The sequence below is a fragment of the Papaver somniferum genome, unplaced genomic scaffold (genome assembly GCF_003573695.1).
Source record: "Papaver somniferum cultivar HN1 unplaced genomic scaffold, ASM357369v1 unplaced-scaffold_15, whole genome shotgun sequence".
In the NCBI taxonomy this organism is placed as follows: domain Eukaryota; kingdom Viridiplantae; phylum Streptophyta; class Magnoliopsida; order Ranunculales; family Papaveraceae; genus Papaver; species Papaver somniferum.
In genome coordinates this window covers 2,291,930-2,364,018 of record NW_020624376.1, presented here as the reverse complement: position 1 = coordinate 2,364,018, position 72,089 = coordinate 2,291,930, and the positions used below count along the sequence as shown (strand labels likewise).

General features: G+C 37.5%; 3 protein-coding genes and 2 long non-coding RNA genes across 9 annotated transcripts in view; 2 read left to right on the top strand and 3 right to left on the bottom strand.

Annotated features, from left to right (window-relative positions):
* Positions 1-4,185, bottom strand: part of LOC113335790 — a 4,431-nt gene extending 246 nt beyond the window's left edge. Inside the window, exons 1-9 of one of the 5 annotated variants that reach the window (XR_003353498.1) lie at positions 3,133-4,185; positions 2,483-2,665; positions 2,057-2,386; positions 1,851-1,986; positions 1,366-1,518; positions 1,223-1,285; positions 906-980; positions 620-681; positions 1-70 (exon numbers count right to left, since the gene is read on the bottom strand). The exon at positions 1-70 is cut by the window's left edge and continues 246 nt beyond it. This is a non-coding gene — a long non-coding RNA (uncharacterized LOC113335790). Of the gene's footprint in view, positions 981-1,222; positions 1,286-1,365; positions 1,519-1,850; positions 1,987-2,056; positions 2,387-2,482; positions 2,666-3,132 lie in introns of all 5 variants that reach the window. The other 4 variants (XR_003353499.1, XR_003353496.1, XR_003353497.1 and 1 more) reach the window with 4 other exon arrangements.
* Positions 4,186-23,419: 19,234 nt separating this feature from the next.
* Positions 23,420-26,797, top strand: LOC113335575. The gene is made up of 5 exons (XM_026581604.1): positions 23,420-23,820; positions 24,515-24,762; positions 25,400-25,433; positions 25,655-26,271; positions 26,368-26,797. Exons 1-5 carry the CDS (start codon positions 23,508-23,510, stop codon positions 26,644-26,646), a joined length of 1,491 nt encoding a protein of 496 aa, XP_026437389.1. The 5' UTR covers positions 23,420-23,507; the 3' UTR covers positions 26,647-26,797.
* Positions 26,798-27,011: 214 nt separating this feature from the next.
* LOC113335602 lies at positions 27,012-29,989 on the top strand. The gene is made up of 5 exons (XR_003353407.1): positions 27,012-27,693; positions 27,789-28,066; positions 28,448-28,529; positions 29,162-29,232; positions 29,569-29,989. It is a non-coding gene; the product is annotated as an uncharacterized LOC113335602 (long non-coding RNA).
* Positions 29,990-56,199: 26,210 nt separating this feature from the next.
* LOC113335636 (dormancy-associated protein homolog 4-like) lies at positions 56,200-57,157 on the bottom strand. Its single transcript, XM_026581663.1, has 2 exons — positions 56,797-57,157; positions 56,200-56,698 (listed from the first exon to the last, which is right to left on the bottom strand). Exons 1-2 carry the CDS (start codon positions 57,035-57,037, stop codon positions 56,571-56,573), a joined length of 369 nt encoding a protein of 122 aa, XP_026437448.1. The 5' UTR covers positions 57,038-57,157; the 3' UTR covers positions 56,200-56,570.
* Positions 57,158-57,602: 445 nt separating this feature from the next.
* Positions 57,603-59,949, bottom strand: LOC113335601 (equilibrative nucleotide transporter 3-like). Its single transcript, XM_026581624.1, has 9 exons — positions 59,923-59,949; positions 59,714-59,818; positions 59,336-59,491; positions 59,089-59,232; positions 58,889-58,994; positions 58,580-58,755; positions 58,306-58,469; positions 57,932-58,190; positions 57,603-57,710 (listed from the first exon to the last, which is right to left on the bottom strand). Exons 1-9 carry the CDS (start codon positions 59,947-59,949, stop codon positions 57,603-57,605), a joined length of 1,245 nt encoding a protein of 414 aa, XP_026437409.1.
* Between the last annotated feature and the right edge of the window lie 12,140 nt (positions 59,950-72,089).

Here is a 72,089-nt window from a genome sequence, read left to right as displayed (position 1 = left end):
TGGGTTGTGAGGCATTTCAACTGGAGGAACCAGCAAGAGCAGTGTGATAGATATCGCACGCCCAGTGAAGCTGCTCAAAATGTACAACAAACAATGGACCATTTTACTATTAGTATTTAATATGACAAGCAATAATTGAGTAGGTGATAGTCTATATCTTTGAATGTTTAAATACGACAACACAGTTGTTAGTTCGTTCGACCGATACGATGAAGAATGGACTACACAGTAACAATCAATTTTCATGGTCCAGTTTTTAAACTCCCTTTTCTTTCTTTATTTACTTCAATTCTACTATTCCACAAGAGTAGAAAATTTGTTGGATAGAAGGCAGAGTGGGTAATGGGTGTACCCAACTGCTATTTTGGTTCAGCTAGACCATGCAAAGTCACTACAATTGTAATAATTCAGATACAAAGGGAGAGACAAATTCTACCTGGAAGTATCTGTGAGGGCCATGACAATTGCAATTGTTTTGGGTAACATGATTTAATAAAGGGAAAAATCCACGTAAAATCCATGTAAAATTTCAAATGAACTATAAATAGTGAAGTAGGTATGGGCAGTATATTAAGGTCTACAGGCAAATAATAGCAATTCCAAAATAGTATATTATTACCTGGTATGAATAATGTGTATGAATATCAACTGAAGACATAAAGCAAGCCTGTGAAGGATGTGCTTGAAAAACAAACCAGGAAGTTAATGAGTGAAGTGATTGTATACTTCTGTGACTAGGACAACACATATCAAGGATTAAAGATGTGCATGATATCATATGATTGATGTCAAATTGAAGTATTTGTAGACACATTATGCGCCCAAAGTGAGGCAAGGATTAGATAAAAATAAGTCCTTGAATAAAAAACAAGATAACTACTTGAAAGGTGATTTTTCTTAATTACATGAATCCACCCAAGGGGGAAAGGAGGGAGTTTGTCTTGAAAATCGAAAATGTCTTCTTCATTCATCGTCGAGCACTGGACAAACAACAAACATTTCATCACGAATGACGTTCACATTAAGATAAGAAGTGAATCCCATGCAGGTGCAGAAGATTTAGGAAGACCACAAACGGTACAAATAAGTTTTCTTTTGATTTAGTGAGCTTTATGGATAGTTTTCATCTTAATTATATGAAATTAGACTGACATCCTAGACAGGTAAAATAATTTAGCTAGATCGGCGGGGATCATCTACAAAAGAGCAAACAATTACTTACAGAGTCCTAAGTTGCCTCCTCCTTTGGAATCATTAGTGTTGTAATATGGAATACTCTGTTTTTCTGCAATTGGTTGCAAAAGTCAGAATATATATAATATTCATAACAGTTTGCTGCAAACTTCAACATTCAGAAGAACTTACCGGTTTACCAGCAAGAACCCCACATGTTTCTAAATATTTCTTATAGGCTGCAAAGTGAGAATTTATTTTCACTTTATAAGGATTAACTATGTACTTGGATTCAGAAAATTCTTTACAGTTCATTACAGAGCAATGCCTAAGAATAGATTCCATCTGCATGCATTGACAGAGTAATGGTGAGGAGTATGAAAAAGATCCAATTAGATGCAACATGAAACACTAAAGTATTTTAAGTTATTTAACAAATATGAACCGTGACCCCAATGATATATCTAGGGGTTTGTGCAAAACAAGTATCGTCATTTTCACTCCGTCAGAATCAAGGGCACATGAATGCTCATTCCTTTTTTTTGCTGAGCAAAGATATACATCATGTCTAACCTCTTAGTGTCTATATAGACTAAAAGGTGACGGCAATAATATAACTTCCACTTATAAGCATACATAAAAGACAGGATAATTTCTATCAGCAAAGAGTTACCTACCTCAATGTCCGCAAAATCATTAGTGCGATAAAGCTCCCTGCGTAGATTATGTGGATGCCTTCCAACTGCAGTCTCTTCAGGAATCACATACCATCGACCTCTAAACCAATAACTACCATCTGGTTCCTTCCATAAGCTGGTTTACTTTCAAAGTTAACGAACTGAATAATGTATAACATTGTAAAAGCTGTATTTTCAAGTCTCACCTTTCAATATGTACAACCCATAGGTCATTAGAAAGAAGCTTGTCCGTTGCCGTTCTTCTCCGCTTTTTCCATTTTGGTGGTTCAGGAAGGTCAGCTTTCTTCCCCGCTTTCCTAGCCTCACAAAATTCACAAATCCAATCCCCGTCTGGAATCTCCTTCAATGAGGTCTAAGACATTTAAGATGAAAACCACCCAAGCAATCGTCACACTCAATCATATACTACGATACTTTTGAATACTTGGTCCCGTACATCTCGCACTACCTTCTTTCTTCTTTTTTCCAGCAATCACAATGTTCTCACCATTGTCCATGTCCCAGGATTCTATCCCCTGTCGTACATAACGTCAGCATACAACTTGAATAAGCAAAACCAAAATAAATCCCCAAGTGTTAGAAAGTATAAAAAAAAGTTGATTCCCACCAACCTTAACGAAAGATACAAGTCAGCTTCAGTAAGAGATGATTGAACCAGGAGGAACAACAACGAGTTTTTGCCGAGACTATGGAGAGCCAAAAGCATATTTGGTTTTACAGCCACAGACTCACAAGTGCCACCTCACCATTTTTCGTATTTATTACAGATTTATCAAGTTCACCAATTACTTCATCTGATCAATGAAACAAATTTGTTAGACATCTCTATACAAGCATAGTACAACAAGAAGATAAAATGACCCTCATTAGTACCATTATTTGTTTGAACTCGAAAAGCTCTTCCCCATGGACCTATATGCCACTATAATAAATATCCCCTGCTCATTGTTCTACAGTATTTCCCGCTAGATATGCATTAATCACAAACAAGACTTCCATAAAAAAACTCTAATGTGCACCAGCAATTAAAATAGCTCATGGAGTCCTTATTAATAAATCTTTCATTATGCATCCGGATCATTTCAGTAGGCTACTTTGTATAAGGATCTATGGAGGTACACGCCATGGGAAGAAGCTACTAAACATTCCAAGAAAAAATAAAAGATGAACTCGAAGTATTAATATATATGTATCACATTCACGATTTAGCCAAGTTAAATTAAGCCAAGTGTTCTGCGGTGCGTATCAAGATGTAGATCACCTGAATAAGCACCAACAGCACATCCAGATGCCACCAGCTAATCATTTCCAGTAACCATCTTTATCCTTCTTGAAACTAAAGAGCCTCTTGAAGTTATCCTTGAATGTAAAGTTCAAGGCCTGATAACATATTTTAAAACAATTTAGCAATCAAGCTACAATAATCCAGAATATGAGAACAAATTTAGGTTAAATTAAAGAACAAATGAGCCGATATATGGTCCAACTTGAGTAGGGAAGTAATGCATGACATTTCTTGTGTTTCCTATCCACAATGACCCCAAATCCTTCTTCCTTGATTATTCGTCCAAAACACTCTCCAATTACCTTGTAGGTTCAGAGAGCCTGCCTAGCTAACATGATCATTCCATCCTGGTTCTGAACCAACCTAAACACAATATCTTCCAGTCACATTCATTTACTGAAAAAATCAATATACTGCCATAAAATTTTTTATCAACTAAAACAAAGTTAAGACATCTTTATCATCAATTTGACATTATTGAGTAAAATCAAACAAAACATAGCTTGCAGTTATATCTAATTGAAAAGGAAAAACAATAAATCAAAACTAGGGTTTGGTTTATACCTTTGTTCTACATCTGACATTTTAAGAGAAAAAAAAAACAAATTACTTAAATTTGAGGAAAGCGTTAACGATTCTCCAAATGGGTTTATAAAGAAATCTTGTGAAAAAAGAGAAGGGGTTTCGGGGAAATCTCGTGCCAAAAAACACTCATAGAACAGAGAAACACTTGCAATCAGATTAACTCTGATTTCCCTCTTTAGGTCAAAAAATTGTAATTTGCAAATGATTTATAATAAGATTAATCCAGATAATGACATGGTGAGCATGAATCTGAACTAAGATCAGAAATCGGGTTAAAGATTTTCAGGGGAAAAAATCAAAAGGAGAAGAAGAATTTATGAATCTAGGGTTTACTTCGTAGAAGTGAAACAAAATGGTGAAAAAATAGTTCATGTGCGACGACGACAATAAGGGTTAATCTTGATGATAACGATGGTGGTGGTAGTAGAAAGAGGAAAACTCACAAGGAAGAACGAGAGAGAAGAGAAGAAAATGAGATATAGAGTGAGTTGTTCGATGATTAAAAGAGATAAGAGACCCGAGTCAGCTTTCCCAAGCATCTGAATGGGCTGAGTAATGAGTCAGTTGAAAGTGTAGGCAACCGCACTGATTTTCCGCACGCGCACAACTGGATTTAGTTGCGAATCGCAACTGAATCAACCAGGTGCCAGTTTGGCAACTGCTTTTAACGTTGCGAACTTTTTGCAACTGCAATTAGCAACAGAAAATTCGCAACAGCCACTAAGCTGTTGCGAAATCTAGTTACTAATCCCTGAATTTGGTGTAGTGCATAACAGTGGAAGAGAGAATTCAAAACAGAGGTTTACACTGAAGATTAATGGAGGATCTCACTGCTCACTTGTGGGATGATTTTGGAAGAAGAAAACCTCATAGAATTTATAAAAAAAAATTTGTGTAATTTAATTTGTGTACTTTGATTTCCCTATTTTGATTTGTGTATTCTGATAATTTAAATTGAAATTAAAGATTAAAACGGATGGGAGATTATGCAGAGCAAGTAAAACTAACAACTAAAAATTCATGAATTTAAAAAACTATGTCAATGTAATGGCATTATCGATATCCTCCGGTTGATGGTGGTTTTTAGACAAGGGGTAAAATCGTAAAACCTTACGTATAGCATGATGTCACCGGTGACGCTAAACACATTTATTAGAGCATTTAACGCACTTATGTAAAAAATTACCAGGGTATCCTTTTTCAAATACAAAATTAGGGTTTCGACATATAAAACCCTAAGTCTACGCATACCTCACAACTATTGTGCAAAAGCATGGCAAACATGCCAAATGCACGTATGCACGTACCGTGCAATCATCACGCAATACATAGCAATTGCACGTACCATGCAATAATTGCGCAAAATCATGGCAATCATGCCACTCTCACATACCGCGCAATCACTGCGCAAAATCCTGGCAAGCATGCCATAATGCACGTACCGTGCAACCACCACGCAATACATAGCAATTGCACGCACCGTGCAATCATTGCGCAAAGCATGGCAACCATGCCAAAAATTCAAAAACGCGCAAACATTGCGCTTCACGGCAACCATGCCAAAACCGAGCCGCACGATCATTGCGCTATATATGGCAACCATGCCAAAACCGAGCCACGCAATCATTGTGCTTCACGCCAACCATGCCAATATCGAGCCGCACAATCATTGCGCTATATATGGCAACCATGCCAAAATCCTAAACGCGCAATCATTGCCACACGCGCCATTGGCACATGCCAAGAAACTCTTGCAACCTGGCATGCCAAAGGTAGATGATTCCAAGGTTGAAGCTGTAAGAAATTGGACCACACCCACTACACTTCACGAGGTAAGGAGTTTTCATGGTTTCGCTTCTTTTTACCGGCGTTTTATTCATCACTTCAGCACCATTATGGCACCCATTACTGAATGCATGAAAGTAGGAAAGTTCTCATGGTCTGAGGAAGCTGACAAAGCCTTTGAAGCAGTCAAGACAAAACTAATAACCGCACCACTATTGGTGTTACCTGATTTCAGCAAGCCATTTGAATTACACTGTGATGCATCGAAGGTGGGAATTGGAGCTGTTTTGAGTCAGGAAGGACGACCTGTAGCATATTTTAGTGAGAAGTTGAATGGTGCTAAGACCAACTACAGTACTTATGATGTGGAGTTTTATGCCATAGTTCAAGCCTTGAAGCATTGACGACACTATCTAATTCATAACGAATTCATTATGTTTTCTGACCATGATTCTTTAAGGCATATCAATAGGCAAGAGAAGCTTTCATCTAGACATGGTAAGTGGGCTTCTTATTTGCAAGAGTTCACTTTTGTACTGAAGCACAAAGTTGGGTCGCAGAATCAAGTTGCTGATGCTTTAAGCCGTCGAAGTATGTTACTCAACACCATGCGAACTGAGGTAATAGATTTTGATTCGTATTCTGAACATATTCTAACCGATCCACACTTTGTGGAGATTGTGGATAATATCAGTCTAGGAAAACGAAGTGATTACCTTATGCATGAAGGATTTCTCTTTAAAGGTAACCAATTATGTATTCCCGATTCTAGTCTTCGATTGAAGATTATTAAGGAGTTACATGACGAGGGGCACATGGGTAGAGATAAAACTTTCCAGCTTGTTTCAAAATCATATTACTGGCCAACAATGAGGCGTGAAGTTGCTAAATTCGTGGACAAATGTCGAATCTGTCAAGTTTCAAAAGGAAAAGCAACCAATGCAGGGTTATATATACCACTAAAAGTTCCAAGCCAACCATGGTCAGATTTGAGCATGGATTTCGTATTGGGTTTACCTCGAACTCAGAGGGGTCATGATTCAGTATTTGTTGTTGTCGATCGTTTTTCAAAAATGTCTCACTTTATTGCTTGCAAGAAGACTACTAATGCACTGAAGGTAGCTGAATTGTTCTTCCAAGAAGTGTATCGTCTACATGGATTGCCATGTTCAATAGTCAGTGATCGAGACACAAGATCCCTTAGTTATTTCTGGAAAACCTTGTGGAAATTGGCTAATACAAGACTTAATTTCAGTAGTGCGTATCATCCTCAAAGTGATGGACAAACAGAAGTTGTGAATCGTTCTTTGGGTGATATACTACGGTGTATGGTTGGAGACAATCCGAAAAGTTGGGACCAGAAACTTTGCCAAGCTGAATTTGCATTTAATCGTTCAGTCAACCGTAGCCTGGGTATGAGTCCGTTCGAGGTTGTTTATGGATACAATCCACGAGCACCAATAGATTTAGCTCGTGTTCCTGATTTGAAGAGAATTGAAGTTCGTGCTGAAGAACGTATCCAACAGCTGCAGCAAGTTCACAAGTTGGCCGAAGAACAGTTGCTTCGAGCTAATGAAAGGTACAAGGAGGCGGCAGATAAGAAACGCAGAGTTGTCGAGTTTTACGTAGGGGATTTTGTCTGGGCAATATTGACAAAGGATCGTTTTCCAGTTGGCGAGTACAACAAACTGAAGGCGCGCAAGATTGGTTCTTGGAAATTGTCGCAAAGATTAATTCCAATGCATACAAGTTGAAGCTTCCAAGTCACATCCGTACTTCTGATGTTTTTAATGTCAAACACTTAGTGCCTTTTTGTGGTGATAATTCTGATGATGATACGACAAATTCGAGGGCGAATTTCTCCCAACCCCGAGAGAATGATGCAGATGAGCAGGCTATAGCCTATTTGGAGGCTAAAAATCCAAGTGTCGTAATTTAGATCCTTAGGGGTCCATTTCGATGGGAAACAAGCCAAAGAAAAGGACAAGGAATCTTCGATTTCCTTGGTCTTCAGAATTTAGCCAAATTCCATCGTTTAGGGCATCAAACATACGTTTTTGCTATTTTAGGAAAGTTTTTATTTTGTTAATAACTCTTTCGTTAGGAGTCTGTTTGGGCCGCCGTTTGAGGCGAATTGTTTTATTTTATGAGTACTTTCATTATTTTAGGTCGACCAAAATTTGCCAAAAATAACAAATTAGGGTCTGAGTCGGTTTAGGGGGTTTTTTCATCCTTTCTTGACTAGCAAGTTAGGGTTTTTCCCCAAGTCTATAAAAGAGTCCATCATAAATTGTTTAGGGAAACTTTTTTTTGGAATATATATCTTCTTTATCAAACTTTGTTCAAGTTTAATCGATTTTTATCTAAAGTTGGGAAACTGAAGTCTAGATATTAATCAACGTTCATAGTCGATATTCCTAGGAATATTTGAAGTCTGAACAACACTTCTCTTTTCTCTAGTTTCTCTAATATCCGCTACATCAAAGACCGTGGCTACACGACCACCCAATCATTCCTTCAACATACCACCAGTGCCTAAAAACTGTGTTGAACGGAGAAGTTTTCCGTATCTCCGCATCATTATCTCCCTATGCGCCGATCTATTGCGTAGAGACGTTTGAACCAAAGAAGGGTTCACGAGACACGACGAAAAGAGTTCACGGCTTTCTACTGCCGAAATGGACGTCGCTCAAGGAAAGCGACAAGCCGACATCACTCCACGGAAAAGTCCGCCCTCCCACCATCTCCTCGGAAGGGAAACTCGCCAGTCTTCCTCTGCCAAGCAAAGGCATGACCCGCGCCCGTACCAAACGAGGACGCGCTTTCACCACAAGTCATGACAGGAATGGGAATACCACATATCGCCGTCACTGTTAGCAATTAACAGGGGAGACCAAGACCCGGTCTCTCCGCCCAGTAGAATGTTTTCACAATAACCAGGAGAAAGTTCCAGACGCACCTCAGCAGCTGCAGGACGGAACCGAATCGACTACGGACGAACTCGAGACTGCCAATATAGGGAGCGAGGAGTCTCCGCGACCCATCCTGATCAGTTCAACTGTACACTCTACGGAACGCTCGAAGCTGGTCGACCTACTCAAAGAATATCAATATGTATTTGCATGGACGTACGAAGAGTTGCCTGTCTTAGATGAAAAGCTAGCCACCCACCATCTGCATATAATACCCGGATCCAAACCAGTCAAGAAACCCCCTATACAATTCAGACATGACGTAGAAGAACAAATTAAAGTGGAGATTCAGAAGCTATTGGCCGCTGGTTTCATCAAAACCATTCACCACCCCACCTGGATGGATAACGTCGTTCCCGTGAAGAAGAAGAATGGCCAGATCAGATGCTGTGTCGACTTCAGATATTTAAACAAATGCTGCACTAAAGACGATTTCCCACTTCCTAACATCGACATGCTGGTAGATGCTACTAGTAGGCACAACATGTTTTCTTTCATGGACGGGTACAGTGGCTACAACCAGATAAATATGTATGAACACGATGCAAGTAAGACCGCTTTCCGGACTCTTCTCGGAAATTTCTACTATACCGTAATGCCTTTCGGTCTGAAGAATGCTAGCGCCACTTACCAACGCGCCATGACTACCATCTTCCACGACATGATGCACAAACAAGTCGAGGATTATGTAGATGATGTGGTGTCTAAATCAAAGACTCGAGCAGACCATACAGAAACGCTGTGACAAGTGTTTGAAAGATGTCGCGAAGATGAAGATGAACCCTTTGAAATGCGCTTTTGGTGTCTCTTCAGGGAAGTTCTTAGGGTTCCAGGTAACATTTGAAGGGATTAAAGTCGACCCAGTCAAGACACAAGCTATTCTCACGATGCCACCGCCACGAACTGTGAAAGAGCTCCAGAGTTTCATGGGTAAAATAAACTACATTCGCCGCTTCATAACAGGACTGGCACAGCTTTTCACTGCATTTACTCCTGTACTAAAGAAAGGGGCGAGCTTCGTGTGGACTACGCTTCAACAGGAAGCATATCAGAAGATCCAACAAATGATGTCCTCCCCGGCCATCATAAAATCTCCTGTACATGGAAGACCGTTGTGTCTCTACACGGCATTTAGTGATACCGCTGTCGGAGCCCTCCTAGCTCAAGAAGACGACGAAGGGATCGAGTATCCTATATACTACTTCAGTCGAACATTAAGGGATGCTGAACTCAAATACCCCAAAGTAGAAAAGGCGTGTCTTCTCTAATTCATTCCATCCAGAAGTTCAGGCACTACCTTCTCTCCAACAAGGTAGTGCTGATATCTAAATTTGATCCTGTGAAGTTTTTCCTCTCAAAACCAGCCTTGATAGGGAGACCGGCTAAATGGATCCTTCAGATGTCGGAATTCGACATAACATTCGCTTCCCCGAGGGCTATTAAAGGACAAGCTGTTGCGGATCTGTTAGCAGCATTCCCAGGAGAAAATACTGCAAAGTTATGCGAGGATCTCCTCGGAGATCTTCCGAAAGTTTTTCTAGTCAAATAAGAGGCATGGGTACTATTCTTCGACGGCTCTTCCACCCCTAGTACTGGTACCGGAGGAGCAGGTGTGGTTCTGGTATCCCCTGCTGGTGAAGTCTTCTCGTATTCTTTCAAGTTAGACTTCCCTTGCACTAACAACTCAGTGGAATACGAAGCCTTCCTCATGGGACTATCACTGTCTAAAAAAGATGGGGCCACACGTCTGGAAATAAGAGGTGATTCTAAACTACTCGTCAAACATATGAACGGATTCTACGCGCTAAAAGAATTAACATTGGCACCATACAGAGCTGAGGCACAAAAACTGCTAAACTACTTCGCTGACGCAACCATCACACACGTCGGTCGTAATAGTAACAAGCACGCTGATTGTCTAGCTACACTAGCGTCAAAACTGCAGTTCGAAGGATTCGAAGAAACCCTGACAGTGAAAAGACGAACCATAGCTTCCACATGGCTTTCGCAACCTGAGAAGTCCGGAGAAGATGACTGGATGACTCCTATTATTCAAGAGCTCAACAGCTCACTTTCCCAGGGAAAGGTCAGTCTCAAGAATTTGCGAAATTTCTTTATGCTTCAAGGCGTTCTATACCATCGAAACCCAGACAGCTCCATGTCACGGTGCCTCGGAAAGGAAGAGGCACAACAGAAACTTGACCGCGTTCATGCCGAGGTTTGCGGAATAACATCGGTAGTAATCCTCTATCGTCGTTTGCAATGACTTGGTTACTACTGGACAGAAATGGAGGCTCAATCTGGATCGCTTCAGAACACGTGTTCCATTTCCATGCACAACCGCATCAGTCAGAAGTCTTCAATATTAATCACGCTGGGGACTGGCAGAGGCCATACATCAGTTACCTCCGCGATGGCATACTCCCTACCAACAAAGAAAACGCGACCAAGATAAAACAAGGATCCAAGAGGTTTGTGTTCCATGACGGGATTTTATATCGGAGAAGTTTTGGAGGAAGTTTACTGCGATGTTTGAACGAGGCGGAAATCCCGGTCATGCTAAGAGAAATGCACGAAAGCGAACACCAAGGGAAACATAAGTTGTTTATTCAAATACATGAGTAATACTACTGGCCGACCATGGAAGATGACACATCTTCTTTCGTTCAGAAATGCCGGAAATTCCAGGTCCACGGGAACCTCATCCACGCGCCTCCAACACCCCTGTACTCGATAAGTAGTCCATGGCCCTTTTACAGCTGGGGACTTGACATCATTGGGAAGATCAATCCGTCATCTTCAAAGCAGAAAGAATACATAATAACCGCGACTGAGTACTTAACCAAATGGGTCGAAGCTATTCCCTTGCGAGGAACCACCGGAGCCACAATCGCGGCGTTCATCAAGGAACACATCATCTGCCGTTTTGGCGTGCCTAAACACATCATCACCGACAACGACACGCATTTTTCTAACAAACAAGTACAGGAATTACTCGAGAGATACGGTATTAAACAAGTCTTCTCTACCGTATACTATCCTCAGGGAAACGGGCAAGCCGTGAGCACCAACAAGACTCTGATTCGGATTCTCAGTCGAAAGGTACACGACAATCCCAGAACTTGGCATGAGCAACTGCCAATGGCCCTATGGGCGTACCGAACATATCCAAGAAGCTCCACCGGCGCTTCTCCTTACTCTCTCGTGTACGGTGCGGACGCAATCCTCCCAGCTGAAATCAAAATTCCATCGGCCAGAATTTCCGCAGCAAGTGGAGTTCATTGGGATGAAGCCGAAACACTAAATGACAGAATGGAAGAGCTAGACACCATAGATTCTAGAAGATTCAGGGAAGAAGAACACGCACATGTATACAGAAACAGAGTTTCCAGAGCATACAACAGAACTGTGAAACCCAGGGTTTTCCAAGCGGGAGATTTGGTGCTGAAGACTGCTAAACACATCCAGCAAGACATATCTGCACCAAAGTTTTCCCCCAAATGGGAAGGGCCATATATAATTACGAAGGCGTATGACAGTGGGTACTACAAGATTATAAAGGAAGATGAAGGAAAGCTATAGGCAGTCATCAACGGGAAATGGCTCAAGGCATATTACGCCTAACCTCTATCTTGCAACATGCTACAAAAACCCCTTACACATCATAACACGAGTCAGAACAGCCCATCCAATAGATTGTAATCCCTGGAAAGCATCATATTTAACCGAATCTGATATCTTTCAGTCATACTCTTCAAATCCCGGATTGACTCTTCAACCTTTTGTGACTCCATAGACAAAGCCTTCTCCTCTTCCAGCATAGCTTTCGTAGCAGGGACCACACCGGCAAGAATACCGGCTCTGTCAACTTTCATAATATCAAGGCGATGTCGCAACCAACTGACATTGAACTCCAGAGATTCACAGGTAGAAACCTTATTCTCCCACTTTTGAATGTCCGATTCCGCGACAGCACGGATAAACATACTCTCCATTTCGGCAACCATCGGCAAGAGGCAATTCACCATGGAAACTAGAGCAGACGAACAATATTTAACCACGCTCCTAGTGGAAATTTTGCCATATATTCTCCATATCCTCGTGTAAAGAGTCAGGAATTCTTTCCGCACCAGAAACCCACCGATGTTCCGGTAATTGGAGGAATGACACCTCATACGGGTCCCAAACGACAAACCCGCATTGGGATACTCGCGGAAAGAAATTCCTAAATCGGCATTCTCCAGATCTGCAACAGTTGATGGAATCAGGCTTAAAGGAAGAGGGGCGACCAAATCGTCTTCATCAATGATGGTAACGCATGCTCCGACAGAATATCTCTACACAGAAGAAAACTTTGTCATTTATCGACAAACAGTGAAACATTGTTGATTAGTAAAAACATACCGGTATAGTCTTCTTGACCCTAATAACCCTGATTGGGGCACTGTTACAAGAGTCAAGCTTCACCCATTTTTTCGGAGAATCTAGCCGGTTCGAAGATGATTCACTTCTGGTCGACATGATGAGGAGAGGAAGACTCAACAAGTAGAAACCCTTTTGTAAAACTGGGAAAACGATGCAACTTCACCGGGCATAAATACTGGAGAACCCAAAAACGAGAAAAGAAGAAGAAACGGGTGTAGCGTTTCCAGATTTTGAATGAGGAAAGAATGCCCTGATTAAAGTCGTGCGTGAAGAAGGGAAATCGGGCCCACAAGAACAAGTCTTGCCACTCCCAAGGCATGCACGTTTCCCTTACCAACACCTTCCCTACCATGCCTTCTCGTACCAGCGCCCTCTTTCCAGCGCCAATCCGTGTCGGCCATACCTTCCTTGCAAACGCCATGCTCTGGCAGAGGGCCCACACCCATTCCAAGCTCATTGATGCTGACAAGTCCCTTTTACACCAAGTCTACGCTAGTAGCTCCGCCTCGCGTTCCATAACCTAGCCCCGAAGACACCTAGTCATACCGGGATTTGTGCAAAGCTACCAGATGCAAGGATTACTGATTCTGCTTACGTCTCGAAAAAGTTCAGACAAATCTCTTCGGCTTTCTTTCATGACTTACTCAGTTCCATCCTCGTCTGTCACCATCTTCTGCTTACCTCGCAACAAGGCCCCTGTTCCAAGCTAAGCAGGGGACTTAATGTTGATGGTGGTTTTTAGACAAGGGGTAAAATCATAAAACCTTATGTATAGCATGACGTCACCGGTGACGCTAAACACATTTATTAGAGCATTTAACGCACTTATGTAAAAAATTACCAGGGTATCCTTTTTCAAATACTAAATTAGAGTTTCGACACACAAAACCCTAAGTCTATGCATACCGCACAACCATTGTGCATAAGCATGGCAAACATGCTACATGCACGTACCGTGCAATCATCACGCAATACATAGCAATTGCACGTACCGTGCAATCATTGCGCAAAATCATGGCAATCACTGCGCAAAAGCATGTCAAGCATACCACAATGCACGTACCGTGCAACCACCACGCAATACATAGAAATTGCACGCACCTCATGCAATCATTGCGCAAAGCATGGCAACCATGCAAAAAATTCAAAAACGCGCAAACATTGCGCTTCACAGCAACCCTGCCAAAACCGAGCAGCACAATCATTGCGCTATATATGGCAACCATGCCAAGACCGAGCCACGCAATCATTGAGCTTCACGACAACCATGCCAAAACCGAGCCGCACAATCATTGCGCTATATATGGCAACCATGCCAAAATCCCAAACGCGCAATCATTGCCACACGCGCCATTGGCACATGCCAAGCAACTCTTGCAACCTGGCATGCCAAAGCCATGAAACCCAAGGCCAAAGCCGCCACACGCACCATTGGCAGATACCAAGCAACTCTTGCAACCTGGCATGCCAAAGCCGTGCAACCCAAAGCCAAAGCCGCCACACGCGCCATTGGCACATGCCAAGCAACTCTTGCAACCTGGCATGCCTAAGCCGTGCAACCCAAGGCCAAATCCGCAACACGCTCCATTGACACATGCCAAGCAACTCTTGCAACCTTACATGACAAAGCCGTGCAACCCAAGGCCAAAGCCGCCACACGCGCCATTGACACATGCCAAGCAACTCTTGTAACCTGACATGCCAAAGTCGTGCAACCCAAGGACAAAGCCACCACACGCGCCATTGACACATGCCAAACAACTCTTGCAACCTGGCATGCCAAAGCCGTGCAACCCAAGGCCAAAACCGCCACACGCGCCATTGGCACATGCCAAGCAACTCTTGCAACCTGGCATGCCAAAGCCGTGCAACCCAAGGCCAAAGCCGCCACACGCGCCATTGGCACATGCCAAGCAACTCTTGCAACCTGGCATGCCAAAGCCGTGCAACCCAAGGCCAAAGCCTCCACACGCGCCATTGGACATGCCAAGCAACTCTTGCAACCTGGCATGCCAAATCCGTGCAACCCAAGGCCAAAGCCACCACACGCGCCATTGGCACATGCCATGCAACTCTTGCAACCTGGCATGCCAAAGCCGTGCAACCCAAGGCCAAAGCCGCCAAACGCTCCATTGGCACATGCCAAGCAACTCTTGCAACCTGGCATGCCAAAGCTGTGCAACCCAGGGCCAAAGCCGCCACATGCGCCATTGACACATGTCGTGCAACACTTGCACTTTGACATTGCCACTTGCACCCGATGTGCAAACTGCAACCAAGGCATGCCTTACATGCCATTGGCACATGTCGTGCAACACTTCCACTTTGGCATCGCCACTTGCACCCAATGTACAACCTGCGGCCAAGGCATGCCACACATGCCATTGGCGCATGCCGTGCAACACTTGCGCTTTGGCATTGCCGCTTGCACCCGATGTGCAACCTACGGCCAAGGCATTCCACACATGCCATGCAACCCTTGCACTTTGGCATGCCGCGCCTACATCAAAGGCCACGATTCCTTTTAAGATGCAAAATCTCGACCGTCGAAGGTCGCCATTGAGACGACATGTCTCTCAAGCTCATCTTATCAATCACCAGCGACATGATACATGTTTTCCACGAAAACACGTGAGATATCAATACATGTCACAAACTGGGGGATGCTCTTTAGTGTTTTGGTTTGGCAGTTTACAGCGTGCGGCATACACAAATGCCCGTTTCAAGACGGTGTATTAAGAATAAAACGGTTAGTAAATGCAGGAAGTAATGGTGAAACGCTCTTTCATTATGGAACATCAATTCCTTCAAATTCCATCAATACCAGGCGTTACCACCTCTTCCCATTTAACTCATCCGTTTCTTTTCTTACGTGGCCAGAGTACGTTTCACTTGGACTTGTATAAATAGGTTTCACCTATTTTCACCAAAACACAAGTTTTTGGTCAGATATAAATACAATACTCAGAAAGGAAACTTTGCTAGATTCTTTAAATCTTTCACCTTCTGATACAAGTCAAATACTACTCTTCCAGAACTGTTCTGGTATGAACACTCTCTTCGCTTCCCTCCCTAAACCAGCCCTTCTCCGCCTCTTTGTGACCGAAGCAAATCCGGAATGACCATTTCTTGGTTTAGGCCAGATTTGTATAGATTGATCTCTCGAATATAAAGTACTCCCGTGCAGTACATTTGTTAAGGGTTTAGATCTATTTTCTCATTCATCCATCGAAATTACCAAAATCAGCAGAAACGATTTTCACCCATAAACACCTCCTCATGGTTAGCTTCTTCCCTAGAACAAGACCCATCAGTTGCTGGTGGCCGTTACTGGGCCTTCTGTTATTACATCGCATCAAATTCATCTTGTCAGAAATGAAGTTGTGCCTGATTCGTCTTGGAAGTGTCCATTCCCATAATTCCTCGCATTGGTGCATTAACAATATTATTTTCAACGGCCTTACAACCTTTCTTCATTTCTGAAACCATTTTATTACGTATGACTAGTTTATCCATATCATTCTTTTCTTGTTTATCAAAATAATCTTGAAGGTTCAACTCTGCTGAAGGCCTGAAGCTGAAGTTGATGATTGTGCAACATCTTGAGCTTCCTTTCTGAGCTTTTTGGCTTTTTTCACACCGACTCCCTCCCATATACATTATCCCTTCCATTAACATTCAAATTAGAATTGCCATGTACTGATGCACCAGTGTGGAGGTGAGGGTGTGAGTTTGTTTCTGACGAAGAATAAGGAGAACCTGGAGAACCATTTGGGATTGACTACCATGTTGGGATCCACCGGTCTCTAAGGGGATTCCTTTGGTACGTAATATTCATCCAACAAATCAGGGTTGTATCAGTTGAGATTTCTGAGGATGTGGAAGCATGCTTCATGCTTGAAACTAGAAGTTCTGGTATTTTGTCATTACTCTCTTATTTTTTCGTTGCTGCAGTTTCAAAAATATATACATTAGCATTTTGCAACAAATTGATAAAAAATTTAAAAATCAATTAAACAGTACGTTAGTGCAACTTACCAGATCGACATCAGTATCACCACTTCCCCTTTTTCGTTTCATCTGAATCATCAAAGCAACCCAATTGTTTATATATTCTTTACTGATTGCACCAAAACGATGTGACAACCCACTAGCATCACGGTCTTTTGGATTCTCGGTTTTCTGACAGAATTGTGTAAAAATATTTCCCCAAAGCGTTGCATGTGGCTGTTGAACCCCATTGATTGGATCAAGTGTACATGATATATAACCTTTGCAGATTGCTTTATCTTCCACCAAACTGAACTTCGGACTGCGAACTCTTTGAGGTGCAGTATTTCGTGTATCTGCTTGACTTGCCATTTTCTTAAAAATTTGTTTAACAAATAATGTAGTGAAATTAAAATATGGCTGTAGAAGGTATGACTGAAGTGAAACTATAAATTTTGGTGTATGTTGAAGGAAAGATTAAAGATGAATTATAAGAATTTTCTATGTGTAGAAGGCGAAGAAGGTGTGAGTTTGAATTTTAAATCAACTGAATTTATATGAGAGGATTCATAGTCGTTGGATGTAAATAGCTGTTGTCGGGGCAGTAGGAACCGATCGGCTTAGTATGGAACGACACTCGGCTTTGCTGGAACCGAGTCTCGGCTCAGGGTTCACCTATGGTATCAGTCAAACCCGATCGGCTCAGATTGAGTGGATCGACTCAATCTGAGACGCGATGAACAAACCCTTTTATTTGAAAGTTTGTTCATCAATTTTAATGGTTTGCCATCCCCACTATAGGTGCATATTCATCAAACCAAGCTTTTTGATGTGCCCATTGCAGTTGCTCCAAGGCATCTATAACATAAACCGGAGACACCACACAGAAATTTTCCCACAGATTAGTGCAGAGCTAGATAGGCGTAAGTGCTGTTAGTTTCCTTTACTGGCCAACTGATTCACCAACCCATTTACATTTAGTTTGCATTTATACCATATACCCCAGCATCAAAGCTACTCAAAAGCGAAATCTAACTACACAGATAAGCAGTATTTATACTGCTCATGTTTCGCATGTAAAATGGAGATAACAGAGGACAGCCTGAAATTATAGAAGGTATATAGGGACAGAAAAAAGAAGAAATCAAAATCAAAATAATTTGAAAAAAGCTGCTTTTTTCATGTGTTGATTTGGTTTTATTACGAAAATTGGCCAACAATGGTGTACCAGATCGTGTATTATGCATGGGTGTTTCGTACCTTGGTTTATAGACTCCAACTACCTAACTCTAGCCTCTGTCTCCAAATTGCAAAATCGACTCAAATGAATTCATATCAATCTGCTGCTCAATGCAATTACTTACCACCACATTGTATGAAGTAAAATTCGAAAAACTATGTATTTGTTTTTGTTACCACTTACACAGCTACATTATGTTCATGCAATCTATCACTGCTAGACTTGGAATAAACCGATCGGATATGCACCTCCTTGTACTGGTTACATGAGCGCGTGATTGAGTGCGCAACCCACTATTAGATCAGCATTGATCCAATAAAGTGGTACATGAACAAGAACCAAAATAAAAGTCAATATTCTTCATTATATGATTTAAAAGTATTGAAACTAAGTTGGGAACCAGGATTCTAAGACAGATCCTCTAAGAACATAGAGCGTAAACTCTTTGTGTCGTCGAACTAGTAGCTATATATGTAAAAAAGATAATGATTACCAAATGAAATATTTAACAATTAATTTTCAGATATCTAGAGAAGAAGATTTGTTTCGGTGGGTAATCTTACTCTCTGAGGACTTGCAAATGTAAATAGTATAATTTTTTATATGACACTCGTGTTTTTCATACTTCTTTCGACAAGAATCGAATTAATGAGCTTTAGACAATTGACAGTACATATTCCTTTTCGTTGCAAAGGAAAAGTTTACACCTTCTATTCATAGAAAGTTAAAAAGAGATCCAAATTCAGGTAAAGCAATCACATCTTAGTGTAATCATGAACCCGATTCCAAAACATTACTGGAAGCAAGAAAAGGTGAGAAAAGAAAACAAAGGTTATTGCATTATATATAGGAAAAATTGAAAAAGTGCCTGAATTTCGATGCCCCGTAGAAAAAATGCCCCATCAAATAAAAGTTATATAAAAATGCCCCACCGTTACATTTTCTATCCGATCCTGGTTAAAAGGTCAACCTGTGAACACATGCGGGATTCCATGTGTGAAAAGAAATACGTGTCATAGTAATTCAACGGCTAAAGGTACGCCATCTGATATGTACACTGTGTATCTCAATGTTTCGTGTTGATGAATAGTGCGAAAAAGAAGTCATCTTCTTCCTTCTTTTGAAGCCCTTAAGCAGATAACTGAACCCTAAAAATCCCAAATCTTATGAACCGTAATAATCAGAAACCATTAGAACGTGATTGCATGATTTTAAAGAAAAAACGCCAAACCCTATGAACCCTAGAATTCAATAATAACGACCTAGGACTTTAACTGGAGGTGATGAAGAAGTCTGATGATATTGATCGAAATCATGAATCATGAAGGTGTAAAAGAGGAAGAGGCGGTGGATTATCACGATGAATTGTTGTTAATTTCTAAATCATCTGTTTTAAGGTTTAAGGAAGGAAGAATGGGATACAGTATGTGGAGAGACGATATGATTTTTATTACCATTGGATGGAAATTCTAACGGTGGGGCATTTTCCCATAAATTTAATTCGGCAGGGCATTTTTCCAACGGGCATCGAATTTTAGGGCATTTTCCCAATTATCCCATATATATATATATATGTGGATGTGGAACAAAAATGTGTTCATGCCTAGCTACGTTATGTATATATCAGCCAGCTTTGCAGATTTCGCTGCTTTAATTTGCAGATTCTGTATCATCATTACACTTGTTAACAAAGAGATGGTTAAGATGATAATGCAAAGTCCACCTTGTGCTTTAGGGTACTTCATCATCATTTTTTTGTCTCACAATGTGCACATTCGTAAGTGAAATAATAAAAATCCGTTTAAATATGACGATAATGTGAAAACATGCTAGAAAACTATTTTTGATCTGACTAATTTCGTTATTATAGACGAGTTTCTTCGTACTTCATTCTACTAAGGCATCTACAACATAAACCAGAGACACCATACAAAAATTATTACGGAGTTTCGCTTCTAAGTGCAGAGTAAGATAGGCGTTGGAGCATTGCCTCTAACTGCCAACAGGTTCACAAAGCCTGTATTTACATTTACTTTCACATGTACATCATACCCAGCATGAAAGCAACACAAAAGCTAAATCTATATACGTAGTATTTATACTACTCGTGTTTCTTATGCCAAAGGGAGATAAGAGAAGACAGCCTGAAATATAGAAGGTACGGACTGTCATATAAAGACAGCAAAAAGAAGAATCAAAATCAAAATAATTTGAAAAAAAGCTGCTTTTTTCATGTGTGGATTTTGGTTTTATCATGAAAAATAGGCAACAATAGTTTTCGTGATCTTGTATTATGCATCGGCATTTGGCACCTTCGTTTATAGACTCAACTACCTAGCTCTAGCTAGCATCTGTCTCCAAATTGAAAAATCAACTGACATGAATTCATATCAATCTGCTGCTCAAGCTCAAACGCAATTACTTACCACCACATTGCATGAAGTAAAATTTCAGAAACTAGATGGGCATATAATTGCCACTTACTAACTTAATTACTTAACCAGAGCAAAAGTTGTTTCAAAAACCACTTATATTTCCGCAGGATGAACTATAACTAAAATGGTACTAGGCGTCAGTGTTCGGATTCGTTTGAGGATTTTCTTCCCCCATAACACTTCTTTCAATATCAGCTAGCTTCATAATACACAGCGGTTACTTATTTTTGAATATTTATTTATTTTTGAAGATGGAATATGTCTTAAGAGTGGCTTTGTGATTTTTTCTTTTTTACCTAGATGATAAATGTAGAAAAATGGAATCAACATATCCAAATTTTTTTCGGGAAATTGATATTAATCATTTTTGGTCTTATATGAAAAAAAACATTAATCATGGATCCGAATAATCATATTGCCTCACTCAATTTGGCCCCATAATCATAAATGGAATATGAACCTTACTCAGAGCTGAGACGTACAGCTGTATTCAAGAGTTATATCTGCAAATGAGCTTTTGCATATATAGTTCATAGGCCAGTAAGGCACACACCGCACACGTCCCTACACCTTCACAATGTATTGTGCCCAGAAACTGACTAGAATCTAGGTGTGCACATACCCTACCCATATCCGCCAACCCTATCCTACCCGCCAGTTTTTAACCGTATCCTACCCTATCCACTATTTGGCGGGTAGGGTGGCGGGTAAAGATTTTCTTAACCGCCAATAAACGGGTAGGGTGGCGGGTATAGGCCATATCCTACCCATCCTACCTAGGAGTGCACATACCCTACCCATACCCGCCAACCCTACCCTACCCGCCAGTTTTTTAATCGTATCCTACCCTATCCATTATTTGGCGGGTAGGGTGGCGGGTAAAGATTTTCTTAACCGCCAGTAAACGGGTAGGGTGACGGGTATAGGCCATATCCTACCCAACCTACCCGTTGTGCAGCCCTACTAGAATCGACAAGTCAAGAGTTGTTTTTATGATAAAAAAAAAAAAAAAAAAATGAGACATGGTTGTCGTGATGAAGGGGAGTTGTTTTCCCCCCTAATCGGGTTAAGACTTTTCCAACTAAGGAGGGTGTCAGGGCATACCTCAGCCATCTTCTGGTTTCGTCCCTGATAATGCCTGGCTACTGTGGGGGGTGGGGGGGAAGGAGGCGAACTCGCAACGTCTTAACACAAGGGGATGCAAGTAGCATTTATGTTTACGAAGTTGTATCTGTTATGTTCGTAAAAATTGAACTTGTGCTTCACGCCCCACACAGCCACACCCTTTGATCATGTTGAGGAAAATAATATCCAAGAAAATTACTTATTTGGCTTTTATTCTTGAAAAAATGATGGAAAATTACAGTCTTTCTGGACGGACCGCGTTCCTGAACAACGCAAAAACAAGATTCCTTTTTTTCTCACAGTCCTGCAGAGAACAGCAAGGGGTCCCGCTTTTGGGGTTAGGTTTGTGTCCGGCTGTTTTGGTGCCGTTTAAATTCTCGGTTCACCAAGAATTTTTGGGAAAATTATGGGGCTTCAACGAGAAACCGTGCTTCATAATGGTCAGGTTTCAACTACATTAGGGAAATTATTAGTTTATTACTAAAGGGTTTCCCTTCATTATCCAATCAGAGACATTGTAATGTGATATAGCTGCAGCAAAGACCCTTCAATATTTATTCAGAATTTTCAATCAGCTCTAACTAAACTAATAAGTTATGGCATTTATATTTTTTTTAGACGTTTCTCTAAAGAAGGCATCCATCATTTGGTTGCAATTACATTCTTGTCTCTCTCGATTATATTGTTTTAAAAATATATATATATATATATATATTAATTGATCAAATCTTTTAGTCCATAATACACGAAGATATGTAAGAATCAAGAAAGCATATCCAGCTACTATTGTTGTGATAAAGGGAAGCCTACTGAAAAGAAGTTAGTTATGTTTTAAAGGCTGAATATATAATTTAGATCCATTCTGAGCTTGGCCTTCCAACAACTAAGGGTGCTAAAGCACACCCAGCACCTCCTAGCTCCGTCGTGAATTGCACGCGACTGTTAATTAGGGTTAGGGAGTCGAACTCAAAACCTTCTTAATATGAGGTGATGCAAAGGCCACTTGCAACATTTCAGTCTAGGACGTTATTTGTTTGTTGATAGTAAAAGTTTAACCCATGCCGTATGGAATTATCTGCATTGTTGCTGTTGAGTAAAGAAAAATAACCTCTATATTGACCAGAACGACTAAACTATGCCCTCCACATAATTCTTCTAGTCATAGTCCGGTGCAATACATATGCCCAGAATTCAATTTTATTTGGTACACTATCTTAGACAAGTCATGTATGCATTTTTTTTATCGGTACAAGTTATGTATGCACTATTTGCAATTGGCGATGTAAAGTCAAAGTATGCGGGGTGGATGGAGAATCGACTAATGAATTTTATGCAAAATTCAGGTAATTACACACTCCTAGTAGCCATCAACCAGGAGAACTAATTAAACAAACCCCACACAAATCATGAGCAAATTGGCTCTCAATATAGTATAAATGTATCCTTGTCACTTGTCACAAGTCTCAAAACTATGATAGAAGTTCCGTGCGGTTTCAAATTTTTCTGGTCATGGCTGCCAGTGTATTTAACCGCACCCCTTGCTTAACTGTAATTTTCTCTTCTTCTTTCGTTTGTGTAGTTAAAATTCGTATTTGCTCGATCGATATCCCGATGCACATGTGTGACTTACTGTTAAGTGCATCTACAGTAGTGCCTACAAACTCTATATAAAGAGCATGCAATCTTTCTATGTTCTTCACATCCATCTTCATCATTCTCTAGCAAATGTTGCATTAATTCTCTCTATCTCTCTATCTCTTTCTCTCTAAACCCATTTTCAATCCCTTTCTCAAAATGGCTTCTTACTCATCCGAACATATGATTTACCACCCTGAAAAATTAAGACTAATTGATATCATCAGTGTCTTAATCTTTAGAAGAGTATTATCAAGTTCTAAGTTTATTGAATCTCATAATTTCACTGAAGATAAGCTTGGAAATAATGTTGCTTTGCCTAACTTGATAACAATTCTGACTCTGATTATTCAAAAGATCTTGGGTTTACTTTACTTTCCAGTCAAGTTACTTGGACATGTTGTTGAGTTCATACTGAACTTCCTTTCACTTAATGGTGGCATCTTTGGAATCATTTTTAACATTATAACAGGTGTTTAATTAACTAGATACTTAAATTTTTCTTGTTCCACCTTGGCTGGTACTTTCAATTTCTTTTTTTTTTGTTCTTAGTACTAATTTTGCACTTTAATTAGTTTTGATGGATTTTGCTTAATTAGTTTGATGTATTTTGCTTGATCTGTTCTTCATTTATCTTGCATGCATGCATACGTTGTAGGTTTAACGATTTGAGATAAATGATTTAAAAGGCTCCCATTGCTTGAGTTTTCTTTCCTCTTTTAAGTCAGTTAATACTCCAAGGTTTGTTTTCAAGAATTTGATGGATTTTGTTTTGACTCAGAGTTATAGATTTTTCGAGATTAAACGATATACAAAAATATGTTTTCGTTATGCGAAGACTGGTATCAATCTCAAAACAACGTTATAAACGTTTTCATCTTTGATTAGTCAGTAGAAAATCTTCTTAATTTTCTAAGTTTAAATTCTTATCATCCGTCATTTTATGAAAGTATGCCACTGCCACTGATTGATCTACGAAAATTATCATTGTCCGCCGGTTTGTGATTTTTTTTCTTTTTATAATTTCGGATGGATCCTTGCGATTTTTTTTTTTTTTTGATTGGCAAAGAAAGATCCTTGCTATTTATGCATGTATTATTAAGCTCAAAATATAATAAAGAAACATGATGTATTGTTAATGTTAGTTTTGTGGGATGATGAATTAGGGAAATTGGTAATACCCGACAAGAAATCAGCTGAGTACAGATCAATCTTGGGACACATAGATGGAAGGGTAGATCTCTACAATAAGGCATCCTTTTCATCTCATGTTAGGTGCATACTTCCCAAGCAAGTGGGTTCAGCGGACAACACCACCAACGAGATCGATCCTTTAGATCTTTCCATTATGTCTGCAAAAGTCTCCTACGAGAATGCAGCTTATGTGAAAAATGCAGTCACTAATAACTGGAAGGTAAAAAATAAATGTTCATTTTTGTGAAACCATACTCCATTTTATTTCTAATTTTCTTAAAGGAAAAGACATAATAATGCTTAGAGGAGTATTTCAATAGTTCTATACCCATCTAGTGAAAATTAGGAGTTTTTTCCCCTGAAATTTTTTCCAGAACATGGATTGGCAATATGTCCCGGTTTTGATAATTAAGTCAGGGATGTGTCACGTACCTTGAGAATTTAACCACTTAACAGAAAAGAATAGACGACTGTGACATATTCTTTAATAATTAAAGTTATGGGATAGATCCTGAACTCAATTATATTATCTGGGACATATTTTCATTTTTCCCATTGATCTGGCATAATCACTAGATTGCAGATTTACAAATCAATAGTGAGATTCGTAAATGAAAATTTTCATGGGCTTTTTTCGGCCGGTTTTTATGTGTAAAACTAACATCGAACAAAAGAGCTGAACGAGGACTACTTAAACCCAGACAGCTCATATTTATTTACTTTGTTAAAGAACATGTTTAGGATCTGATAATTTGCTCTTAACAAAGTCGAAATTACAAAATGTAATAATTTTGCATTTCATTTTGATCAAATATACATTTCTAGACCATATTAACCTTGTGGTGCGTATATTGCAGATGCACTTTGTGGGGTTCTATGACTTTTGGAATGGTAAGGGTTTTTTACTTGCCTACATTTAGTTATGTAAGGGGGTGGAAAAAGATGAGACTTTTGAAGTGTCTTCATCACTTGCTATGCTCGACCAAATGAAAGATATCTATCACCAAAAAAATGCATTCAACCACTTACCCTGAACGCCCTAATTAATTATGGAATCTCATCATCATGTGATTCATGCATGGAAATGAAAAGAATTGTTTTGTCGTGTGCAGAGTATCAGAAAACAAGCTCAACACAAGCTTTTATTTACTGTGATGCACCAACAAATGCAAACATGATCGTCGTGGCTTTTCGTGGTACCGAGCCATTTAACATGAAAGATTGGTCAACAGATGTGGATCTATCATGGTTTTCCATGGGAAAAATGGGAAGAGTTCATCTAGGTTTCATGAAAGCTTTAGGTCTTCAAAATGACAAAGACTATATCAAGGGTTGGCCCAAAACTTACACTGGTGATAAGGTGTTGGCATACTACACCATTAGAGACCAGCTCAATAAATTGCTTGAGCAAAGCAAGGGTGCAAGAATAATAATAACTGGCCATAGTTTAGGTGCAGCCCTTGCAACACTATTCCCTTCCGTCTTAGTTTTGCACCAAGAAGATGCAATCTTGAAGAGCATCTATGGTGTTTACACATTTGGCCAACCTAGGGTTGGTGATAAGGATTTTGGAGTTATAATGAAAGAGAATCTGAATGAGCCTTTTAAGAGGTACCATAGGGTTGTTTATAGATTTGATGTTGTCCCTCGGATTCCATTTGACGACCGCATCTCTCAGTTTGCTCACTTTGGTGGTTGCCTTTACTTCAGTAGCTGGTACAAAGGAGAGGTAATTCTACAAATTCCAGCCTAATTTGTAACGGTACATCATCTTGGTTCTAACGAACGAGTACTTCTATTAACATTTTGTGTTGATAAGTTACAGGTAATGGAGAAAGAACCAAACCAGAACTACTTCAATCCGTTGTACATCATACCGAAATATTTCAATGCATGGTTGGATCTATTCAGAGGTATCTTTGCAGGAATAAAACCAGGGAAAGATTTCAAAGAGAGTTTAATGTCAATTCTTTTCAGAATGGTTGGACTTCTTATTCCAGGACTTGCTTCTCACAGCCCTAGAGATACTGTTAACAGTGTAAGGCTTGCAAAAATTACCACCACGACCTTAAATGAAGATGAGGAAGAATTGGTGTTTGTTTGATTATGGATAAGCTGTTCCAAGTCTCATTTCTTAGGACCAAATAAGTGTTAATAGGTACTCTAGTTGCTTCCTTTATCTTATATGACTATATCCTATATGTAATGTTTCTTAATTAATGTCAAGCAAATAATGCATCTAAGTTTGCAATCGTCGTACCCTGTTTATTTCGTGTTGAGTAGAATAACTTCGATAGGTTGGCACTGGTATTGTATTGTGGTAATTATATAAATTTCCATTGGACTTCACAAATATCCTTAGCACACAATAAATATATCCCTCTCCATATATAAGTTCATTAGGGGTCCATTAATTATTTTTTTGTTTCCAAATTTACCCTCATATCTATCGAGTAGCAGTATCTTCCTCTTTCATTTCAGATCTAAACTTTTTATCTGTTCTCTCTCTTTCCAAACAACACCACCACCACCCTCTTCTTCATCGCTACCACCACCACTACCACCTCCTCCTCATCACCTCTGTCGCTGCAAATAGATTCAGGAACACCTCTTCCGCCATCATCATTACCACCATCAGCACCATACCACATCCTAAACAACCTATTTATATCGATGAATCAATGAGAAACTAACTTCTCAAATCAAATCTAAAGCATTAGAAACATCATATTTATTTTCGATATCAACTGGGTTTGGATTGAATAACCTAAAACCGTTGATAACAATAAGTTCTTAAAGATCTGTTTGCATCAATTTAGGAAGAAACGATGAAAATTGTCATCAATTATTGGATCTGAAGTCAATTGTCCAGATGCAATAAAAATTGATTATCTTCTTTCTCTAGTTTAAGTTTCTGATGGTGGTGGTGGTGGTGGTATTGTAACTAGTGGCGATGTAGATGTAAAGAGGTTAGAACGATGAAATTGATGATGGAGGTTGTGCTGGTTCTGGTTGGAATGATGAATTAAAATTGGTCATGAAGACAGTGGTGGTTCTGGTTGTTGTGGTGTTGTTGGAGATTCCATGTGCTAGTGGTGGTGACGGTGAGGTTGGAAGATAAGTTGGTGTATGACTGAATCAGATTTGAAAGGTGTACATTTAATTTAAAAATTATCACCATTTTTTATGCTTATCATTCATTCTAAGAAACTATAATTGATAGGTTAAACATATTTTTTCTTTCAGCAGTAATGGTGGATATTGCAGCACTAGTAACGGTGGATGTTATTGTACTGGAGGGAACGGTGGTGGATTTTGTTGTAGTAGGAATGGTGGTGGTGGTGGTGATGGCAGCATTGGTGGTGTTAGTGTGGAAGCATCCGTAGAGTGGGAGTGGAGATTACTGCTTCTTGATGTCTTTATTAAGTAAATGACTTTGTCTGCACATTTTGCTGTGTAAAAAATTGAAATGATCACTAGAACTAACTTGCTAGCTAGCTGATGGTATTTGGATTACTAAATAGGTAAGTATCATGAACTGCTTAACCTACTTCTGCTATGTTGTTGTATTTGGATTTGGATGTTAAATGCGGAAAGTTATCATCTCGATAGATCATTACTGGATCATATTTTTATTTTAAAAATTGTATGCTAAACCTATGCATTGAAACATAAATGAGCATGTCAGGAACCCAGATACTAGTATCCTCACTTGGTAGGTATTTTGAACCCAGACATTAGTAGAGTAACTTGTTTAGGAGATTTAGTTCTCGCTACTACGTGTTCGGCATGTTATGGAGTAGTAGACACCATTTCAGCATTATTATGCGGCTTACTCTTACCTAGAATTTGAAAGCGATTATATTTAAAATTCATATTGATTTTTACTTTGATTTTTGTTCCAGGGGGAACAATATAAGCAGTGGACCAGTGGTGCAGTTGTTTGAGAGTGCATTGGATCTGTTCGAAGATGATCCTTCCATATATGTAAGTATTGTTTCCAGAAATGTATGTTGTATATAGCTCTAGCTAATAATTAATGACACAAGATATGCTGCTAGATTTGTTTTTCCAGGTTTATTCCCTATTCAATTTGAGGTTTTCCTTGCTATCTTTTTATGCGATTTGCCGACATTTTCTATCGACTTTTGCTGGTTCACGAGTATCAAGAGTATCAACTTCTGTTGTTGACGTCTTTTTCAATGGATCAACTACGGTTGTTGATCCAATTTATGGGATCAACTCCTATTGTTGACACCATTTTTTATGGGATCAACTACTGTTAAATGGGATCAACTTCTATTAATTACATCATTTCTCTGGGTTAGCATAGTCATGCGTGTAGTTTAGATCATGTTTGTTAATAACTTGTCAATTTAAACTCTATCTGGACTTTTCTTCTTATTGTTTTCGATGATTATTGCAGGTATGTAATAGCAGCTCATTTTTGTTTCCCGGGTCGCATCTGTTTGGTGCTCCAATTATTGCTCCTTGTAGTTTAAATCATGCTTAAAGGATCAAGTTTCATGAGAACATTTTTTTATTGTGCTTCTATTTATTTCTTACCTCTTAAATTAGTACTTTTTGAACTGATGCCATTGTATCTTTTGTTTGTGCAGCGTTCAAACTTTAGACGGAAAGGGAACACTTTTTAAAGTCTTTTGTCTGAAATCTCGTTTGGTGTGATAAGGTTTGATGCATCCTTTCATAGAAATTTTTTACGTTGCTGAAATACCATTGTTAGACGGTATGGTGTTTATATTTGTATTGTTAATTTGGCTAGAAAATTGAGATTATTATTGCTTAATGAATGGAGTTTTATGAGACTCTATGCACATACACATTATTGCATGTATGTACCGTCTTTTCTAATCGTAACTTTGTTCATCAAATTGAGGTGTTGGTAATGTTCCATACACTTTAGTGCAAGCCTCATTTTGCATTACAGGAGGTCCAGTACACCTTATTTGGCATAATATAAGCGAAACAATTAGACTTATTTTATTGTTTCCGGTGATTATTGCAGGTATATAAGAGTTGATCATCTTCCATTCCGGGTCACATCTGTTGTTCTTGTTCCAGTTATTGATCCTTACAAACTACTGGATATCTTTCAAGATGAACTTGTGGTGTAATGGTATCACGACTGACTCCACGTCAGAAGATGCGTGTTCGATTCACGCCAGGCTCACTAATTTTAGTACATTAATTTTTGGATCAACTTCGATTGTTGATACCAGATTTTGGGATCAACTTTGTTTGTTGACGCCATATTATTTTCTTTCATTATTTTTCTTGTTTTGTGATTTTTATTTTGGGATCAACTTTGGTTGTTGATACCAGATTTTGGGATCAATTTCGATTGTTGACATCAGATTTGGAATTAATTTCGGTTGTTGACGCCATATTACCTTTTTATGATTCTTTGATTTTTGTTTTGGGATCAACTTCGGTTGTTGACGTTATATAATTTTTCTCTTTCTTATTTTCTGATTTTTGTTTTGGGGATCAACTTCGGTTGTTGACACCACTGGCGGCGGCGGTGGACTGGTGGTGGTGGTGGCAGACGATGGTGGACTGGTGGTGGCGTGTGGTGGTGGACTGGCAGGCGGTGGTGGCGGGTGGGGGTGGTGGCAGACTGTTGGTGGCGGTGGTGTTCTGGTGGTGGAGTGGTAGTGAAGTACTAGTGGTGGTGGTGGCGGCGGGCGGTGGTGGCAAACTGGCAGTGGACTGGCAGGCGTGGGGCGGGGGTCGGTGGTGGACTGGAAGGCGGTGGTGGTGGGAGGTAGTGGTGGCAAACTGTTGGTGGCGGTGGTGTTCTGGTGGTGGAGTGGTAGTGAAGTACTAGTGGTGGTGGCGGTGTGGTGGTGGTGGAGGCGGGCGTCGGTGGCAAACTGGCAGTGGACTGGTAGGCGGTGGTGGCGGGTGGTGGTGGTGGCGGTGGTGTTCTGGTGGTGGAGTGGTAGTGGAGTACTAGTGGTGGTGGCGGTTGGTAGGTGGTAGTGGAATGGTAGTTGAATGTCGGTGGTAGATAAATTTTTTTTTTGATTGAAATAAAGAAATATATTATATGAGCGGGGTATTAAGGTAATCTATTTTTTAATGGATAAGGTTTTCAAATGATAAGGTTATATTTATTGTTGTACAAGGGTATATTTGTTGGGTATCAAAATTAGGGGTATATAATTAATGTACCCTATTATATCACGCTCTCATGTTGGAAATTGTGAGGGATCAAAGGATTCTACTCAGATGGAGTACTAAGTCTGGAGACTGAAAAATGCATGGCTATACGTGAAGCGTTGATGTGGGCTAGAGAAAAACAACTCATAAGAATTCACACAGAAGCTGATGAAAAGTTGGTAGTTCAATCAATTACGGATATTGTTCTCCTTATTTAATGGGAGAACATGAGAACATGAGTATACCGAAGCAAATAAAGAGTTTTAAGTGTAAGTTTCTTTGATTGTAGTTTTTGGTATGCCAGTAGAGATGATAATATGCTAACTAATGCAGTTGTAAGAACTGTCAGAGAAACAACTACAAACTTGAACCTTTTAAATAACGTCTCTGCAGAAATTTGTAGTCCCCTGACAAGAGACTTTAATATTTCTTCATCATAAGCAATAAAATCCTCTTTTACTATTAACTTCTTTTTTTTCAAAATTTCTCCATATGCTGCCTATAAAAACTATTTCAAAACCGTGAACTCATATGGAGTAATACATTTTTCCGTTTTTTCATCTTGGGATCCATTGGGTTGTTTTTTCCACGATCTTATGAGAAAGATCAATTTCCTTATTAAAAGTTTTTTTTAACATAAATCAAAGATTTTCAGAGATACTTTTTTTTTTCTAAATTTTTCTATCTTGTAATATAAAACAAGTTGATTTATGTTGGGCCGTTGGGGTGCATTACATCAAAGTTTAATTAAGTTTAGGCAACCAACGTCAGAAATTAAGTGAATTATTTAGATGGCTGTTTTTAGGCATGTCTAAATCTTTCTACGCATACTGAATAAAGACAAAAAGGATGTCAAATAACAAAATCAAAAATCCCCTTAACCAAACTTTTTTATAATGGCAAATCTGCCCTTTCTGTATTAGTGTTAGTAATCTGGATTAGTGATTAAAACTTTTGTTTAGTGATTAAGATAATTCAGAATTATAAAGTTTTGGGTAGATGAAAAAATTTGGGGAAAAAATCAAGTTTTTATTGATAAAGAGAGAAGGAAAAGGAGAAAGTGAGAAAAAAAATTATTGATTCAATGGAGGATGAGGAGAATGATTTTACACAAACTCAAACTCAAGATGATGATTTTTATCAGCCAAATCCAGATGATGAATACATAGATGAGGAACCCAATGCTTCTAACACACATGTACACTTCTATTTTATGTTTAATCTCACTTTTGTAGCTTGAAATCATCAAAAAATTGTATTTTTCATCATGGTTCAGCGAACCAGGACTATATTCGTCTTGAAAATATAAGTCGAACCGACTAAATTGATGAATAGTTCGGCTAGCTGAATTTGTTAACGTTATATGCCGAACCTTCATTTTCCAACTTCCAACCTATTTGCAAGATCCTAGTTCGGCTTATATTAAAGTCTAATAACAATCCGAACCTATTCCTGAGAGTTAGGTTCGGTTTTCACTCTAAATATCGTATCAGCCGAACTATATATTTTTCCAAGTTCGGCTCATATTCAAAAAATCACATCAGCCGAACATGATACTGATTTTCCATGAAACACTTAAATCCATACACATTTAGGGGTTAGGCTTTTTATTACATATGTTTTCTATTGTGCAGCCTTTTCATAGGATGAACCAAACAAAAAAAGTGGAAATTACTAAAAGTGTTAAGAAAGTGAAGTTTAATGATGGAGAATACCAAGGTCCATATTAAACTCATTAAAATTAATGAGATCGTATCTTCAACTTCAAGAGAATGAAAAGACAAACACAACGCAAAAGAATGAGGTCATTCCGACATCGGACGAAAAAGTTATGGCCAAAACAAGATCGAAAAACTTGAGTGTGCAAAGAGAAGGTTCGGTTGATAACTCAAAAACACGAGCTAGCCGAACCTAGAGCCAGCAAATCAATGTTTTCGAAGTGTTTACAGAGAGAGGTTCGGCTTGAAAGTGATCTAATCGAGTCAGCCGAATCTGACAACCACCTGGGGTAAATTTCACTTCTCAGGTTCGGCCAGGAAGGTTTGCAAGGTATTAGCCGAACCTGACACCGTTCTGGGACGTATTTAATATACATTTTGGGGTTCGGCTAAAAATTGACATTTACGGTTAAGCCGAACTGTTCTTAGACACTTTCAGGGTGAAATTTCAAGAACAGTTCGGCTCAAAACTTAACTCAATTATCAGCCGAACCCGCTACTGTAACCGTCAAAACCCCTAACACTACGGGAAAAATCATCATTGACGACACAAGATAAGAGTTGCAGTACCCCTACGACAACTCCATTTCATGCACTGTGGAACGGGGGTATTGTAGAAAGTCCAAGTTTTTCTACAATGGTTGACAAGTGTTGTAAAGGGTGATGTGATTCATGGTTCGACAATAGTTTGTCAATGTTGTGATTCTCTTTCGATTTTGTTTTGATAACCTAACACAACTCTTGCTTGTATTGTAGAACAATCATGGACAACATAAGTAGCATATCGTAGAAACATATGCAACAACAATTACCAGTATAGTCATAATGTCTAACACAACACCCTTAAGGATTGTAATATTTAAAGTAACAACTTCTATTTTCAGTAGATGAATACGAAAATACAACTTTTGTTTGGAGTGGTGTGCATAATACTATTTTGAAAAAAAAATTTAGGGTCGAAACCGAATTGCCGAAAATAATTCACATTCGCGTTAACGTACCAGTGTAACACATTTACATTCATTCAAGTTAACCTGCTAGTCTTAAACACACATTCAGAAAATGGCAGTGATATAGATGTTTGTTACAAAAGTGGAGTTTCCAAAACACACTCTAAAAAGATTAAGATGTATATGAGAACATTCACCCTAGTATGCAACTGTACTGATTCGAATTTGGAATCGTGTAACTGCTCACCATTGACTTGCTGGTATCAGTGATGAGAATCCCAGGCAAACACAAACCTTTCGTGCCCACCATCAAGAGGAGATGCTTAGTTTACGGAAAAAACCATTTAAGCAACAGCAGCTGCTGCAAAATGTTGTGCACCAATAATCTTTCCGTTACAGAAGTTGTTACTTGTTGCTGCTGCACCACATCCTTGAGATTTTGTGAAAAGTCATGCACTATCAGTTGACATTCCGTAGACAAACTAAGAATATCTCGGCACCAAGGCTCAACGACAGGCGGTGTCTGTATTGGAGCTGCATCTCTTGAACGCATAGGAGATTGTAAACCAGATCTCCAAGCCATGTTCATCCAGTTAAGATTATGGACTTTGAACTCGAGACCATGCCTTCTGGTGTTCTAAATATCTAGCATGAATGGCATCCCTGCACAACCAGAAAAGGTCATGCTCAAACAAACATATCACAGTTTTAAAACCCATATTTGCACTTGACCAACCATTAACAAAGAAACTGCAACAGGGTTAAGGCATGCAATAATAAAAAAGTGAAGGAAAGAAAAAATTTTCCACCAAAACTTTGTAATGTCATTGTCTCACACAAGCCATAAGCGAGAGCTGAAGTTGAAACAAACTCGAGCTTAAGCTAATAAGCTCACTAGAGCTGAAAATGTAATAGTTCTGTGCAAGTACTGCAAGGTTAATGTTTATAATATTTAGCTACTCTAAAATATTCAGACTTAAATCTTCTTCTGAAACAAACAAATTTATTTGCTTTATAGATGACACACAGATGTTCATAGTATTTAACAAACGACGGGGTAGAAAAGAGCAACTGCGCCTCAATTAAAAAACAGGCAGTGCCTCTCTCAATAGTTAGCAGATGTCAATACCATAGGATATAATTATGGATTGTTAGACTCAATCCATGGACAATCAATAAAAAGCCACATTCACTACTTAAGATCAAATGCACCTACAAAAAAATAAAACATGGAACTCCTGTATGTGTGTGAACGAAGAACATAGTACAACTACAAATGATGTGATATACGACATTTTAAAATGCTGAAAAAAATCAACTGCACTGCCAAAATCTACTCAAAGAATTATACCAACTAACATAGCCAGTGAATACAAACAAAATAAGTATGCGGGCGAGCAATAAACCTGCTTGTGCATCGGTGCTCCACCATATACAACAGCGACTTTGACACCAGTCTGATAAGAGAACTTTTTTGCTTCATCATGTATCTACAGGACCACAAAACCAAAAATTAGTAATTAGAAATTAGAAAAGTGCATCTACATCACTAATAACAATCATTAAACAGAAACTCAAACAAAGAACTTAGCAATTTTCACCTGGCAAGACAACTCTCTAGATACCCTCCTTTCCTCCTTCAATTTCAGTAGCACTTAATTCAGCAAATTTGTCAGCAACATCAAATGGGTTTGGCTCATAAGTCCTTCTCCCACCACCACCACTACTACCACCACCACTAGCACTCCATCTACCTCCTCCTCCTCCACTAGCACCACCTCTAGGTCTAACTCAGGTGGTACCTGAAATTGCAAATCAAACACCATTATGTTAAAACAATGACAAAGAAAAAAAAAGTAAAAACACAAAGTGAAAAATCCCAAACATTATACACAAATAATACTTACAATCCAAATATTTTCAACACCACCAAGTACAGCAGCAGCAAGCTTTGATCTAAAAGGATTCCAGACTTAATTCAGCAAATTATTAATCATAGCAAATTTCATAAGCTTAAAGGCACAAATTAGTAAGAAAAGTGACTCCACCACCCAAACTCAAGGGTGATAAGTCATTTCCAAGGGAATAGAAACTGAAAAGTAAGAAAACAAAAATCACAAGGGTCTTGAAGAATTATACCGACTGGTTGCGGAGATTGCTGAGACCGGCCAAGCGAAGCTATACATTCCGCTCACCCATTAACCATCATTGCAACTTGTGTTCATAAGCAACATACACATCTTCAACTGCAGATACAACCTCACTGCAAATACCCATTCCAATTCCATTGCAACATCACCTGCAACACCAGCTTGCCATCACAGGTAACAGCAGAAACAAACCAAACCCATCCTTCTTTCACTGCATACAACAACACAGCACCACCAGAAGCTAATCATAATAAGTCACCACTACCATCTGGACTTCATCTTTGTTGTGAATTAACACCACCAACACATTGTTCTTCAGCTCTGTAATATTGCTTACAACTCACACAGCATCACATTCTGGAGCTTCACCTGTCCTAACCATACATCAAATTCACTCTATTTCGGTTTCATAAACTTAATCATACTCTTGTTCTTGATCTCATGAAAAATATACTTCTCAGTATATGTATCTTCTTCATCTTTTGTTCTTGACTAAACAAATATGAAACCCCCATCGATCTCAACTCCAAGCTAGTCCTCTTTCCCATAAAAACAATTGGTATAAAACACAGCACCACCTTCTGCAATCAAATCCACTACCATCTCTTCTATCTCGGTTCAATTCATCTTCTCAAATTCATGCAATCCATAACCCATATCTCAATCAAACCCTGGATTTTTTGTTCTCGGCTACAACAACAATCAAATCGAGAGAAACCCCCAATTTTACTCTCAAACCCTCACTCCTGAGAATCTTAAATTCTTCTCCTCTGATTCTTCACCATCTTTAATCTTGAGCTCACATTTTTTCTGATTTCAGAACTAACTTGAACCCAATCTTCAGTTTCCTTATAAACTCCGAAATCTAGTCATTAACAGACCCTTAAGCAATCTCCATCAAATCCACAGTATCATCTTAAAAAAACCCTAACTTCCCATGAATATCAACAACAACAAATATGCAAATTCATCCAAATTTGATCCCTAAATCGCATATTACGAATTGAAAGGGGTTCTGAGATTGAATCAGTGAAAGAAGAAATCAGTAGCATATTATGATTAAAGTTGGGTTTCGTTTGGTTTAGGGTTTGTAGAAGGTGGATCTGAGGTATTCGATTGATGAGTTTCTGTGACTGAGGTTGTGATGTTTTTCACCGGAAATTGCAGATGAGAACTAATATGGGCCGATTCAATCAAGAAATGAAGATGAAGAAGAGGGATTGAGAGAAGAAAAGAGGTGTTCTTCGGGGGATAGGAAGAGGAGAGGAAGAAAGAGAGAAAGAGATAGAGTTCGAGTGGTTGAGGGAGGGTTTGGTGGGTGAATGAAAATGTTGGACGGACCAGATTTTGTTTGATCCACTCATACGGATTGGGAAAATAATTTCACGGTTGAGATTGTATTTTGGGATGCTCATACGGATTAAGAAGCATGTGTGTTTTTCTTTGTGCTAATACGCACTCATGTATTCGGTTTTATTATCAACCTTCGACACGAAAAAAATCCAAAAAAAATATGAATAAATTTAGCATATTGTTATTGACGTTCTGATATAAAAAAATCCAAAAAATGTATAGGAATGAAGCTGAAAAATAAGAAATGAATTCGATAATTGGTGTGTTTCTTTGTGCTTTTGTGCTTTCTCTTTGTGCTTCCGGTTAGAATTTCGACTAGTTACATAGGTCATGAAGTAATTTCGACTAATCATACAGGTCATGAAGTTGCTTTAGTTCACATTAGTAGCATGATAAATCATTGAAATCGATAAATTTGAAGCTCAGTATCGATTCAAACTTCAAATGTGGTATAACGACATACAAACTATGAACCAAGAAGCTCTGAGAGGGTTGTGACTTCAAACTTAGCATGATACATCATCAAAAAATCGATAAATATGAAGCTCAATGTCGATTCGAACTTCAAACTTTGTATAATGGCATATAATCTATGAACCACGAAGCTATGAGAGGGTTCTGACTTCAAAATTGGCATGATACATCATCGAAATTGATGAAAATGAAGCTCAGTGTAGATTCAAACTTCAAGTTCGGTATAACGACTTACAAACTATGAACCAAGAAGTTTCAAAGTGCACAAAAATGATGAAAACAACCATTTAATGGTAAGATTCCATGGAAATATTCTACGAAACCTTAAACACACACAAAACTTGGTAAGAACGATGAATCCATCCATTTACAGGTAAGATTCCTTCGGAATATTCTATGAAACCTTAAACAAAATATATTTTTGCATATTGTATGCATACCAGGCTCTGAGATCGAAACCTGGCCGGGAGTGGACTACTATAAGTCAGAAACTTGGTAAGAACGACGAATCCATCCATTTACAGGTAAGATTCCTTCGGAATATTGTACGAAAAATTAAACAAACCCTATTTCTGCATATTGTATGCATACCAGACTCCGAGATAAAAACCTGGCCGCGAGTTGACTATTCTAAGTCAGAAACTTGGTAAGAACGACGAATCCATCCATTTACAGGTAAGATTCCTTCGGAATATTCTACGAAACCTTAAACAAACCCTATTTCTACGTATTGTATGCAAACCAGGATCCGAGATCGAAACCTGGCCGCGAGTTGACTACTCTAAGTCAAAAACTTGGTAAGAACGACGAATACATCCATTTACAGGTAAGATTCCTTCAGAATATTCTACGAAACCTTAAACAAACCTTATTTCTGCATATTGTATGCATACCAGGTTCCGAGATCGAAACCTGGCCGGGAGTTGACTACTACAAGTCAAAAACTTGGTAAGAACGATGAATCCATCCATTTACAGGTAAAATTCCTTCGGAATATTCTAGGAAACCTTAAACAAACCCTACTTCTGCATTTTGTATGCATACCAGGCTCCGAGATCGAAACCTGGCCGCGAGTTGACTACTCTAAATCAGAAACTTGGTAAGAACGATGAATCCATCCATTTACAGGTAAGATTCCTTTGTAATATTCTACGAAACCTTAAACAAACCCTATTTTTGCATATTGTATGCATACCAGGCTTCGACATCGAAACATGGCCGTGAGTGGACTAGTATAAGTCAAAAACTTGGTAAGAACGACGAACCCATCCATTTACAGGTAAGATTCCTTCAAAATATTCTACGAAACCTTAAACAAACCCTATTTCTGCATATTGTATGCGTAACAGGCTCCCAGATCGATCCTGGCCATGAGTGGACTACTATAAGTCAAAAATTTGGTAAGAACGACGAATCCATCCATTTACAGATAAGATTCATTCAGAATATTCTACGAAACCTTAAAAATTTGTAAAGATGAACCCTTTACATGTAAGATTCCATCAGAATATTCTCTGAAACCTTAAACAAACCCTCTTTTGGATATTTCTACCCAATCTCAAAAAGCCTAAATTTCTAGAATTTAGTGGGGGGTGTTAGAGAAAATAGTTTTTAGCATAAGTGAGAAAATTTTAGTAGAACCGGAGACCAAAATAATTTTTAGCAGAAGTGAGAAAAATTTAGCAGAAATGAGAATCCCCCAAACCTCATTTTTTCCCACATTCTATATTTTAACTTCAACAACACTTATAAGTGTTGTTATACGTTTCTATTAAAAAAAAAAAAACCTAAACTTGTGAACTGTAAGGATGGTTGATGAGCTAGACATCCATGCATTAGGTTCATGTTCGAATCTCCCCTCTAACATATTTTTCATTATCATATTTTTGTGTTCTTCAACAACACTTGTGAGAATTGTGATAGGCTAAGTCACTACACTTATGAAACAAAGTTGTTATACCTAAATGTCGTCACAACAGTTTTGCTAAAGGAGTTGTCGTTTGTTTTCTTAGAGCAACCCCTTGTTCCTAAGGGTTGGTAGTGATGATATACGGCAACTCTTCCTTTGAAACCAGTTGTAAAACATAGGACTTTCTACGATGTATAGCGAAGTGTTGTAAATCTCCAGTTGTAGATGTATATTTTTCCGTAGTGTAAGTTTTTAGCAATTTAACCCATTCAATCCATGAAAAACAAAAAAAATAAAAGATTGGGTTTGTAGGGAATACATTCTTATCCTCATTCAGTATTTGGAGCTTCAAATGGTTGAACTTCCGATTAAATTTCTGGTTCAATTATAGTTTTTACACCTTCATCTTCAATTGGTTCTTCTTCTTTAATTCATGGAGTGGAAGAGGATTTATAACACCTGACGTTTGCTTTTTTTTTGTATGATCCATTATATAGTTCAATTTAACCGATGATCGAATTTTCACGAATCGATAATTAATTACGGTGATGAAAAAAAAATCTGAGAGAAAAGGAAGGTGGTTTGACTGGAGGAAGAAGAAGAGATGTTTAGGATAGTTTATTTTTTGATTTTAGGTTCAAGGGTATATAGGTAATTAAACTACCCAATAGACATCCCTTATAAGGTCACCTAGGACGAGAAAACTATTTTGTATGCCTTTAAAATATTTGGTATGCCTAAAGACAGCCTTCATTATTTAAGTCATTACTGCTCCTTTTTCATTTAAGAAATTAAAACAGAGTTAATGCTCTTCCACATCTTAAGCAATAATTTGAACAGCAATACTATCTAATCCATCCGGATAAATGCTGTTACATGATTGGTATTTTAACGTAGGTGAACAAGACTGTAATCTTGGATTGGTGGGGATTTGACAGGTCAACTGCATCATCTTATACTGTTGGCTTATGCACAGAAAGACCTTATCCGGCAAAACTTTCCGTGCCGGCACATCTCAAAGCCAGCCACCAAGGAATAATTTTTTTCCAATATGTATATTTTAAGTGTCACGTTCATTATATATAGAAAATGTCGATTTTGTGAACAAGTTTGGATAGGATTCTCTTAAGACATTCAATTTAAATAGTTAAGGTTAGAGTATTTGGTCAAAACCGCCTCCACCACTTGTTTAAAATCAAAATTTTATAATTTACTGCCTCCGTAACTAATCAGATGATCTAGTTAAAATTTACTAGTAAATTTATAAATGATTTATTTCTCAAACTATACAATTAATTTTTCGTAAACTTTATATCATCGGAAAGCATTTTAAAACACCTATCTAATGAATATAAATATGGGTATCAAATTTTACATATTTCTTATAATAATACTAATCTATAACTCCACTTATTTATAGTATAGGTCATCTAATTAGGGACGGAAGGAATATGTGTTTTTCCGTACGATCCCAGAAATAAAAACGAGAAGACAACTACAGAACAACAATGTCCTTCCAACAGAAAAGAAAGAGCCAAAAGTATTCCCATTAGGCACCACAAGTAAATAGTGTGCTTTATATAAGCTCTTGAAGAGCCTTGTTGCCTGATCAACTGTTGAGATTATTAGTCTCATATTGTCGGGTTATCTACGATCCTGCGGTTTATAATCTTTTAGGGCCTCTCCACTCATTGCCAATTGATTTTGAGTTGGATGCCCGTATTCTAACATGGTATCAGAGCAGGCTATTTGTGTCGAGTCATTTGACCGCACCTTTACTCCGCGTCACCCGATTTATTGTCCACGTGTTAGACCCAATGAGACTACACGTGAGGGGGCGTGTTGAGATTATTAGTCCCACATTGTCGGGTTATCTATGATCCTGTGGTTTATAATCTCTTAGGACCTCTCCACTCATTACCAATTGGTTTTGAGTTGGATTCCCGTATTCTACCATCAACTATTCATTCTAGTGTTTCTTTATTTCTGAATCTCCCAAACTATGGTAAAACATCGAAATGGACCAATGTCCTTCCTAATATCCTTGAAGTTAACAGAAGTAACACCTGGTATCAATTGGCATCACCATTCTTAAGCCAAAAGAACCAACGAAGTAGTTCCATATGCTCATAACCCGCGAGCAATGCATACATAGATGCAAACCCATACTACACTAGTCATTATTATGATCTTCTAATTGTACATTTCAATAATATGATTGTTGTCTAATTTATTAAAAATCTTTGCAAAATGAATGAGCCAATACATGATAAGAATGTCAACAACTATAAATGGTCGTGGAAACCACTTAGTTTGTTGCATATAAACAAAGCTTATAAGTAAGACTTCATATATCATACCAAAACAGGTATTCTCATCAAATTCTTTCTTTGTTTCACATTATCAAGAGAGTTCGCCTAGTTTTTATTGTTTTTTGTGTTTGCAAGAAGAAGAACGTTAGAAGAAGCTAGATTGAAAAATGAGTTGTGAGGAAGGAGAACAAAAAATGATGATGAGGTTCTTTATGAATCCAATTCTAAGGGTACCATTTTATATCTTCACATTAATCCTTTTAAGTCTTCTTCTTCCTCTCTCATTTTTATTACTAGCTAGATTGTCTCATATGAAGTACCTGTATCTACATCCTTGTTTCCTTCTATCTGTCTTTCTCAACGTCAATCCAGCTCTACTTCAATTTCTTCTGTCATTTTTCACTATTACGGCTCTTGTTCACGGTTTAACAGGCAAATTTACACTTTTGTATGGATCACCTCTTCAACCTCGTCTTCATATTGCGTGGATTTTCCTTTCTTTACAAGTAACCGTTGGTTTAGGGACGGACGCCATTGTTGTTTCCCGTGTTTGGTCTGATGATTATGGTTTTGATAAAAGAGGTTTGCTGCCAAGTAGGATTCTTCTCTTCATTGGTTTGCATGAAACTATGCTTCATTGGGGAAGAGCTGTCGTAAGACCTGTTGTGGATGATACAATTTTCGGGGATGCAAGGGGCGAAAAATGGATTGAAAAGGTGGCAATAAGTGCGGCTTTTGTTGCCTTATGGTTGTGGAGATTAAGAGACGAAGTTGAAATGTTAGTTCTCGTCGTAGAAATTAAAAGAGAACTTTTAATTGGTCTGGGTATTTCTGATTTTATTGGTTGGTGGTTGTACTATCTTACTGTTACAATTGGTGTGATGAGGGTTATCATGGGTTTCATTTGGTTTTCCAAGGCTTTGTTCTGTAGAAGACAACAACACAGCAACAATTGTTCTTGTGAGGATGACAGTAAACATCAGCCCTTGTTTTACTCCATCCAACCCTCTTCCAACTGTTGTTGAGTTAGAAAAAAATGCACGAAGAAGACGTTAAACAAAATATACATAGGCAGCCGCCGAACCTTACGTAAAATGTTAATCATACAAGGCCAAAACGGATAGGCTAACAACCAGTTGTGTCTGTTTCTTTTATTCATCGTAGTGTTTTCCTTCAATTTATTTAGGCATGTCAAAATATACATCCTACTATGTCTCTTCCGTTGTATTTCATATCAATTTGGTCTGTATTCATCAAGTCTTCCGGTTAAATTCGGATATAAATAAGCAGTACTTTATTATAGTATTAAATTATAAAATCGTTTAATAAGCATTTTTTAGGTTTACTCAGCAAGTTTTGTTCTTATTTGTTTTCTAATGTAATGGCTTTATATGCCAATAAGATTACTTTTTTTTTTACGCTTTGAAAGTGGTTTTTCATAGCCCTTATGGCGTTCCAATCCATTGTATAAATTGTATCAAATTGATCATTGATGGTAATCTACTTTGGCGTGACATGATTCTCTATTTCTATGAACATCAACGGCTACTGAAAGTGATTGTGACAACGATTATTAATTAGAATAGACTGCACAAGCTAGAACAATCCATCAATATATGAAAAGGAAATGACATCAAACACAAACAAGCACAAAACACACTGACTTATAATGGATCGATCAAGATTATCTACAAGACTACATCCACCTGTGAAGACGGCAAAATAGTTTCACTATGTATCGAACTAGTTAACAAGGTTTCCCCTTGAACACCCTCTCAAGAGCCCTCCCACCCTTTTAGTGCCTCACTCTCTATCTTTGTTATACGAGTCTCTCCTACAAACAAAAAGGAAATCTGATTTCCTTTTACTCTCTTGATGCCTTTAGGGCACAAATGAACTAATGGGTTTATAGGCCAAACTTGGAGCAAGTCCAACAAAATATTAACCCGTATTCAAGGCATATATAACAAATCTCCACCTGACTTGAATACCACCACCATTCGCCGTCATTGTCTTCTCTCAGGCCCTCAATGGCTTTCAACCCTTGATGACGCCAACCGAGTCCATGCGATGCTTGAAATAGATACTTAGAATCGGTTTTTTCAACAAGTTCCCAGAGCTGTCCGTTGTAGGAAACTTTAGCATAGCTATCTTCCCTAGTGCAACTGCATCCATGATAAAATAATACCTGACATCGATGTACTTCGTTCTCTCATGGTACATCTGGTTCTTTGACAAGTAAATGACCCTTTGATTGTTACAGAACAGAGTTGCGCTCTCTTGTTTGAAACCCAAATTACTAACCAAACCAATGAACCCTATTCCTTCCTTTACTGCTTCTGCGACTGCCATACTCTTCCTCAGTCGCAGAGTATGCAATTGTACTTTGCGAAATCGACCTCCAACTAATAGTACTACCACACAACGTAGAAGTATTACCTGTCAGTGTACTTCTTCTATCAAGATGACCTGCATTATCAGAATCCACATAACCCAAAACATTTTCTGAATCATCACAGTGTTTGTCAAACACCAAACCAACTTCTATACTGCCACATAGATATCTCAAAATCACTTTACAGGTTGAGAAATGAGTCGTCCCATGACTTCTCATTTATCTACTTATACCACATGCACAGCTTGTGCCACATCTTGGCTTGTACAAACCATTGGGGTGCAATATATCAAACTTGTTTTGTAATCTAAAAACAAGTCAAAAAAAATTGATTTAGGTTTGGCTGTTGGACACTCACTATATCAAACTTTAGGCAAGTTTGGGCAAGGAACCTCTGAGTTTAAGTGAATTTTTTTCGTCATAAGACCTGCTACTGCTCCATCTTTTCTGAAAGAAATGAAGAATAATAATCTCCAATGCTCTTCCACATCTTAAGCAATCACTTGAACAGTAAGTTATCTTATCCATCCAGATAAATGTTGTTACATAAACAGACCTTATCGGGAAAAAATTTCCGTGCGGGCACATCTCCAAGCCAGCCACCAAAGAATATTTTCTGCCCATATATTTTAAGCGTCACATTCATTTTATATAGAAAATGTCGATTTGATGAACAAATTTTGATAGGGTTGTCGTAAGACATTCCATAAAAATAGTTAGTGTTAGAGTATTTGGTCAAAACCGCGTGTATCATTTGTTTGAAATCTAAATTCTTTTTTCCAGAAAATGGAAGGATGAATTGAAAGAGTAAGTTATATGAAAAAAAGGACAACACGACTCCGAAAATATATACGTGAGGACAACTACAAAACATCCTCCAAATAGAAAAGAAGTTACAAAACACTATAAAAACAAAAAATATTCCTATTAGTGCACCACGAGTAAATAGTTTGCTTGATAATGAACACAACAAGCTCTTGAACGGTCTTGCCTCTTTGAATATTAATTATAGTGTTCCTTTCTTTCCGAATCTCTTATATTATCGCAGACATCATAATCGGCCAATGTCCTTCTTAGGCTAATATCCTTGAAGTTGACAGATTTCCGAACATGAAGTAACGTCTGGATATCAATTGTAAACACCCATCTAAGCCAAGAAAACCAGTGAAGACGAGCAATTGCATATATAAATAAATGTCGGTTCTCATATATAAACGCATATATAAACGCTGTTGGTTCTCATCTGCAACTTTGTTAGGCGCCATAAATAAATGCCGGATGTTTTCCAGTTTTCCCCAACATCATCAACTGTGTTAGACACCAAAAACTAAGAATTTCTGCAATTCAACACCACAAACTAAGAATTTGTGCAATAGAACGTGTTTGAGGCAAAAAATCGTCCACATAGGATGCATTTCACTTAAAAAAAATAAAATCGAACCCTAATTTGTTCAACTAATGTGTACACATAGCATAGTTTTGGGTAGACATCCACTTGATCAACCTCTGATTGTAGGTTTGATTTTTACCCGTGCTATACTGTTAGGATTCTAGACCGTTTAACACTGGATTATGCTGTGAAGACAGTATTCACAGAAGAAACCGTTGTGAAGATGGTCTTCACAGGATTGTATTATAACAAAGAAGAAGAAAAAAGCTGGATAAACCCTTCGAATTGGGGGTCAGCCACCAGCTCTGAGAAGGTAAACAAATAAACTTAACTTTGATATTTTTTATTGATAATCCGTAACAAGTTTTGGCCAGGCTATTTATAGCTTCAAAGCCTTGGTAAACAAGCAAAATCTATATTAAGAATTCTACTCAAACTAGGAAACTAGGCTAGCTTAAATAAAGAGAACTAAAACAAACTAAATAAGAAAAACCAGTTTGGTTAGGAGTTGGTATCACAACATCCTTCCCTGCTGGAAAATATGCGTGTCCTCAAGCATCAAATTCTGGAAAACGCAACAGCATCTTGTCAGCATCTTCCCAGGTAGTGTCCTCAGTTGGATGATCCTTCCACTTAACCAACCATTTGGTTCCTGCATGATTTCCTTTCTTGAACATTCTACGTTCTAAAATGCTCACAGGTTCCCAATAAGCATAATCAACTACGACTGGAATGTTAGTATCAACAATATTATCGGAACCCAGTTTGAACTTCAATTGTGAAACATGAAATACTGGATGAATGCGACTTGTAACAGGTAAATACAACCTATAGGATACAAATCCAATCTTTTCTAGAACTCGAAAAGGGCCGTAAAATTTGGGAGAAAGTTTAGAATAAGCCTGAGTAGAGACAGTGCTTTGTCTGTAAGGTTGTAGACGCAGAAAAACAAAATCATCAACAACAAAACTGCCGCTCAGTACGATTTGTATCCTCATATTTTTTTCATTCTCTCTTGAGCAGCTTGTAGATGTGATTGTAAATGTTTGAGAGTATAATCTCTTGCCTTCAAAGTAGAGTCAACAGCATGAATAGAGGTGGATCCTGGCAAATATGATGATATTGTAGGAAGTAGTCGACTGTATACTGCTTGATATGGAGTCATCTGAATAGAAGTATTAAAACTGGTATTATACCACCACTCTGCCCATGGAAGCCATTTTGAACAATCACTCGGCTTAGTTCCAGCAAAACAACGTAAATAACACTCCAAAGTACGATTTGTCTCTTCAGTTTGACCATCAGATTGTGGGTGATATGCAGAACTGCGACACAACTTGGTATTTTGCAAAGCAAAGAATGCTTCCCAAAAATTGTTGATAAATATTGGATCTCGTTCACTAACAATACTCTTGGGCATACCATGAAGACGTACAATTTCGCGCACAAAAATCTCAGCCACTGAACTTGTAGTATATGGATGTGTAAGAGGTATAAAATGTGCATACTTAGATAGTCTATCTACTACCACCAAAATCGAATTTTTCCGATTAGAAGTTGGAAATCCATCCAGAAAATCCATTGGAATATCTAACCATATATCAGTAGGAATAGGAAGAGGATTTAAAAGACCAGGTGGAGATATAGATTCTGACTTATTGCGATGACAAGTATCACACTGGGAAATAAAATCTTTGATGGATTTCTTCATTCCCTTCCAGTAAAATTTTTATTGGAGTCTCTTGAAAGTCCTCAGATACCCAGAATGTCCAACAATAGGTTGAGAATGAAACTCCTCGAGCAGTTTGACGCACCATGTAGAAGTTGAAGGTACCACTATACGGTTTTTATAACGTAACAAACCATCAACATAAGAAATTTTTTTCTTAAAACTTGCATCTTGTTGTAAACATTGAATTAAGATTCCCAAGTCTGCATCATTATGACATTCTTGACTAATGTCATCAATCCCAGAAAAAATAGGTGTAGATATATGAAAATGAGTACATCTTGATAAAGCATCAGCTGCAACGTTCTCTTTTCCAGGACGAAAAATAATCAAATAATCATAACCTAAGAGCTTGGACAACCATTTTTGTTGTTCCATGGAAGATAGTTTCTGATCTAAGAAAAACTTAAGACTACGATGATCCGTATATATCTTAAAGTGTCTTCCAAGCAAGCATGGACGCCATTTTTGGACTGCAGAAACAACAACTAACATTTCTTTATCATAAATAGAGAGGTTTAGTTCTTACTTGAAAGAGGTTTACTAAAGAACGCAATGGGTTGTTTGGATTGCATTAAAACAACCTCAATACCGTTCCCAGATGCATCGCTTTCCAAAGAAAATTCTTTTGTAAAATCTGGAAGTGCAAGAGTTGGAGTTGTAGTAAGCGCCTGTTGTAACAATTTAAATGCAGTAGTAGCTTGTTACGTCCAATGAAAAGCATCTTTCTTGAGTAATTATGTTAAAGGTGCACTTATGGCACCAAAATTCTTCATAAATTTACGATAGTAACCAGCTAACCCAAGAAATCCGCGTAACTCTTTAACAGTCGAAGGAAGTGGCCAAGACAATATAGCTTGGATCTTATCATTCTCAACTGAAACTCCTGCAGAAGAGATTATATGGCCCAAATACCCAACAGATGGTTGTGCAAAAGTACACTTGCTATCTTTGACAAATAGCTTATTAGTGCGTAAAATATTAAACGCAATAGCTAAATGTTCTAAGTGATCAACCATATTCTTGCTATAGACTAGAATATCATCAAAGAAGACAAGGACAAACCTCCGTAAATACATCCTGAAGATATGATTCATTAAACTCTGAAAAGTTGCAGGTGCATTCGATAATCCAAAAGGCATAACCAAAAATTCGAAATGACCATCGTGTGTCCTAAAAGCAGTTTTGATAAAGACGAATTTGATAATACCCCGAACGTAAATCCAACTTAGTAAACACAACAACACCAAATAATTCATCAAGTAATTCGTTGACTGCTGGAATTAGAAAAAGATCCTTCACAGTTAGCCTGTTTAAAGCTCTGTAGTCCACACAAATACGCTACGATCCATCTTTCTTGCGTACCATAAGAATGGGAGAAGAATAAGGACTTGAACTTGGACGTATGAACCCAGCTTGTTGAAGCTCAATAATTATCTTCTCCATCTCGTCTTTCTGAAAATGAGGATATCGATATGGACGCACATTAACAGGAGAAGAATCTGGCAATAACAGAATACGGTGATCATGAGCACGTTTAGGTGGAAGAGTTGTTGGTAACTGAAATACATCAGCAAACTCAGCGATTAATTGTTGTACTGTTGTAGGAAAAACTGAAGAAGTATGCATGGAAGTATTGAATGCAGATAGTTGAAAACAAATCCCATAATTTTCACTACGTAATAAACGCTGCATTGAATGTGCATCTAAAATCATTACTGATGATTGATTGTTACCCATTAATGAAACAACAACATCATTAATGTGAAACTGCATGGTTAATTTAGCAAAATCCCATTTAATTGGTCCTAGTGTTCTTAACCATTGAACACCCAAAACTGCGTCACAGCCACTAATATCAAGCAAATGGAAATCAGTGGTGAACTCATATTGCTGAAGTTGTATAGGAATGTCTACACAATAAAATCTCGTATCCAATTTTCCACCATCACCAACCGTAACACTTAACGGAGATTTTGTAGAGAGGTATAACCACATCTCTTAGCCACAGACGGATGCAACAAGTTATGGGTGGAGCCTGAATCAATCAAAACTGTAATGGATTGAGTCTTAGTAGTACAAATAATGCGCATAGTTCTAGGAAAGGTAGATCCCACTAATGAGGTGCAAGAAATTTTAGGCTTAGTGTCAACCGAGTTTATAACCTCAAAAGCAACAGGCGTGGCCTCAGGAGATGCAAGGGGTAAACCCTCAGACGGTGCCGTGGAATTTTCATTAATATATTCAGCAGTATCCAGGATAGTTAATCTAGGATTCACACAAACATGAGTAGGTGTGCAGAGTTGATCACAGTTAAAGCAAAGGCCTTGTTCTCTTCTTTCTTTTTGTTCAGCTGGTGATAAACGTCCAGCTCCTGGTGGTATAGAGGACTTATTGTATGGAGTAGGCTGTACATTAGCAGCAGGCCTAAATGGAGGAGGACGATAAGGTTGTATTGTGACAGTCTTTGTAACAGCTGCATAGGCTTCTTCCTGATAAAAGCTTCAAGTAATATTTGTTGTGCTAACAACTTAACCGTAGTACCAATATGAGTTTTCAAAGAACGAACGAAGCAACTGATTAAATAATCCTTAGGGAAATCAACAAAGTTTAAGAGATGTTCAAATTCAGGTATGTGTTCACGTACTGTAACTTTCTGATTAATGGTGCTAATAGCTAACCGAGCATCAACAAATTTATCCGGAGCAAATCTTTCACGAACTAAAGTACAAAACTGTTCCCATGAAGTTACTTAAGTTTTGGTTCTTCTCCATCTAAACCAATGATTGGCCTCGCCTTTAAAATGAGCAGAGGCGACAATAATTTTAAGAGCATCAGATGTATGGTAAACACTGAAATACTGGTCTGCATTGAAAATCCAGCCATCGGGGTCTTCACCAGCAAAGTTGGGAAACTTGATATTAGGGCGCAGCTGTTGTGGTTGACCTTGATTAGGTGGAATTGGTGGTGGGGGTGGTGGAGGAGGTGGTGAAACACCAGTAATCTGTTGTAGTAAAGGTATAAATTCTCGAAAGACATTTCGAAAAAAGGTTTCCATGGTTGAAGCAAGCTGTGTAGCTAAAGAAGTACGGTCTTGTTCACGGAGCAACAAATTCTCTGCCATCTTCTTTCTCTGAGTGTCTTCATCATGAACATGGAGGTTGGTGATAGTTTCAACAAGATTGTAGAGCTTATCTCCAACTACTTCAATAGCTTCATGCACGTTTTTCAAGTTTTCTGTGTAAGACATCTCGATCAAAAAGAAAGAACCCTAAAAAAAAAATTTGGTCGAATTTGGAAATTGAGCTAAACTTGCTCTGATCCAGGTGTTAGGGTTCTGGACCTTTTAACACTGGATTAAGCTGTGAAGACAGTATTCACAGAAGAAACTGTTGTGAAGATGGTCTTCACAGGATTGTATTATAACAAAGAAGAAGAAAAAAGATGGATAAACCCTTTGAATTGGGGGTCAGCCACCAGCTCTGAGAAGGTAAACAAATAAACTTAACTTTGATATTTTTTATTGATAATCCGTAACAAGTTTTGGCCAGGCTATTTATAGCTTCAAAGCCTTGGTAAACAAGCAAAATCTATATTAAGAATTCTACTCAAACTAGGAAACTAGTCTTGCTTAAATAAAGAGAACTAAAACAAACTAAATAAGGAAAACCAGTTTGGTTAGGAGTTGGTATCACAACATATACATTAGGCATTTTTTTCTTCTTTTAATCATATATTTTATACTTGTTGTGCGAGGGGCTTCGCCCCGTCCCGTGTAGATGTATTTTTTGCATTAAATAGGTGGAGAAAAAATAGGAAATATATTCGTATTTATATTATTTTATCCTTTTATTTCTGCTGAAAATATAGGCGAAATACGTGGTTTTTATTTTTATTTTATTTTTCTACTGGACTTCCTAATTAAATTTGGACTTCCATAAAATCCAAAAGCGGTAAGTTAAATTTTCATTTTGAGTTTGTAATTTTTAAACCAATCATACGTTGCCAAGTGTCCTCACCAAAACCCTCGTCTCACAATAGCCACAAAAAGCTTATTTAGACCAATAAGAAACGAGGGTTTCCTTTCGTGACGATGTATTTTTGATTTGGTGTGGCGGGGCGAAGACCCATCTCAGTGCATTAAATAGGTGGAGAAAAGATAGGAAATATGTGACGATTTTATATTATTTTTTTCTTTTATTTTCGCAGAAAGTATGTGTGAAATATGTGCTTTATATTTTTTTATATTTTCCTTATCTATTAATTTGGAAAAAAGAGTCGTAATATGATAGGTACTCGACTTCGGAATTAAATTTGAACTTCCATAAAATTCCAAACACGGTAAGCTAAATTTTTCGTTTGAGTTTGTAATTTTTAAACCAATCATACGTTGCCAAGTGTCCTCACCAGAACTCTCGTTTCACAAAAGCCACAAAAATCTTATTTCGACCAATGGGAAGCCAGGGTTTCCTCCCGTGACGATGTATTTTTGATTTGGTATGGTGGGGCGAAGCCCCATTTCGGTGCATTAAATAGGAGAAGAAAAGATAGGAAGATTTTATATTATTTTTTCTTTTATTTTCGCAGAAAATATGTGGTTTATATTTATACTTTTTTTTTTTCCTTATCTATTAATTTGGAAAAAAAAGTCATAATATGATAGGTATTAGACTTCCGAATTGAATTTGAACTTCCATAAAATTCCAAACGTGGTAAGCTAAGTTTTCCGTTTGATTTCGTAATTTTTAAACCAATCATACATTGCCAAGTGTCCTTTCCAAAATTCTCGTTTCACTAAAGCCACAAAAAATATTATTTTGACCAATAGGAAGTGAGGGTTTCCACACCATTCAATGTGGGATCTTTATTTGTCTATACCTTTAAGGCTTTAGATATTTACACATTATTTCACAAGATTTGCGGCAATATTTCTGATAGAGCCTAAACAACAATCAATTTGAAACTAATATTTTGGTGATATGTTATTGCATAATTGTACAATCCTACAGAAAATGAGTACAATACGAGACCGAGACGTATAACATATCCATCCACCACTCCGAAAATCAAAGTTGAAAATTAATCTATTGAACTTAAGATTGATAGATTATAAGATTTGGTATTTCAAAATGTACTGACATGAAAAATTACGATTCCCTCATATTAGTTATTCACGGAGTAGTAAACCTTTTTTTTTTCTTTTAAATAATAATAATCATTGACTTAGATAAATTGCTTTAAAGATATAGATTTAGATTAACTTTGGGCAGTTCCCAGTATAAAGTCTGAAACAAAAAATATGATCCACAAAAGTTTATTCCTACAAAACCACCTACAAAAACAAAGAAGACCATGATAAGTACAAAAATGAGTACTGATAATATTGAGAACGAGATCAAATCAAAAATATGCCTATCATTAGTTACAACACACGTTTTACTACAAGCGTAAAACTGAAATGCGCCTGTCACAGGAAGTGTATGACGATCAAGTATTACAACGGCTGATTATTGTACCAAGACATCTCTACCAACAACAGCGTCGCTGCGAACCTCTAGTTACATACTTTTTTGCGACAATAATGCGACTACAAAAATTTGGCCGCTGGAAGGCTGTAGGATTTAAAAATGGCGTCTTATATTGTGTTTGTCACTAAAAACCAGTTTTCTTGTAGTTTAAATAAGCTACCGACTCTTTCCTAACACCTTTAGTAAGAGTATCAACCTTTAGCAAGACAAACTAAAAACTGTTTGTAAAATTTTGAAACAGGATGAGATTGTTTTTCTAAACTTTCCAACCTAAAGCATTTTCAAAAAAGTAATAGATTTCGTAACATTCTTGCAATCCCTATGTGGATACCGGAATACGAATCGCCACGTGGACGTAGGGAAGACACGAGAATCTTGCCGAAAGATCTTATACCGCGCCCTAAAAATCTTCGTCAGTGACTTGTCAAATCAAGTCAGAATCACCATTATTTGGTGAAGCAAAAGTCATATGCGAGATAAAATCTCACGACGAAGTAAACCGTTAGGAGGATGTGAGTTACGAAGAATCAATGAAGTGTCCTGCAAGACACCAACCACGAAATAGAGGCGGGCGAAATAAGCTAACTTGGCCAAAAAGATAATCTGCGAAGTAAGTAAACTATTGGGCAAGAAAAGAGACAGGTGTCCCGACAAACCCACGTGAAGTTAGCGAAAGAAGGGGAAAAACTTTATGGAAAATTGCCGGGGTGAAGTATAAAGCGCTCCCTAGAGAACTTGGCGAAGTAAAATGAATTGTACACCATTAAGGTTGATTGACCTATAAATAGAGGTCCTTGGGCAAGGCATAAGGGATCGGTTTTGGAGAGAGGAATGAGTTTAGCTTAGAAAGTGAGATTAGGATTTCCTGGTGTTCAAGAACTTGTATTTTGGTTTTCTTAGAATCCATCGATAAAGATTTTATAGTTCATATTACTTAAATATGTCTTAGATCTTAGTTGTTTTCTTTTTGGGTGTACTACTGGATTTCCAGTAATTACACCCTAACAAAGAAGATGTTAAGTTTCAAAGCCCACAAAATAGTCTCCTTAGCAGCAATACATCCTTGCTTCAATTGATCGCCATTATAATTGTACAGTTAATCAAATTGATCAATTAATTGGCAATAGCTTTCTAAAGTTGTACAGTACAAACCCATACTAGACTTATCACTGTTATCATCTTCTAATTGTACATATCAATAATATGGTAGCTAGCCTAATTAATTAAAAAACTTTGCAAAATGGATGAGCCAATACATGAGAGAATGTGAACAACTATAAACGATCGTGCCGACAACTCAGTTTGTTGCATATAAAGACAGCTTATGATTAAGACTTCATATATTATCCCAAAACAGGCACATTTTCATTAAGTTGTTTCTTTCTAGTTTGCATCATCAATAACCCAAAAAAGAAAGTTCATCTAGTTTTTATTGTTTTTGGATTTTAAGAAGAAGAACGTTGGAAGAAGCTAGATTGAATAATGAGTTGTGAGGAAGGGGAACAAAAAGTGAGGAGGTTCTTTATGAATCCAATTCTAACGGTACAAGTTTATACCTTCATATTAATCAGTTCAAGTCTTCTTCTTCCTCTCTCATTTCTATTACTAGCTAGATTGTCTTATGTAATAATGTAAAGTACCCTTCCCTACCATCTTCTTTCCTTCTATCTCTCTTTCTCAACGTCAATCCTGCTCTACTTCAATGTCTTCTATTATTTTTCTGTGCTGCGGCTCTTTTTCATGGTTTAACGGGAAATACACTTTTCTATGGGTCACCTCTTCAAATTCGTCTTCATATCGCCTGGGTTTTCCTTTGTGTACAACTAACTGTTGTTTTTGGGATTGAAGCTATTGTCATCTCCGGTATTCGTCCTGACGAATATGGTACTCACATGAGTGGTTTGTTGCCAAGTAGGATTGTTTTCTTTATTGGTTTGCATGAAACTATGCTTCATTGGGGAAGAAATGTCGTAAGGCCTGTTGTAGATGATACAATTTTCTGAAGTGCAAGGAGGGAAAAATGGGTTGAAAAGGTGGCATTAAGCGCCGCTTTTGGCGCGTTATTGTTGTGGAGATTAAGGGATGAGGTTGATTCGTTAGTTATCGTCGTAGAAATCAAAAGAGAGCTCTTAATTGGTTTGGATTTCTGATTTTATTCGTTTGTGGCTGTACTATCTCACTGTTGCAATTGCTGTACTGAAGGTTATCAAGGGTTTCATTTGGTTTGCCAAGGGTTTGTTTTGCGGAAGACCACAACACAGTGACAATAGTTCTTGTGAGGATGACGGTAAACATCAGCCCATGTTGCCCGTTTTTTACTCCATCCAACCCTCTTCGAATTTTTCTTGAGTTTCAAAATGCACTCAGAAGACGGGAAACAAAAGACACGTACGTAGAATGCTAAACATACAAGGAAAAACCGGCGCCGAAACTCAGACTTATATATTTCGTAGGGTAATCAATCGTGTTCGTTCGTTTGTTTTATTTTTTTTTTCATTTTTTATGTAATTTATTCGGGGATGTCAAGATATACTTCATAGTTCCTACGAATCCCACTACAAAATAGAAGGCCTCTTGGGACGGCCGAAAAGCGTCCCAAGAAGCCGTAAAACCGTCCCAAGAAGCATTTGTGACGGTTTTGTGTCCGTCCCCTATTCTACCGTCACTAATATTTTTTTATCATACTTTCTTTTAGGGACGGCCTAAAAATAGCCTTAAATTAATTATCCCGTGACTTATAGGGACGGTCAGACCATGAACGTCCCAAATAACCATCTCTAGGGACGGTTTTGAAAAAATGGCCCTCCCTAGAAGCCACCTGTTTTGTAGTGTCCTTTCCATTGTATTTCAGATCCACCGGATTTGGCCTGAGTTCTTCAGATCTTCCCCGTTAGGTTTGAAAACTAGTAATTTTTATTTATGTTCTTTACTTGTTTGTTTTCCTATGTGATAGTTTTTATATGCCAATTAGATTACTTCATGTATGCTCTCAAAGCGGTTTTCCGTAGCCTTCTAGCCTCCAGGCGTCCTAATAAATTCCAACAATTTTCTCAAAGATCTATTTAGAGGTATGTTTGCAGGAATGAAACCAGGAAAAGATAAATTCAAAGAGCGTTTAATGTGAATTCTTTTCAGAATGGTTGAATTTCTTATTCCAGCACTTGGTTCTCACAGCCCTAAACCTAAAGACACATGCAGTTAACAGTATAAGGCTTGCAAAAGTTGCTACTTCTAATGAAGATGAGGAAGAATTGGTGTTTGTTTCAATATGCAATAAGCTTTTTTAAGTTTCATTTCTTAGGACTAAATAAGTGTTAGTACTAGTAGTACCCTTTCCTATGTTGCTTCCTTAATCCCATATGTAATGCTTTCTTGAGTTATTGTCAAGCAAATAATGCATTTGTGGTCGTTCATCTAGAAAAAATAAGAACCTAGGGACGGGCCAAGTAAGGACAAGTATGCACGTCAGTCTTCGTTCGATGCACACCACCCATTAAGTACTATGGAATTGTCTAGGACCAGGGACAGTGGAAAATGATGCGACAATATGAAATCTATTGATATGATAAAACAGAAAAAGTAAAACAATATTATTGTTATTAGCAAACCACATACACCCGATGATGTATAACCAAAAAGCAATGTACAGCCAATTAGCAAATATATATACATGATTACACCGTCCCGAATACCTACAATCACTTATATACAAAGATAATAAGCTACAATACCATAGCTCTTTGCCAAGGATCATCCCCATCTGCATCATTCTGAAGATTAAAATTTTCAGCTAATGGTAGAAAAACATAGGCACCGACGGGTTAATTACTTACTCCGTTAATAGGACTTGAAATTAGTAGTTATTCACATATTATTATATTTACAGAATAAAATTTCCAATTATGCAGCAAAATCGTTTCGGTTTCGTTGTTGTTGTTTATCGATCGATAGCACTTATCACGACCCAATCATAAACCGTAGGGCTTCTAGGTTCTGCACGTTCTAACGCCGCCGATGTTGATTTCATCCTCATCAGTTTCTTGGTGTCCCGCCTCGGTGTCCATGCTACAGACAAAAAAAAAATATTACACCACGTACATATACAAAAAAGCAACAACCAAAGCGAAATGCACTCCTCTTCAATGGCTAGCGTATATACGTACGTGAGAGAGGTGAGCCAGGGGTACTAGACCCAGCCGGAGAAGAAGGACCGGAGGAAGAAGAATCAGCTGAAGAGACGCGGATGTTGGAGCAGTTACTTTTGAGTATGGTGATGGAACGAGAGACTGGGACATCTTGAGATGATGGCAAAGGACCGGAATCATACCGGCGCAACTTTTTCAGGCCTTTTTCAGGCTTTGGACCAGCTAGGATATCATCCCAAAGGTTTTCGAGAAGACCCATAACAACGATGAAGTTAGTTATACGACCGATTAGCGAAAAACCGATCCACCGGAGACCGGGAAACAATTAGTAATGATAATAAAAAGTTTGAGTTAGTAGTAAGCAAAGAGTGTTCATGGTTGAAGTTCTTGAAGGGGTTCTTATAGAGGGAAATGGCTAAAGATAGAGATTAAAGTTAGTGGATAAGATTAGATAAGGTTCATTTGGATAATGCTAATTACTAGGAAATGCTTATAATAAGGTGATTTTTTCCACCATATAGGACCCGGTTTTGTTGGACGCGACGTTTTCGAGTTTTGACTGATTGTTATTCACACACATATTAGAATTTCAATCTTATCTGATTTGGAGAATGACCAGTACTATCACACATAACACATTCGACTAAACTCTCAAAGATATATTCTTGAAGTACTAGCTATGCCATTTTGACACAATATTTCGTGTATTTATTCTTGAGAAACTAGATCCATAATGCATTTAAGTATCCAATCGGAGTCACTTGATAGGGCTTAAACGCACATAAATGACAATTTTCTTCGTCCAACGAAATTTTATCTAATATTCACCACCCTTTACCAATGAGCCATAACCAATCAAGAGTTACCCCTACAAATATGCCCATGGCGAGAAATAACACAAGAAAATTCCCAAGTGCATTTTGCTCCGGACCCTGCAAAAACCAATCCGCATTCATTTTTATTTGTGAAAGGATGGTCAGTAAAAACAAAATCGTTAAATATAATGCATGCATGGCTGGGGCACAACTAGGTATGGATGAGCGGGGTCACAGGTTAATCTATCATAGAGTAAGACCCCCATGCATCTGGATTTTTCGTATTTTGGCTCCAACCACGCCACTGGGAATCACACAATCAAGCTAGAGTAACAAACCTTGTAGCCTTTCGGCGCCACAGTTAGAACACAGACAGTGAGGTACCCATTGGTCAATCCTAAAATGGAAGTCAGCATGATCATCCAGCCTTGGTCACCAAATTTCACCGTGAAGTAAAAACATGGAATAAGTAAAAAACGAGAAAGAGACGTAATGAGGAGACCCTTCCGTGATCTCAACTTCAAGCACTCGATCAACGGAATGTAAGTACCAATAAGATCCCATACGTTAAATGTCGCAATCAAAACAAGAGCGTACCTGAAAGGTTTCAAACAATAGAGAAGAGATTTCCGAAGAAAGTAAAGCGATATCACAATCTCAAAGTGCTAGAGAAAAAATCATTTTGTTATGTTCTTGGTAGCTCATAACTTACCAAGTACCCAAGCCGTGTTTTCCAGTATCTTCAGATAAAAACCCGGGGAAAATGGAGAATGACAGTACATATATAAGCAACACTGTAATTGCGAAGTCCATGTTTTGAACAAACAACTCTTTGTTGCTTAGGCGGTCCATATACTTTGGATCCTCTTCTGCAGCCTGCCAACGTTCCAATGTAGGAGTTAAGTTCTCTCCAATTCTTACGAACTCATTTTAAAATAGACTGACATGAGAAAGTTTGAGGTAGAGACTAGAGATCGAGGAATTACTTGGTTGCTTGGAAGCGTTTGTATACCACCCGCGACAAGATCAGCAGAAACAGTTTTAGATCCTTCTGAAGCTGCTTTGGCACGGTAGTACTTAACAATAGGCAGTTTTGGGAAGATATACGCATAAAGAAGTAAGCATAGTAGCTCAAACAATACAGAGATTGCGAAGAACATCACTGCGTTATGTTTAAATGAGTGCACATTATAAGTATCATGAGTATTACTAAGAGGTTAACATGTCTTGTGAAATGTAATTTAAATTTTTCAATATTGTAAAGAAATGTTGGTAAAAGGTCAAAGTTTACGCACTAGCTCCCTTGCGAAGGCCGTCTTTTGAATTTTCGAAAGTTACTTTTGTTATTAACCTTAATGCAGAAGTTAGAGCACCAGCAAAAGACAAACCTACCAAGAAGGACTATATAGAACAAAAAAAAAAACCATTAGATAAAATACAAATTTAGTTACAGATATTACCCACGAAAACTGCATGCGCAAGATAAAACCCTTACTTGCATAAACTCAGGGCACATCAACGAAAGGTCTCCTACCATTCCACCTTGAACAAGAGCATTAGCAACACCATAACAACTGCTTATCATACAAACACCAATATAGGTTCCAATACCCCCTTTCCCTGATGTAGCTATGTCCAACTAAATACAAAGAAATGTTAAATTGATCAGGATATATAAATCAAAGATGAAAATACTCAGCCGCGTGCGGACATGTTAAATCTAGCAAAGAATGGATACTTACAACCAAGACCATCAAGGAGCCTATGAAAAAAATGAAATAACCAAGTAAGTTCCTTCTTCTTGTGTTTATCTTCGCCTCATTATATGTTAAAATTGCAAAAGCTCCAAGTGCAAAAGGTTGACAAACTAGTGGGAGAATCCTCCCTGCATGGTATTTCTATGCCACAAAAGAAACCCAAGTAGACAAAAAATTGATCATTATCAGATATACACAGGGATACAAAATTGGAGCTAGGTATGCGCAACTGGGGGCAGTTGCCCCCAGCCAATTTCTACCCTTCAGTTCCATTGAGGTTTTAGCCTCTCAGAAGTAAATCAGTGATTTACATAATCTAACAGTAAAGAAGAAAATTGTAAAGAGAGAAAATTGTTAATTTACCGGGAAAATATCGCCGAAGTAATCAAAAGATGTTACCATACTATACCATGGAAAAAGACATCCATTTCCTAGAACCCAGCATACTACCGTTGCTGTAAGCTTTCCCTGAAATTATAATTCGCAGCAAATTACTACAGTTAGAATTAGAAGCTTATTTCTGAACGTACGGACATTGACATGAAAAAGATGATATAAAAGTTATAACAGACCTCTCCATTTGCACCATGAATTGCCATAACTTTTCCCTTGCTACAACCAAGGTGATCTTTAAAGACAAGAAAATTTGTGAAGGTATATATTCATACAATGTGTATTCGTCATATACTAAAGAGTCCTGAAACTGAGACGGAAAATGGTTATTTCGCAAAACTTAATGATTATAGAACTGCTTACTGAGGTTGTTGCTGGTATATTGAATTAAGAATCAAGAAGTTGGATGAGAACAGAACAGCACAGTCCTGAATGGCCGACCTTTTGGGTTATGAAAAGGTTAATGTGTATTGTTAATGTTATAGTCTCTTAAGTTAAGACTAAGATCAATAATACGAACCAATTAAAAAACAAAGAAAAAAAACTTATTTAAGCATTAACTACATAATAGTACAAAACAAAAACATATGATTAGGAAGAAGTAATTAACAAGTGCTCCATCAGGGAATCAAGCGACGTGCACACAGATGCATAATTATTAAGCGCTCGAACAGGGAATCAAACCGCGTTACCCAGATGCATATGAGTTATCAGCCGCGCACTATGAGTTCAAAGAGAATATAGTCATCCTAATAGAGGGTTAATCAAATCAGATTCATATGGATATCAACAGACTTTGTATGTAAGAGATTTTGGAAGACTATCCGGGAGTTAATAGATTTTGGTGACTTTCCCTGTGATTTTTATGAAGTCTCTGGGAGTTATATATAAAAAAAAATTACAATAAAATAATAAAAAAAAAACATTAAAAAATCATTGTATGAAATAAATTAGAACACCGCTGCGACGGTGGAAAGGGCCGACCGAAGAAAAACAGAACACCGTTATAATAGGAATGTATTTTTTTTTATATAATCCTCAAAAAACAGATGGAACCAACTTGCTTTTATTTTCCTTCAAAAATGTTGGAAGAAAAAACATTCTTAACGGTTAGTTTAGTTCACGACAGGGACGGAAGTGGGGGTGGCTAGCCTAGTAAAAATCCAGTAAAACCTCGTTTATGTTGTAGTAATTGTCTCAAAAATATGAAATAGCCTAGGTAGTAATTAAGATAGCCCATCAGTATACGGAAGAGAAGCAAACTTGATGGAATTTGGAAAAATATCTAACAACACCAGCGTATGTAGTTTACGGCTAATTTACACGAGAGTAAGGACATGTTTCTCAAATTACGTGGTTGTCCCATGTACATTATTTTAGTATGAATACTAGATCTATATTAACCTCATTTAATTAACTGTTTATCCTAGAAACTTTTCTTTTTCAGCTAACTAGATTTTATGAATTCGTTCACGAAACTGATTGTCATTGTTTTTATAACAAATAAAAATATTATTATGCACCTTAGTTATGAGGTAAAAAAAAATCTCAGAATTTACTATTTTTTCAATATTTTTGAGTATCACAAATAACATGCTTGTTTTAGAACACCAAATTGGGGGATACATGGAATAATTCAGGGATATATGCCGGCATGGTTTTTTAATGCTGCCGGCATGGTCAATCGATTGACGGCATTGAAAAACCATGCCGGTAGTATCCTCCAATTTGGCCATCATAAGGGCACCGTGTGCAGGGTTTCTTTGATGTGTCGTACCTTACACTGGTTGTTTGATAAAGTTTTTTTCTTCATCTATTAAACTATTTTAATCCGAAATTTGAACTATCTTGTTGTAAATAGATTTTTTCTCTTTCTATTGTTTAACAAAATCATATCTTCTATTGTTCTCAAACGTCAGCTGTTTTAATACGAAACTCTGTTATTTTCCTGGATTATATAGAAGTAAACCTTGTTATTTTGTTGGTTTATATAGCCTATTTTTGATACCGGTTTGTGATTAATATGTTTGAGTAGATACGGAATACTAACTGATTTTGGAAATCGTATGGTTTTACGAAATTATGTAGATTGTTTGATACATTTTAGATTTATTTATTTTTACGTATTTTTGATTTAGTGTGTCCAGTTGGTCTTAAATGTTAACATTTTAGCAACCAACTCAACAAATCCGTAAGTATATTTGTGTCATGTTCATGTGTTATTGAGAACGTTATTTTTTCACCTCAGTAAGCATGTTTTTCCGCTGGAAGTATTAACCATGTAACTTGATTTTAATTATAGAAACTTTTTCATAGTCACACAGGGTAAATAATTACTCGATAATTTCAAGAATAATTATTCATCCAAACCCAGAAATTTTGTTTGTCTTAGAGTTAAAAAAACTATACATTGATCTAGTTATGTTGGATGTGAATTAGCTCCATATAGTTAGTCTATAATTCGTGTACCTCGGAAGTGTTGTAACTTTAGAAAAAATTTATTTACAGAAATGTGATAGGTACTGGCACTATAACCATCTATTCTCTGTGCCATTGTTGATTATGGACATGTACATGATTGAATTATGTAACCAACCACCTATCATGTATTGCATTACAAAATATCCAACCATATTAAGAAACTCTACCATGTTATTGTGAACATTTCTTTTCCACCTCAGCAAGTCCGATTTGTTGTTGGAAGTACTGACCCCATAACTTGAAATTTTCACCGGCTACAACCGTTGGTAATAAACAAAGGTAATACATTTCACCGGTATTGTGGCTAAAAAAGTACATCCTTAAAATTGCAAAAGCTTATATCCTTAATTTTGATTCTTTCTTGTTCCATACAAAATGATACGTAAACTCTTGATAAGTATATGCTTGGGCAGTGGGATTCTTGCGATAATACTCGAAGAATGCCATCAATGTTGACTTATATACTTTTACAGCAGTATTAACCTTATCCATTGAGCTAGTTGCATCATACATAATTATTTGTTGGCTTGGAAAATGAATATCCATTTGAATTGCATTATGTTCTTCCCGGTGTATTGAGTGACCGTATAAACATCACGCAGCCTCAGGTGGCCAATATACCTTGCATCAGTGTACTGTTGCACTTCCTTGCATTCATCGACGATTAGCGTTGCACGATCGTGACATTTGCAGATATATTTGTGTATGTATTTAATAGCCCCTACACCCTCATAGATCTCAACATTAATGTTACATTTGAACATCCTATATAAATATGGGTCATACGGAACAACATTTGTGATGTACGCTTTGTTCCCCCGCGTACAATCATTTCCTTCATGTTGTCGCACGACGATATATTGGATATCTACCTTCATCCGTGCTTGTACATTCAGTATATTTCATTGGATATCCTCTGCTGCATTTTCCATTCTTCATGCACATGGAGTTCACACCACATAGACCATGTGTCATGCATTTCCTAACAGTCCCAACTAAAACTGGGTTGGTTTTCCATCAAGAAATTCGGCACATAAAAATTTATCAATCTGTTCAAATATCTTAATTTTATCAAGACCATCCAAAGATATAAGAGCATGCATAAGGAAATTCAATCATGAATATATGAGCAACTACTTTTTCGAGCATATTCTTTTTCTTAATTTATTTCATCAACTCAGCTCTCGTCAACTCGTAGACACAGGTTATGAAATTTCGATGATAGAAGCATGTTGATTAGGTAGAAGCTCATCTTGAATTTCTGACCGACGCGGATTTACTGTCACTATTAGGAAGATATATAGATGATTATTAAACCATGTAATGGCCATTAAATCTTCATAAATCTCATGCTTATGCCTGGCAACACCAATAAAAGTCCATGGTAATACGTATGGCTTACCTCCATTATCGGGATTCAGCCCAGATTCTGCAGAGTCCTTTATATTTTTGTAAGAATTTCCGCTCGCAATTTATCTTGATTTTTCTTGAGATAATATAGGTGGTTTTGTTCAGTTGATGCCCAAGCATCCACTAAGAACTTTCGAAACTTTGTTTTTTTAATTTTTAGGATGGAAAAATACTCGCATGAACGCTTAAAAAGACGAAAACTTTGAACTTTTTTTAGAGTTAGCTTTTCATAGTAAGTTTTCTTGTGTGTGTATCCAATTATTTTATATCAGGATGCCAACTCATCTCGATGTATAGAAAGAGTAAAACATAGTGCAAGGGAAAGTGTGCAGGGTGACACTGTGAAATACGTTTGAATCCATTTTCCCCTTCCGATGAAGTATGATATCCTTGAAATTAAGCTTTTGAGAACCATTTTCAACTAGTATAACCGAAAGTTCGTTAGCCGTGGGCAGGTTATTATGCCTTTCATATGTGATTTCGTTATAGTGCATGATGACTTTGACATTTTGGTCTGCGGTATTGACATTGCTCAGAATCTCCTGTGCCTGGGAATATTTTGTGCAAAGCACATTATATTTTGAGATAATTTTCAGAATTATTCCAAGAACGTCGTTATCCAGTTGGGGTTTTCGTTTTGCAAGAACATACTTTGCCTTGATTAAGATCATAGATATACAACTGTTGATATATTGGATCTTTTCCTTCGTTGGGTAGTGACGGTCCAGAGTTTTGTCAAAGTTCCCCGTGAATTGCAAAGGATTTCAAACCGTTACCCTTCAAAACTCTCTTATCCAGTTTGCAACCAAGACTGGTAAAAGCGTTCGAAGCATTGTACTTCTGGATGTGAATCATGTGATCTCTGAAAAACATTGACTTGGATTCTTCTCCATCAAGTAAATCCATCAGTTCCCGAGGAGTCTCTGGTAGTGTAGAGGATGGATTCTTCTTGTATGAATCGGATGTCCTCTCATCAATCCAATGCGGTTCTCCACAAACTGGACATTCAATATACATTTTACCAAGATAAAGAAAAACAAATAAGTAGATCATCTTTCTTGTTTACAATGTTATATGTAACAACCTCATCCTTATAATTTGAAAGACCACAATTAAAATTCATCAGAATCATCTGATGTAAAATCTTTATTAGCAACTGACCTATACACGTCAACAAATATACAAATAGTTAGTGCCAATTATATATAGACAAATATAAGAAACTGTAAAATCAAATAAATTATGTTAAAGTGAGGGTACACTTGAATATAAGTTGAACCCAAAGGTTTAATAGTTGATTCCACGGGCTCCGTTAACGTGTATATGATCATATCGTCATTGTCATCCGTAATGCTTGAATTCCTTGGTATATTGATTTACAATCAAACAAATATTCTTAGGTACTTAGGATTGTGAAGAGGACAAATTCCACCAAGATAATTTGTTTACATATTTATGGACTATCTGAGACAATAATATGTGCAAGTGCTTTGAATATCATGCGCTCATCTGTTTGGGATGGTTAGCCTGTAACATGCACAACTAAATTTTGTCAGTAAAATATACCATCCAGTAATTTGATGAAAACAATACAACAATATCATCCAGGCTTAGAAATATAAAGTAGCTCACGTTGTATACTTCTTTGATGGATACATTTCTCTTACGCCGTCTTCTTTTTAATAACCTTCTTGCTGAGAAATTTGTTGATTGTAATACAAATACAAACATAATATTTCAGCCACATGAAAATTGTCTAATGAGTTTTGTTATCTTTATTATTATTTTTTCTACAAAATAGAATTACAATTATCCCAAATTCCTTAGATATTAAATATATAATTATGTATTAAACCATATAACCTGGAAATAGAACAATAATCTATATTACATTACATGGATATGAATCGCACACGTATGAACACATCTATAAGAAAACACCGAAACTATATATTGAATTGTGGATATAAGACATGTAAAATTGGATGATCAACTTCTGCAGAGATTGTATAAGAATGTTGCTCTGGGTGTATGTTACTTTGAACGAGTTGTTGTTGTCTTTTTCACACAACGTTTCCGCTGGCCTAAGGACCTTATATTACCAAGTTTAAGAGAATCATGCTTTTGCCGCAGGTCTGCTATATTAAATTGTGTCACCTGGCAAGTTAAACAATTATCGAATCTTCAGATGTGAATTGTATACAAATAACAACGCATCTATAAAATAAACAACAAAATTACTATTGATTGATAATAACAGTACCTTTAGGAGTCACTTTGCCCTTGCCAAACAGACAATAAAAGAAGTTTGACGTATTTAAATAGTTCACGGTTGGGTTATGTTAAGCTTTAGGTATGTGTCACATGATGTCGAGCTATTTTTCTTATGATCAGCCAGACCTTTCGGAAAGCGTAGCTATTTTGATCATTCTTTACAGACCGTCTGGGTGTCCTAATTAAAACCGTCCACACACATACCCGTGGGCCTCTTTTCCAGAAAAAAAACAGGGGTCCTATTTCGGGGATAAGTTGGGCGGTTTCTAAGTAGCCTTTTTCCACGGTTCATAAAAAAAATCCTAATTAAATTTAGGCTCCGGATTAGCTATACATTCTCTGGAATATACTGTTTGATATTCTCTGAATCGAAATCAAAATGTGGTTCTTGAGAGCAGTTTAACAAAATATTTGACAATCACAAAACCATCATTTTTCGATGGGTACGTTTTCTCTTTGTAATATTTTACCTCTTGCTTCTTTTCGGCTAAAAAAATGAAATAATTATCTATAGTTTAGTTAACAGCATGATTAACTTCATTTCATATGGTTCAGAATTATTCTCTATAATTCACCGGTAAAACAAACAACTTATTTATTCAACATCCATGTGGGATAAAAAACCACAAAAAGTAATCGACAAAAATGTTTTTTTATCAATAATGAAAAGCCTTAGTTGATTCTTTTTTTCGTTTTCCCTAGAAAAACAGGGGGGATTTATTTCGGGGGAAGTTGGGTGGTTTCTAAATGGTGTTTTTCCTCGGTTCATAAAGAAATTTCCTAATTATTTTTAGGCTCCGGAATATCTATCCATTCTCTGGAAAATACTGTTTGATATTATCTGAACCGTAATTAAAATATGGTTTTTATGGGCACTTTAACAAAATATTTGACGGTCGCAAAAAAAACATTTTTTGATGGGTACATTTTCTCTTTATGATATTTTACCTCTTACTTGTTTTTGACCAAAAAAAGAAATTCTCTGCTCTAAACAACATGATTAACTTCATTTCAGATGTTTCAGAATTATTTACTTGCTTTTCAGTATCTATTTTCAATATTTCAGCGGTAAAACAAACAACTTATTTTATTTAATATGGGGTAACCACAGAAACTAATCAACAAAAATTTTTTTTTTTTATCAATAATGAAAAAAACATTAGTTGATTCTTTTTTTCGCTTCCCCTAAAAATAGGGGTTCCTATTTCAGGGATAAGTTGGGCGGTTTCTAAATGGTGTTTCTCCACGGTTCATAAAGAAATTTTCTAATTAATTTTAGGCTCCGTATTAGCTATCCATTCTCAGAAAAATACTGTTTGATATTCTCCGAATTGAAATGAAAATATGGTTCTTATCAGGCCTATTATTCAAAGAAAGGAATCTAAAAAATGGCAACAAAGTTGCGCTACTATTCTATTTTGACACACTTTCATAAATCCTAAGTATACCTCGTGTTCTACCTCAACTTTCAAACCCATCTCCAACACTACGGGAAAAATCATCATTGACGACACAAGATAAGAGGTGCAGTACCCCTACGACAACTCCATTTCATGCATTGTGGAACGGGGGTATTGTAGAAAGTCCAAGTTTTTCTACAATGGTTGACAAGTGTTGTAAAGTGTGATGTGATTCATGGTTCGACAATAGTTTGTCAATGTGGTGATTCTCTTTCGATTTTTTTTGATAACCTAACACAACTCTTGCTTGTATTATAGAATAATCGTGGACAACATAAGTAGCATATCGTAGAAACATATGCAACAACAATTACCAGTATAGTCATAATGTCTAACACAACACCCTTAAGGATTGTAATATTTAAAGTAACAACTTCTGTTTTCAGTAAATGAATACGAAAATACAACTTTTGTTTGGAGTTGTGTGCATAATACTATTTTGAAAAAAAAATTAGGGCTGAAACCGAATTGCCGAAAATAATTCACATTCGCATTAACGTATCAGTGCAACACATTTACATTCATTCAAGTTAACCTGCTAGGCTTAAACACACATTCAAAAAATGGCAGTGATATAGATGTTTGTTACAAAAGTGGAGTTTCGAAAACACACTCTAAAAAGATTAAGATGTATATGAGAAAATTCACCCTAGTATGCAACTGTGCTGATTCGAATTTGGAATCGTGTAACTGCTCACCATTGACTTGATGGTATCAGTGATGAGAATCCCAGGCAAACACAAACCTTTCTTGCCCATCACCATCAAGAGGAGATGCTTAGTTTACGGAAAAAACCATTTAAGCAACAACAGCTGCTGCAAAATGTTGTGCACCAATAATCTTTCCGTTACAGAAGTTGTTACTTGTTGTTGCTGCACCACATCCTTGAGATTTTGTGAAAAGTCATGCACTATCAGTTGACATTCCGTAGACCAACTAAGAATATCTCGGCACCAAGGCTCAACGACAGGCGGTGTCTGTATTGGAGCTGCATCTCTTGAACGCATAGGAGATTGTAAACCAGATCTCCAAGCCATGTTCATCCAGTTAAGATTATGGAATTTGAACTCGAGACCATGCCTGCTGGTGTTCTAAATCTCTAGCATGAATGGCATCCCTGCACAACCAGAAAAGGTCACGCTCAAACAAACATATCACAGTTTTAAAACCCATATTTGCACTTGACCAACCATTAACAAAGAAACTGCAACAGGGTTAAGGCATGCAATAATAAAAAAGTGAAGGAAAGAAAAAATATTCCACCAAAACTTTGTAATGTCATTGTCTCACACAAGCCATAAGCGAGAGATGAAGTTGAAACAAACTCGAGCTTAAGCTAATAAGCTCACTAGAGCTGAAAATGTAACAGTTCTGTGCAAGTACTGCAAGGTTAATGTTTATAATCTTTAGCTACTCTAACATATTCAGACTTAAATCTTATTATGAAACAAACAAATTTATTTGCTTTATAGATGACACACAGATGTTCATAGTATTTAACAAACGGCAGGGTAGAAAAGAGCAACTGCGCCTCAATTAAAAAACAGGCAGTGCCTCTCTTAATAGTTAGCAGATGTCCATACCATTGGATATAATTATGGATTGTTAGACTCAATCCATGTACAATCAATAAAAATCCACATTCCTATAAAAAAATACAACATGGAACTCCTGTATGTGTGTGAACGAAGAACATAGTACAACTACAAATGATCTGATATACGACATTTTAAAATGCTGAAAAAAATCAACTGCACTGCCAAAATCTACTCAAAGAATTATACCAACTAACATAGCCAGTGAATACAAACAAAATAAGTATGCGGGCGAGCAACAAACCTGCTTGTGCATCGGTGCTCCACCATATGCAACAGCGACTTTAACACCAGTCTGATAAGAGAACTTTTTCGCTTCATCATGTATCTACAGGACCACAAAACCAAAAATGAGTAATTAGAAATTAGAAAAGTGTATCTACATCACTAATAACAATCATTAGACAGAAACTCAAACAAAGAACTTAGCAATTTTCACCTGGAAAGACAACTCTCTAGATACCCTCCTCTCCTCCTTCAATTTCAGTAGCACTTAATTCAACAAATTTGTCAGCAACATCAAATGGGTTTGGCTCATAAGTCCTTCTCCCACCACCACCACTACTACCACCACCACTAGCAATCCATCTACCTCCTCCTCCTCCACTAGCACCACCTCTAGGTCTAACTCAGGCGGTACCTGAAATTGCAAATCAAACACCATTATGTTAAAACAATGACAAAGAAAAAAAAATTAAAAACACAAAGTGAAAAATCCCAAACATTATACACAAATAATACTTACAATCCAAATATTGTCAACACCACCAAGTACAGCAGCATCAAGCTTTGATCTAAAAGGATTCCAGACTTTGTACCCAATCACTTTACTACCACCTTTCATTCCACCACTACCACGACCTCCTCCTTTGCTGCCTCCTCTGCCTTTACCACCACCACGACCTCTAATTTTTCAAATCAAACATTCCCATCTCTAATCCTTCCCTAAAACCTCAATTTCAATTTCAGTCACTTGATTCAATTACATCCAAGAACCCTAATATCTATTTTGGGAAAGAACGGAAACCCTAGCTTCTCTAATCTTCATTAAAACTCACACATCAATCACTAATTCTTCCTCATCATACTGTGTTCACAAAACCCATCTTTAATTTCTCCATTTCTAACTCAATTAACGATTCACTGAGAAAACCCTAGTTCTCGATTCATAACAGGACTCAATCTTATTCTTCATAATTAGAAGAAACACCAACTCCTTCTTCTTTTATACATCCTCACGATTTAAATTTCCTCAAGCCATACCTCAATTTAACCTCTCGATTTTCAACTGAAGAAGAGCAGAGAAGAAGAACGAAAAAGAAGAAAGAAGAAGAGAGAATAAGAAGAGAAAATGAGTTTCAAAGAAGCCATTGCAATTTGAAAGAACCGATCTACAACTTCCGTAAGTTTTTTTACATAAGAGAGTGATCGAGAAATAGATTATGTGGTGAGTTAGGGTTTTCTTTTGCAAGGGAGGCGGAAGATGAGGTTAGAGACGAAGATAAGAGAGGAAAATGAAGAAACTGTGAGAAATTTTCTTGTGATATTCTATATACTTATCTTTAAATGGCCAAGATTTGATTTAAATATGGTCACATGGATTAGGGATATCTTTGGACGGTGGAGATTTGATTTAAGACTGTCATACGGATCAAGGAAAGTATGTTTTCTTTGTGTTTTCTTTGTGCTTTTTCTATGTGCTTCCGGGTTGAATTTCGAATAGTCACATAAGTCGTGAAGTAATTTCGACTATCCATACATGTCATGAAGTAGCTTTAGTTCACACTGGAAGACTCGGGTTCTCAGAATACACCATTGAAATCGATAAATATGAAGCTCTTCGTGTGTGTTTTTGTTCTTTTTTTGTGCTTTCGATTTGTGTTTTTGTGCTTTCTTTTTTTGCTTTCGGTTTATTTCAACTAGGGTTAGCAAGATAGATCATCGAAATTGATAAATATGAAGCTCAGTGTCGATTCGAACTTCAAATGTGGCATAATGGCACACAAACTATGAATTAGGAAGCTCCAGGAGGGTTCTGACTTCAAGCTTAGCATGATACATCATCGAAATTGATAAATATGAATCTCAATGTCGATTCGAACTTCAAATTAGGTATAACGACAAATAAAGTATGAATCATGAAGCTCTAGGAGGGTTCTGACTTCAAACTTGGCATGATACATCATCGAAATCAATAATAAATATAAATCTCAGAGTCGATTTAAACTTAAAATATGGTATAACGACATAGAAACTATGAATCATGAAGCTCCGGGAGAGTTCTTACTTTAAACGTAGCATGATATATCATCGAAATCGATAAATATGAAGCTTAGAGTCGATTCGAACTTCAATTATGGTATAACGACAGAGAAACTATGAATCATGAAGTTCCGGGAGAGTTCTGACTTCTAACGTAGCATGATATATCATGGAAATCGATAAATATGAAGCTCAAAGTCGATTTGAACTTCAAATATGGTATAACGGCATATAAACTATGAACCAAGAAGCTCTGAGAGGGTTCTGAATTCAGACTTAGCATGATACATCATCGAAATCGATAAATATAAAGCTCGGTATCGATTTGAACTTCAAATTTGGTATAACGACATAAAAACTATGAACCAAGAAGCTCTGGGAGGGTTATGACTTCAAACTTTGCATGATACATCATCGAAATCGATAATTATGAAGCTCAGTGTCGATTCGAACTTAAAATGTGGCATAATGGCATACAAACAATGAATCAGGAAGCTACAGGAGGGTTTTGACTTCAAACTTAGCATGATACATCATCGAAATCGATAAATATGAATCTCAATGTCGATTCGAACTTCAAATTCGGTATAACGACAAACAAACTATGAATCATGAAGCTCAGGAGGGTTCTAACTTCAAACTTGGCATGATACATCATCGAAATCGATAAATATGAATCTCAGAGTCGATTCGAACTTCAAATATAGTATAACGACATAGAAACTATGAATCATGAAGCATTGGGAGAGTTCTGACTTCAAACTTAGCATGATACATCATCGAATCGATAAATTTGAAGCTCAATGTCGGTTTGAACTTCCTAAGAACGATGAATTCATTCATCCACAACTAAGATTCCATCGG

Excerpts from the sequence above, each read along its gene's own strand:
- LOC113335575 (XM_026581604.1), top strand. The coding sequence starts at position 23,508 with ATGGCTTCTTACTCATCCGAACATATGATTTACCACCCTGAAAAATTA. Across the intron at positions 23,821-24,514 it reads CATTTTTAACATTATAACAG|GGAAATTGGTAATACCCGAC; the intron begins GTGTTTAATTAA and ends ATGATGAATTAG. Across the intron at positions 24,763-25,399 it reads CAGTCACTAATAACTGGAAG|ATGCACTTTGTGGGGTTCTA; the intron begins GTAAAAAATAAA and ends CGTATATTGCAG.
- LOC113335636 (XM_026581663.1), bottom strand. The coding sequence starts at position 57,037 with ATGGGTCTTCTCGAAAACCTTTGGGATGATATCCTAGCTGGTCCAAAG. Across the intron at positions 56,699-56,796 it reads CCCTGGCTCACCTCTCTCAC|CATGGACACCGAGGCGGGAC; the intron begins GTACGTATATAC and ends TTTTGTCTGTAG.
- LOC113335601 (XM_026581624.1), bottom strand. The coding sequence starts at position 59,949 with ATGGCAATTCATGGTGCAAATGGAGAG. Across the intron at positions 58,756-58,888 it reads CGGCCTTCGCAAGGGAGCTA|TGATGTTCTTCGCAATCTCT; the intron begins GTGCGTAAACTT and ends AACATAACGCAG. Across the intron at positions 57,711-57,931 it reads TGGCGCCGAAAGGCTACAAG|GGTCCGGAGCAAAATGCACT; the intron begins GTTTGTTACTCT and ends TGGTTTTTGCAG.